Source organism: Arachis ipaensis, chromosome B6, assembly GCF_059453495.1.
Source record: "Arachis ipaensis isolate K30076 ecotype BB chromosome B6, ASM5945349v1, whole genome shotgun sequence".
NCBI classification, from domain to species: Eukaryota; Viridiplantae; Streptophyta; class Magnoliopsida; order Fabales; family Fabaceae; genus Arachis; species Arachis ipaensis.
In genome coordinates, this window is record NC_142441.1 from 116,815,104 (window position 1) to 116,887,192 (window position 72,089).

Consider the following 72,089-nt stretch of genomic DNA (forward strand, 5'->3'; position numbering starts at 1 on the left):
TCGTGCCGTGACAAGGTGCGTGAGCATATTATTCACTGAGAGGATAAGATGAAGCCATTGGCAAGGGTGATGCCTCCAGACGATTAGCCGTGCCGTGACAGGGCATTGGATCATTTTCCCGAGAGATGACCGAAAGTAGCCATTGACAGTGGTGATGTATCACATAAAGCCAGCCATGGAAAGGAGTAAGACTGATTGGATGAAGATAGCAGGAAAGCAGAGGTTCAGAGGAATGAAAAGCATCTCCATTCGCTTATCTGAATTTCCTACCAATGATTTACATAAGTATCTCTATCCCTATTTTATTATATAATATTTTCGAAAACACCATTATCACTTTATATCTGCCTAACTGAGATCTACAAGGTGACCATAGCTTGCTTCATACCAACAATCTCCGTGGGATTCGACCCTTACTCACGTAAGGTATTACTTGGACGACCCAGTGCACTTGCTGGTCAGTTGTATCGAAGTTGTGAACCATGGTATTGGCACCATGTTCTTGGCGCCATTGCCAGGGAAAGAAAGAGCCATGAATTTTACATAATTAAAGTGTAATCACTATTACGCGTACCAAGTTGCTCACGTTGCCAGGGATTATTCGAGCCTGGACATCACAATTTCGTGCACCATCCATCCATCCTTGATTGGTTTGACCTTGATGCATATTCCTGCTGTAACTTCTATTTCCTTCAACAAAGTTAGAACCAAACTCAAAGCGAGAGGGGTGAGAGTTTGTAGTAGCAAAAAAAATTAAAAAGGGAAAACAGAAATAAATAAACAAGTAAAAGAAAAATATTTACAATAACCAATAATAAGGCACATGTTAGCAGTTCCCCGGCAATGGTGCCATTTTGACGTTAGGATTTTTGCCAGTAAAGAATTTCATAAAAACAGTCACGTTGTAGATATAGTCTCTAAACTGACAGAAATCCCTTCGTACAAACGTTTTGGTTGTCATAAGTAACAAACCCCTTAAAAATTGATAACCGAAGTATTCAAACCTCGGGTCGTCTTCTCAAGGAACTACAGGGAAGTATGTTCTTATTATTGGTTATGGAGATTGTAAATTTGGGGTTTCAAGAATGAGGAATAAATATGACAAATAATTTAAATGGCAATTAAAAATAAATAAATAACTGTAAAATAAACCTTTGGCAAGGTATGAGAAATTGGAGGTCCTATCCTAGTTATCCTTATCAATGATGATGAGAATTGAATCTTAATTCCACTTTGTTAGCCTTTACTAAGATAAAGGAAGATCAAGGGATTAATTGGTTTGATCTTCGGATCCTATTTATTTCCTAAGAAAAGATTGGGATTATTGAAGTTAAATTCAATTAACAAAGATAACAATTATTAATCATGTTGAGTTTGATAACTCCTGAGTTACTAATTTCTTAACCAAAACAAAAAGGGAAAAAGTAAATCTACTGGAATAAAAATGTCTTCAAAGTAAAAGCAATAATAGCATAAATAAAAGAAAGCAATATTAAACTAAAATACCTCAAATAGCATTAATTCAAAAGAGTAATTTGTAACATGGAAGAGTTCATAAATCAAATTGCAAGGTAAATAATCATCTAAAATAATGAGATGAACAAAAGTAAAAGGGAAGCTTAAAGTAAAGGAACATTAAACCTAGGATCGAGAGTTACTCCTAAAGAGAGAAGTCCTAAATCCTAATCCTAAAAGAGAGAGAGAATCTCTCTCTAAACTAAATCTAAATCATGAAAAGTAACTAATTGGCGAGCTCCCTTTGAATGGATGCATTCCCACACTTTATAACCTCTGGTCTATGCCTTCTGGACTTGGATTTGGGCCAAAAAGGGCTTCAAAAATTGCTGGGAGCATTTTCTGCAATTTCTGGTGCATGGCCTCTGTCACGCGTCCGCGTGGGTCACGCGGTCGCATCATTCGGAGCTTTTCTTGTCACGCAGTCGCGTCAGTCATGCGGCTGCGTCATATGTGTTTTGCTTAAGGCGCGCGGTCGCATTAGTCATGTGGCTGCGTCGCTGTTGATTCACGCTTGGCATGCGGTCGCGTCGTCCATGCAATCGCGTGGATGCCAGTTTCTTTAGAAACTCTGTTTTGTGCTTTCCTTCCATTTTTGTATGTTTCCTTTCCATCCTTTGAGTCATTCCTGCCTTAGGAGATCTGAAACTACTCAACACACAAATCACGGCATCGAATGATAATAAGGATAATTAAAATAATTAATTTTAAAGCATAGGAAACATGTTTTTCACATACATCACATAATAAGGAAGGGAAAGTAAAACCATGCAATTAATATGAATAAGTGGGTGAAGGATTGAATAAATCACTCAAATTAAGCACAAAATACATCATAAAATATGGGTTTATCAAGGGGCCGGCAGATGGTGTGGCTGTCTCATCAGTAGCAGTGAGGAATGGAGGTCTGTAGCCCAAAGCCAGAAAGTTCCTGTTGTGAGGGATAATCTTCTTACATTCCGCAGCAGGTGGCTTTTCATCAGCATCCTCCCAAGGCACGTCAGCTCGACAGCCTAGCTGTGTAATCGGATAAGGAAAGGGAAGAGTGCCTCGGACGTGGACCCTAGCCATGTGGTACCGGATAAAGCGTGGCAGGTACAGGTCCTTACCCTCCATCACACACCATAGGAGGGTGATCATAGCGGCAGGTATCTCTGTCTCATGGGTACTCGGCATGACAAAATTGCTCAGGATCTGGTGCCATAGTCGAGCCTCATCATTTAAGTAAATCCGCTTGATTCCCTTTGGCATGGTGGTATTCTGACCCATGATCCATGGAACGGTCGGGTCAAGGGCTAACCTGGCCTTGACTGCATCCCAATCAAACTTCATGAAGCGCATATCCTCCTCAACTTTTTGATAACCATCCAGCTGATCAAATTTAGGCAGAAGCTTCAGAACATCCTCTATGGCCTCTTTAGTGACCAGAATCTACTTCCCTCTTAGGTTCACTGCAGCTAGGGAAGTCTTGAAGTAATTGCAGTAGAATTCCCTTACCCAAGATGCATTGACCTCAGTCAGGTTTTTTCCAGGAAGAACCAGCCTCTTTGTTTGATTTGCTCAGAGGTGTATTGCTGGAGTTCTTCTGAGATTTTTAAAGTCCTCTCCAGGTACAGGTTCCTCGAGGTTGCAAACACCGGATACTTCAGCTCACAGTATCGGTTTGCAAACTTTACTGGATCAGTAGCAGGGAGTAGCTGGTCGGCCTTCTCCTGCGGGGTAAAGTGTTTCTCCTGCCAGGAGTCATCGTGCATGATATCCATGATGGACATAGAGGATTCTCCTCTTTTACGTTTGCCAGTAGTAGCCTTTGCTTTTCCTTTTCTTTGGCTGGCAGACATCTTGAAAAACAGAAAACCAGGATATAATAAAAATAGGGAAAACAAATAGGCAAATAAAAAAAAACACAAAGTGGCAAAGGAGCAATAGGATAATGAAAATGAGTTAAGTAAATGTGCATTAAGGATTGTATAGAAGTTAAAGTCCGAAAAGAAGAATTCACAATCCAAAATGTAATTGAAGTCATGTTAATTAGGAAAATTAACATTATGCCTTGGTTAGAAGGTTAAAAGAAAGTGAAAAACCAGAAGAGATGTTGTGAAAGGTTAGGTTGGTTAGGATTGAAAAAGAGTTTAGGAAGTTAAAATTAGGGAGTTAGTAAAAAGTGGTTTAAGGAAAGTGGCATAATGATCATATTCCAAGTAACAGGCATTCACAATGAGAAGAGATAGGTAACTCATATCCAAACAAGGAAATTAGGTTGATGATGATTTAGATAGATATAGAAATAGCAAAAATTGGAATCTAATCATAAAAAATGTAGATTATGAACCAGGAAATCAAAGAGAATAGGAAAGCTTGCCCTGGCATTCATTAATTGTGCTGGTAAAAACAGAGTAAAGCAGAGTTTAAATAGCCAAAACCAAAATATGAATGCAAGTCAAAAATAGTTTATAAAAATTTGGGCAGCATTCCGGCTAAAATTGGATTGTCCCGAAAAATAAACAGCAATCAGAATAGTTCATATGAATCAAAAATACAGCTGTAATTACATATAGGGAATAGGAACATGAAAAAGCAGTGTAAAGAGCAGCATGAAACAGTAAATTTCAGCATATGAACAATACGAACATCACAGCAATAGCAGAATTGCGAATTGATAAAACAAGAAACATGAACAGCGCAATTAAACAGGCCTAAATTCACTAACCACATCCTAGGCTACCTAACAACCTGAAATCCACTACAACATGCATATCTAACTAGCCTAAATATGAACATAAATAGAAAAATGAATTAACTACGAAAGGATAGAAGGGTGGTGTTCGTTGGAACCTGGTAGGCGAATTAAGGAGAGCGGGGCAGAGAGGTGGCTGGGGGATGGTGGCGGTGGCGTCTGGCGCGGCGGAGGAGGGTGGCGCGGCGGCAGCGGGTGCTGTTTGGAGGCAGGGGCTTCAGGAAGGGCAATGGGGGTAGGGGGAGAGAAAGGGAAGGAAGGGAAGGGGGCGTGGGTGGCGGATGGGGGCGCGGCGGGGACGGCGGCGTGGTGGGGTGGTGATCGCGGAGGGGGCAGTGGCGGTGGAGGGAGGAGGAAGAAGGAAGAAGAAGAAAGAAGGAGAAGGAGGAAGGGGGGTGGTGTGGTGGCGGGGTCTGGGTGGTCGGCGGGCTGGCGGCGGTCGGTGATGGTGGCTGGGTGGTGGTTGGGTGGTTGGAGAAGAAGAGAGGAAGGAGAAGGGTTTCGGGGGGCACGAATGGTAGGGTTCGCGTGACTGGGGGGTTATGAAATTTGAATCCATGCGATCGCGTGGGGCACGCGGTCGCATGGAATGGATTAGGGAGCGAAGGACGCGATCGCCTGAGGCATGCGATCGCGTCACTGGAAATTGTGCTAAACGCACGATTCCAGCGTCGTTTCAGCGCAACTCTCTGTCTCCTTTTGGGGTGTTGTGCAATCCATGCGACGCGATCGCGTCGCTCACGCTGTCGCGTGGGATTGACGTTGTGTAAGTGACGCGATCGCGTCAGGGACGCGACCGTGTGGGTGTTTTGTGCAAAACGCACAATGGCCGCATGATTCCAGCTTAATTTTCTAGACGTTGGATGTTTACGCCGATCTCCAGATCACACGGCCGCGTGAATGATGCGGACGCGTGGGGAGTGTTTTCACAACTTGACGCGATCGCGTGAATGATGCGGTTGCGTCGCCCACCCCTTTTTTTTATGCAGTATGCAGAATGCAATGCTTAATATGAAGGCTATGCAAAACTCCAAGTTCAATATAATAAAATAAAAGAAAACTTGAAAACAAGTAAAACTAAATAAAAAATGAAAAAAGAACGATCATACCATGGTCGGTTGTCTCCCACCTAGCACTTTTAGTTAAAGTCCTTAAGTTGGACATTGGATGACCTTCCTGTTATGGTGGCTTATGCTTAAATTCATCCAGAAATCTCCACCAATGCTTGGACTGCCAATAGCCTCCGGGGTCCCAAACTAGGCATGTAAAGCTTCTGAGCAGCTTCAAATAGATTCTCAGGCTCCCGGGGTGACGAGTGTCAGAATAGATTCCAGGATCCCAAACTTGGCTTTTAAATCCGCCTTCGTCTTGATCTATATTTTTCCATCTGGGCGGTTTAGAAATTAGATTCTCACCAGAATAACCAAACGTTTCTCGAGATCCATTCGATTGATTACGATGCCAATCCGTGCACTTTAAGTTGAAGCGTGGAACCTTATTGAACCTTGTGCACCAACTCTGAGTACGAGCCATTTCCCTTTTACTCTTAAAGCCGCAAAGAGCTCTAAGCTGGCCATCTGTTTCAAGCAAACCATATTCAAGTGGAAAAAGAAAGCTAAAGGTTAAGGATTGTACCCACTTGAAGCTTGTATTGGATGGTAATGGCCTTGGGATAGGTGTTTCTAGTGGTTTTGTGAGCTCTACTCCCTTGTGCTCTTCTGTGAATTTCTCCACTTCCTTGCTGAATTCTTCAAATGCAACTTCTTCCTGATCAAAGTCTTTTATGTCTTCCTCATCACTCAAGTCATAAGCAGGAGGTTGGGAGAAGTCTACCTCTGCATCATCTTCGTATTCACTTGAGGAAGGTTCTTCGATCTCAGAGAATTCACTTGCGGATGCAAGTTCATTACTAGGAGAACTTGACTTGTGACTATCATCATCAAGGAAACTTGCTTCTTGGATTATTTCGTCTAGTTCTTCATAAAAGACTTGCTCTGGGGGTTGTGTACTATCCTCCTTAACATCAGTTGTAACGTCCTTAACAGAGTTCTCCACAACTCTGGATTCCCATGGAAGTTCAGCGTCTCCTAAGTCTTCAACCAACTCTTCTTCTTGTATAATAACAGCTTCTTCTACTTGTTCTAGTATGAAGCCATGCTCTGTCTTGTCCACTGGAGTTTCTAGTATCTCCTTCATGCTACGCTCTTCGTTAGATTGTCCACATGGGGCTGTGGAGGGTCTTTGAATATCCGAACGTCTGGAAGATAATTGACTTATTGCTTGCTCCAGTTGATGAAGGGTTGTTTGAAGTTGATCTCCTGTTTCCTTGAGGCGAACTTCTGATTCTCGGGGTGATGGATTTGGGCGTGGTACATTGGGAAGTGGTGGTGTTTGGGAGTAATTGGATTGGGATCGGGGTAAATGAGGATCGTATGGTGGCGAATAGTGAAAAGAAGCTTGTGAGTGTGGTGGTTCGAAGTTATGTTGAGAGGATGGCCTATAAGCACAGGGTGGGACTTGTTGGTAACTACGAGGTTGTCCACCATGTCTATTTGCTTGGTATGCATTGTAGAATGGTCTTTGTCCATGACATCTTGGAGGATGTTGTTGCCTAAAGGGTTGATCAGATTCTCTTGGCTCCATTCGTCTTTGATTGCTCTGACCTTGATGTATGTTCCTGTTATAACTTTCTCTCCTTTCAACAATATTAGAACCAAACTCGAAGCGAGAGGGGTAAGAATTCATAGTAGCTAATGGGAATAAAAAGGGAAAATAAAGACAAATAAACAAGTAAAAGAAAAATATTTACAATAACCAATAATAAGGCACACAATTGTAGTTCCCCGGCAATGGCGCCATTTTGACGTTGGGATTTTTGCCAGTAAAGAATTTTATAAAAACAGTTGCGTTGTAGATATAGTCTCTAAACTAACAGAAATCCCTTCGTACAAACGTTTTGATTGTCACAAGTAACAAACCCCTAAATAAATTGATAACCGAAGTATTTAAACCTCGGGTCGTCTTCTCAAGAAACTGTAGGGAAGTATGTTCTTATTATTGGTTATGAAGATTGTAAATTGGGGTTTTGAAGGTAGGGAGCAAGTAATTTAAATTTCAATTAAAATAAATAGAAGACTGTAAAGTAAATAAATAACTGTAAAACACACTTTTGGCAAGGTATGAGAAATTAGAAGTCCTATCCTAGTTACCCTTATCAATGATGATGAAAATTGAATCTTAATTCCACTTAGTTAACCTTTGCTAGAGCAAGGGAAGGTCAAGTGACTAATTAGTTAGATCCTCAAATCCTACTTAATCCCTAAGGAAAGATTGGGATTATTGAAGTTCAATTCAATTAGCAAAGATAACGATTATCAATCATGTTTGAGTTTGATAACTCCTGAGTTACTGATTTCTTAACCAAGACCAAAAAGGGAAAAAGTAAATCTACTGGAATAAAAATGTCTTCAGATTGGGGATAAAAGTAACATAAATAAAAGAGAGCAATATTAAACTGAAATACCTCAAATAACATTAATTCAAAGAGTAATCTGTAACATGGAAGAATTCATAAATAAAATTGAGAAAATAATAAAAAGGAATATTGTACCTGATAAAGAGGTAATCCGGAAAGCGAATAAAATCCTAAATCTAAATCCTAATCCTAAAGAGAGAGGAGAGAACCTCTCTCAAAACTAAATCTAAATCATGAAAAACTAACTAATTGGAGACTCTCCCTGAATGGATGCACTCCTCCACTTCATAACCTCTGGTCTATGCCTTCTGGACTTGGATTTGGGCCAAAAAGGGCTTCAGAATTTGCTATGAGCATTTTCTACAATTTTTGGTGCGTGGCCTCTGTCACGCGTCCGCGTGGGTCACGCGGTCGCGTCATTTGTAGTTTTCCTTATCACGCGGTCACGTCAGTCATGCGGCCGCATCATGTGCGTTCTTCTTGTGGCGCGCGATCGCGTTACTCACGCGGTCGCGTCGCTGTTGATTCGTGCTGGCATGCGGCCGCGTCGCCCATGCGATCGCGTGGATGCCAGTTTCTTCAAAAACTCCGTTTGGTGCTTTCCTTCCAATTTTGTATATTTTCTTTCCATCTTTTAAGTCATTCCTGCCTTAGAAGATCTGAAACCACTCAACACACGAATCATGGCATCGAATGGAAATAAAGGGTAATCAAAATAATTATTTTTAGCATAGGAAACATGTTTTTTACATACATTACATAATAAGGAAGGAAAAGTAAAACCATGCAATTAATATGAATAAGTGGGTGAAGGATTGAGTAAATTACTCAGATTAAGCACAAAATATATCCTAAAATATGGGTTTATCAGACACTAATTTTAAAGAATTTGGCACAAGATTGGGCCAAATGGGCTAAATCGGGTTAACCGGGCACATATTGGGCCCAAGGCCTAACCCATCAACCCAATACACTTAAAGAAGAATCATTCTTCTTCTCCCATTCAGCAAGAACACTGAAAGCAAGCTCAAGAACAAGGGAAAGAAAACAAACCCTTGGTTCCACTTCAAAGCACCATATCTTCTCACTCCGAGTTCCGATCGTCGCATCGTTTGCGACCACACAACCAGTGTGTTGAGCTCTACAAATTCCGGTAACCAATTTTGGTAAGAAAACTCATATCTTATCTCAGCCTCTCAATTCCCATGATTTTCAAAATTTTGGGGGTTTAGTTGTTAAAACTTGATGTCTTGATGTTTAGGCTCACATTAAACTTGATGGATTAGCGGGTTTTACTCGTTTGAGGCACAGGTAAGGTAAGGACTCTCTAAACCTTGTGGATTCTTGGATTATTGTGTGTTAGGTATTGAAAATTTGTATATGGATGTGGTAATGTTCATAGGTAGTGTGTAATTGTGTTTTAGAGCACCATTGAGGAGATGAAAACTTGATTGAGTCATTGGATTGCTGATTTTGGTGATGAAGTTTTTGATCTTGCCTATGTGTGTCACCTAGGGTTATACGAGGAAATCGGCCAAGGTATAGTTTTGGTTTCTCGTATTTAATATATAATGTCTTGTGAAAACTTAGGCTAGATGACCATAGGATAGGTTGGACTACATGAGTATGTTAAATGCTTAGTACCTTTGATGATATTTCTTGCTATGGATTAAATAGGATGCTAAGTGATGAGTTAATGATGATTGACATGTTGATATGAATAAATATGAGTAGGTAGTGATATATTGATAATCTTGTTGGTATAATTGAGAAATTGATGCATAATATCCTTTAAAATTGAGGAATGGTTGAGTATGGTAGGATGTGGAGATTGTGGTGCTGTATGCTATCATTACTAACACTGAGATTTCATTTGCTTATTTGATGATGAGGCATATGCATAATTGCATAAGGAGTGACAAAAATGTGTCTCTTCCTTATGGCATATTTTTAACTTGTATTTTTGAATCATTTGGTGTTGACCTAACCAATAGGATATTTGCAAATAGAAACTCTTACCTGAAAGGGGGTGGTGCAGTGAAATAGCAAAAGATAGAGCTGAAAAGGTGGTCCTCGATAATGAAGAAGATGAACTTGATAACATTCCTCCTTATTCAACTTCTGGAACATCTACTTCTACTGGACACAAATTACTCCTTTATGGAGTTGTTAAAGATGTTTTGTAGGAGTTTGTAAATCTGTCCAACCAGCTAATTTTCACAAGCTAATAAGAAAGAAAGCTTGCAGTAAGGAATGAAAATGCCTTGAGGAAATCAAGAGATACAGTTGCAGTTTTCCTTAAATATGTGGACAATATACATGAGGATTACACCATGGCCACAGATCAAGAAAAACCATTAGACTCTAAAAAGGATGGCTCGGATGCCTAGGGATGTCTCATGATGAAAAAATTTTGTACTATTTCATTTACTTTTATGTGACTTTTGGGCCTTAGACATTGTTTTATTTTCTGGATGATTGTAAACTTAAATTTGCACTTATTTTAGTTCGGCATAAGTGAATTTTAGGGACTAACATCTTTCATGCAGGCTTGAAGTGGATATTATTTCCTCCCTTGATGACAAAAGGGAGAGTAGTGTAGTCATAGGATAGATATTGTGTCTGAACTTGTGCTTGTGATATCTTGTGGTATTTTAGTTGTTGATTAATGTTTTGGTGTTGTTTAAGTGTTTTTGTGAAAAGAAAATGTGTGATTAATCATTTTTGTTTGTGCTGCTGATTTATTGCTTACTATGTTACCAAACAAGATAAGACTTAGCAACATTTGTTTGTTTGGTATAGATGAGTTATCTGTGTGTGTATAAACAGAAAGTGAAGATAAGCACACATTAAGAGGGAGCAAACCTTATGAAAGAAAGGGGGAGCATATCAGATTTTTATGGTATCATCAAAGGAAAGTCATTGATATGATTTTAATATTTCATTCTCTTTAAGTCCATGATTATTGATATTTGTCATCAAGAGAGAGATTGTTGAGTTCAGTAAACAATTAATAATTTTGGTGATGACAAACATAGTGTTATTTGGGTTAATAACCCAAGTGGGTTTGATGATGTTGTTTAAGTGTATAGACCCAAAATTGTTTTTGTTGCAGCCCAAACTAATTAAGCCAAATGCTCTCAAGGTTGATGACTGAAATTGATTCTGACCCAGCCAATGTTATTCAAAAGAAAGGAAAGTAACCCTAAGCTAAACTTCTGCTAGTGTTCATTTCAGTTGATGGTCAAACAAGAAAAAGGAGTTCACTTTTTCTCCAAACACCAAAGAAGAAGAAAGAAAAAGCTAATAAAGGAAGCTAATACCAAATCAAGTTAAGAAAAAGCAAGTTAAGCAGTATTCAGAGGTTAGAAATAATTTATTTCCTTTAACATGCAAGTCAATTACTTCACATTTTCACCTACTCTCTGCACTACCATTTCAGGCAATATGAAGAACGTGGTGGCAAAGTTTCTCTACTATAAATCAATGGTTGAAAGTGTTTCTTGGAGCCAAAGCACAAATCTAAGGGTTTGGATTTGGGATCTTCATTGAGTAAGTAAGTTTCTACTACACTCACCTCCTCAGTTAAACCCAAAAATCATATTTTAAATCCCTAATTTTGTAGTCTGAATGAAAAAAAGGTAAAAAAAAGTTACAACTGGTTCAAGAATCAAGAAGTTGACTTTCTGAAGGAAACCCTAGCCGTGGCTCAAAGAAGATACAAAAAGGAAATTGATTTTCATTTGAAGACAAGGAGAGAGAACCAGAATCTGAGTTTTATTGAGAGCTTCCCTATGAGAGTTCAATATTTTGGATAGTATTTCTACATTAAAGAAATATTCTGCCAAGATGGAGAGCTTCATCAGAGAGTGCTAAATCCAGTTCAACTTATAGCATAAAGGCTGTGAATCATCATCTCTTTCATGGTTTACTATTTATATTTATGTTTCAATGTTGTATCTTTTTTTTTTTGTATTCATTCAGTGGTAAAAGGCAAGAAAGAGAGGAATTGAGAAAAAGTCATTGAGAGAAAAGGCTAAGAGAAACACTTAGAGAGAAAAGTCAAGAGTAATTTCAGATTTTTTTTTGTCGTATTTCTGTTTGTGTCATGTATCTGAGGTGTCCCTTGCTTTGGGTAAGCACTTAGTATGTTAAGTCTAGGTAGTTACATATTCAAGTCAAGTTTATGTTGAAGCTTGATGTGACTTTGATAGGATTGTGTTGAGTCCTTAGGATTGATGTATGTAATACTTGGAAAGATAGTGAAAATTCCACCAACGTTGTGGTGGAGACTAGATGTAGGTTGCATTGTAGTAGGCAACTGAACCAGGATACATGGCTGTGTCATCTTTTTCTTCTCTGCTATGATTCTGTTTTTCACGATTCATGAGACAAAATAAAATTGTCTTTTGTATAATCCAATACGCAGACCAAATAGAAGCTAAGTTATAAGTTCTTATTTGAGGCTTTATTAATCAAGTTAAAAGAACGCCATAGATTCAACCCCCTTTCTCTAGGCCATCAAGAACATTCAATTATTAAGAGGGTAAAACAAGAAGAATTATGAGAAGGAAAAATAAGAAGGAGAAGATGAACAAGACAAGAAGAAGAAGAATATGATGACGAGTTTTTGAGGAGTTTTTTATTCTTGTTTCTTCTTTTTTGTTTGATTTTTTTCTCTTTTTCTTGATTTTATTCCTCTCAAGAGAGGATGTGAAGAGGAAGAGTTTTGAATTATGCAGAACAACGAGACTAAATGCACCTTAATTCACTCAGAAATGAACCGAAATTACATCCAGAATAAACTGAAAATTAAATTCCGAATAAAGTGAAATTATTTAATGATGACGATACACAAACAAACTCGTTTTAAAACAAGCACAGATCAAGTGTACCTTATTTAAATCCAGAATGAATTGAAATTACTTAATGATTGCGTTCGAAAACAAGCACACAAACAAAATTGAATGATAAAAAATTCACTCAGAAATGAACCAAAATTATATCGTGAATGAACTGAAAATTAAATTCTGAATGAACCGAAATTACTTAATGATGAAAATACACAAACAAACTTGTTTCAAAATAAGCACACACCAAGTGCACCTTATTTAAATCCAGAATGAATCAAAATTACTTAATAATTGCGTTCGAAAACAAGCACACAAATAAAATTAAATCACGAACAAAAAAAAATCCAAATCTATCAAGTGATTTTGCAACATTATGTGTTTCTTCTTATTTATTGGATTTTTTTATTTTTTTTATTATCATTAAGAGGGTAAAACAAGAAGAATTATGAGAAGGAAAAACAATAAGGAGAAGATGAACAAGACGAGAAGAAGAATAATATGATGAGGAGTATTGAGGAGTTTTTTGTTCTTGTTTCTTCTTTTTTGTTTGATTTTTTTTTATCTTTTTCTTGGTTTTATTCTTCTCAAGAGAGGATGTGAGGAGGAAGAGTTTTGAATTATGTAGAACAACGAGACCAAATGCACCTTAATTCACTCAGAAGTGAACTAAAATGAACCAAAAATTAAATTCCAAATGAACCAAAATTACTTAATGATGACGATACACAAACAAACTTGTTTCAAAACAAGCATAGACTAAGTATACCTTATTTAAATCCAGAATGAACCGAAATTTCTTATTGATTGCGTTAAAAAACAAGCACATAAACAAAATTGAATGATTATAAATTCACTCAGAAATGAAGCGAAATTATATCTTGAATGAACGGAAAATTAAATTCCAAATGAACTGAAATTACTTAATGATGATGATACACAAACAAACGCATTTCAAAACAAGCACATACTAAGTCAATTTTGAACAAAAACACATCCAAATCAATTTTGGATCAGACAATATCATCAATATGGCAAAAATTCGATGATAACGATAATAATAACTGAAGGTTGTGGTAGGCTTAGAGAAGGGGGGGTTGAATCTATGCCTTCCTTTTAATTACTGTTGTTACCCTTTTTAAAACAGATTTGCAATTCTGATTCTGTTTTAACTTAGCAGCGAAAATTTATGAGACAATTTATTTTTGTCTCATGAATATCAGAAAACAGAACACAGCAGAGAAGAGAAAAGCTAACACCAGCATGTATCCTGGTTCGGTTGCCTTGTGCTATGCAACCTACATCCAGTCTCCTCCACAACTGTGGAAGAATTTCACTATAGTAAACAGTATTACATACACCAATAACACAGGATTGACCCAATCCTTTCACACTCAAGTTCTAACCTAACTTGACATTGGCTATGCTAATACCTAACTATACCTCTTAGTGCTAACCCAACTAAGAAAGGGATACCATTCAGATACTAGATACAAGACACTTAATCAACCTAAAGAAATCAGAAAATAACTCTAGGCTTTTCTCTCAAGTGTATCTCTCAGCCTTTTTCCACTCATGGCTTTTTCTCAAGCTTTCTCACAATGCCTTTTCTCTCAAGAAATTACAGAAAGATAAGCTTAGAAAAGTACATTACAATCAGTAAAACATGAAGGAGATTGACTTCATCAACAGCCTCTTTGCTATGCGAAAAACCAGATTAGCAAGCCTCTGATTTAGTTCTTCATACTGGCGGAATGCACCTTTGATTAGGTTACACTGTCCAGTTAGTTGAACTTCTTCAAAGAGCTCTCTCAGAACAAAACCTCTATTCACTGGTTTTCTCTCCTTAGTTTCTGAATGAACAGCAAACTTCTTATATCTCCTTGCATGTGGCTGAGTTCTTCTTCCAAGGTCAACACCTTGAGCCTTGAGCTTCACCAACCCACAAGCTTACTTTTTCTTCTCAAGCATCAAAGTAGAACCTTTGCTTCTGACTTTTCCAACTTGACCGAAAGCCACAAAGCAGTAACAGTAGAAATCTTCTTATGGTCAACTTGATCTGAGCCCTTGAACACCAACTTGGTCCCCAAGTCTTGATTAAGACCGTAGATACACAGCAGAATAGGGCAGCGAACAACTTTCCCTTCAATGCCATTTTCGGGTAGTGCAGAGAGTTGGGAAGAAGAGATGAGGATCTTGATGCATGCAAGATGAGATGGATTACCTTTCTTAAGCTTGATTTAGCTTGGGATTTCTGTTTTAGCTTCTGTGCGTCAAGCTTCAACTCTCTCTCTCTTGCTTCTTTGGTTAATGACTTATGGAAGAAGCTTTTCTTCTCTTTCTCTTTCTTGCTTTTTCTGAAATCTTGATGTGACTTGATTAGAAGGAAGAACGTTGCTTTTGGTTAAGCAGGAGAGAGGGAATTTCAATTCTGAAATCAGTTCGGGCTTGGATCGGGTATTGGTATGCATGGCCCGATTTAATTTCTTTGGTTTCTTCCTTTGCTTTTGCTTGGGCTCTTTATTTGCTTTCAGCCCAATATTCTTTGCTGAGTGCCTTTTATTCCATTTGGGCTATTAACATTTGGCCTGCAATAATAAACAATTAGTTAATAAGTGAATATAATTAATCAACACTAATTATTTATTTTGCTAAAAAATAATGTTTGTCATCACTAATTAATTTAGTTAATTTCTTAACTCAACAATAACGATAACGACGATACGTATTAAAAGAAGACAATGACGATAACGATGATGATCATGTTGATTTTGATGATGGAGGATAAGGATGAAAAGGAAGGAGGAGGAGAAATTTCAATAAGAAAAGGAGGAGGAGGATGAGGTGTTAGTGACGACGGTAACGAAATTGAAAAATAATGAAAAAGGAGGAGAAGAAGAAGAAAACGTAGCATGAGACTTGAAGAAGAATGTGCGTGCGTGAATTTAAAAGAAGAAGAAGAAGAGCAAGAAGAAGAAAAAGCACGTGAATTTAAGAGACTTGATTGGTTAAATTTCTTGGATGTAGAGCTTTATTGTTCTTCCCACCAAAGCAAACAAAGAAAGCTTTATTGAGAAAACGAAAACCTTCCTCATATATGAGAAAGTCTAGGAACCAACTAGTATTAACCATTTCCAGCCAACTACATTGTGAGCTGCAATATAAAGGTTTAATAACACAAACAAACATAAACCTAACCCTAAAACTAAAAAAACAATCACACATTCCTTCTTCCACTCCCATTCCCACTCACGCCATTCACTCTATTGTCTTTCTCTTTCACCACAGTGCCCTCCATCGCGATTCACAGTGCCGCCGATTGCCGCCCTCCTTCTGTCGTGACGCGCGGCGCCTCCAGCCACTGCGACTCTCCTACTGGTGACGCACACCTCTAACCACCGTGACTCCCTCCTCGCATCGCATAGCCCCACCAAATGACCTAGCTCCTTTCATCTCGACATACAGCTCCTCCGACCACTGTGACTCTCTCCCTCATGTCGTGCCGCCTAGCCGACCATTGTGGCTCCCTCCTCATGTTGCGTATCCCTACCAATGCGCAGTACCACTACGCCGCAACACCCTTGACCTCGCGATTCGCTGTGCCCAGGACCACCTCATCACCCTCCCTCTTGCGATTCACACCACTGCCGACCACCGCACGCCCTCCCCTCGCGAATGCAGCACCACTAACTACTGCATCGCTTTATCACATGCGTTGTTGTACTTTTTTTTTTTTTGAATTTTTTCTTTAACTATTTTTTCAAATGTTTCTTTATGATTAAATAGATATTTCTTTTACAGAATTTTAGATGTTTCTTTCCAATGATTTTTTATGTGGGTTATTAGATGTTTCTTTTCTAAGTTTTGAGATGTTTCTCTTTAAGGGTGTGCTCATGTTATTTTTTTAATATTCCTTTAACTAATTTTTTTATGTTTCTTTCCGATTAAATGAATGTTTGTTTTACAAGTTTTAGATGTTTTTTCTGAGTAATTAGATGTTTTTTCTATGTTTTGGAATGTTTTTTTTGGAAAGAAGACAACAAACGTTTTTTGAAAAAATTATCTAAGTTGGTTAGTACCCTAGTTAGTTACCTAGTAAGATTATATACATAAATTGATAGTAACTCATTTTAGTATACACATAATATTTTTGTTATTTTAAACAAATCTGGTATTGAAGTAGTTAATCTTAGTTGGACTTTCTTAATCAATTCAAAACATGATTGTTATAAAATATTAAATTATGATGCACACTAACACAGATATGAAACACGACCCAAAACATGTTGACACATGAATTTAAAATTTTATGAGACATAGGAACACACATACAGGAGCGGAGCTTAGTTGAGATAATGGGGGCCATGGCATCCCAAATTTTTTATAAAAAATTTAGTAATATTTTTTTAAAAAATAAAAAATAGTTTAATTGACTCAAATATTTACTTTGACTTAAAGCACTCAGGCTTGTGAGCAACATAATATTCTAATTCCTAATTTAAATGCTTCTTATATTGCAAACTTAAAGAATAATGATATTTATAAATTTTATTTTAATATAAATATTATTATTAAATTTTTATGTTAAATTTTTGCTCCTCAAAAACACACACAGAGCAAATGGCAGTATTAAGCCAGTTTGGATGAGATATTACATAATTCAACCAGAGATATTACATAATTCAACCAAACAGAAAAATAAGACATGAATCAACCAAAAGTATGTATGTATATAATTCAAATCAATGTAATTCGAACTAAAGACAATGGTAATTCGAATCAATGCAGTTCGAATTATGAGGGAGTATGCATGCTAGGTAATTCGAATTACGCATGGAAAAGTTCGAATCACTCTTATTCGAATTATGCTTGAGCAGTTTGAATCACTCTAATTCGAATTATATGGTGAGCAATTCGAATTCTATACCATACTCTTCTACCCATTTTTGATATAATTTGCAATATTTTTCTGACCATTCTTTTATTAAAAAATTAATAATTAAAAAATTAAAAAATATATTTTATTTCATGCATTAAAAAAAAGCTAACAAAATATTTAATTACGAGACTTCTTTAAAATATTAATGAACTATCAATTCGAATTCCATATAATACTCTTTTGCCCATTTTTGATAGCTCGTGAATATTATTTAATAAAATTTTTTAATAAATTTATTTAAATTATACTACAAAAAATATTTTATTCTATGCAAAATAATTTAAAAAAATGGCTTAAAAGAAGTTAGGAGTACTATAAAAGTTTGTAATATTCTAGTGACTTAGGTAAATACATGCATGTACTCAAATTTTAAATAAAATACTATACATAGTTAATAATAATTTAGAAATTAAAAAAAAATATTTTTATCATGTATTTAGCTAAGTCACTGGGACATTGCAAATTTTTATGGTCCTCCTAACATCTTTTAAGCCATTTTTTCAATTATTTTGTATGGAATAAAATATATTTTTTAATTGTTTTTTATGGAGTAAAATATTTCTTTTAATTTCTAAATTATTATTGACTATGTAGAGTATTTTATTTAAAATTTAAGTACATACATGTATTTACCTAAGTCACTAGAATATTACAAATTTTTAGTACTCCTAACATCTTTTAAGCCATTTTTTTAAAAATTATTTTGCATAGAATAAAATATTTTTTGTAGTATAATTTAAAAAAATTTATTAAAAAATATTCATGAGTTATCAAAAATAGGCAAAAGAGTATTATATGAAATTGGAATTGATAGCTCATTAATATTTTAAAGAAGTCTTGTAATTAAATATTTTGTTAACTTTTTTTTAATGCATGAAATAAAATATATATTTTTTTAATTTTTAAATTATTAATTTTTTTTAATAATTTTTTAATAAATTATTAATTTTTTAATAAAAGAATAGAAGAAAAGTATTACAAATTATATCAAAAATGGGCAGAAGAGTATATTATAGAATTCGAATTACTCACCATATAATTCGAATCAGAGTGATTCTAACTGCTCAAGCATAATTCGAATCGGAGTGATTTGAACTTTCCCATGCGTAATTCGAATAAGCATGATTTGAACTACCTAGCATGCATACTCCATCATAATTCAAACTGCATTGATTTGAATTCCATTGTCTTTAGTTAGAATTACATTGATTCGAATTATATAAATACATGCTTTTGGTTGATCCATGTCTTATTTTTGTGTTTGGTTGAATCATGTAATATCTCATCCAAATTCCATTTGCCCTATAAAATATAAAGTATTTTTAAATAAAAATCGGGAAAAGTACATGGAACGAACTCCAAATCAGCTAAGAATGGAACAACTTAATTAATTATAAATATAGTAATTAATTTTATTTATTTATGATTTAAAATATTGGTTATTAAATGTTTCACCAAATTCAAATTAGGAGGAAATATGTTCAATATCATTGCAACGTGAATCACGAAAGATGATTCAATTAGCTTCTGTCTCTTCACCCTCCTTCTCTCTCCAAATGCCTAAAACATGATAAATCAGAAAACAGATTCAAAACCATCCAATTTACAAAGAAAAGAAACATCCTAATGTCTAGCATAAGCACCATCTATGTAGAGGTTTTAGATTCACTTAGAAACATTTGGTTGGTTTTTGGCTCCCTAGCATTATTGTAAAAATCGTAATGGTATTTTGATATTTTATTTATATTAAAATATGCATTACTTTTTTAATTATTTTTAACGTTTTATTTTAATTATATAAAATATTTAAAATATTTTTTGACATGAATAAATAATAATATATATTATTTTCAAAAGTATTTTGAAAAAAACATGTTAACAATAAAAAAGATAAATTGACATGTGATGATGATATTTAGATGTATCTAAACGTAATAATTTTTTTTTATATTTTATTAAGACACAATTGAATACAACGAATATATATATTGAGTATATCCAAAATATGCATATTTAATAATTCTACAAAATGTAGATTAATTGTATTTCTTACACGCAATCGCTCTCCGGAAGATTATTATTGCTTGCTGCTTTCATTTTTTGTCGGGACATCGTTTGAGCCGGACAGCCTAACCTGAACCCGAGTCAGATTGAAGACCCGTACCCATCTCAAACCCAGCTTGAAGACCCTCTTCTTCCACCAACCACAGGTTCCACCGCGCCGCCGCCCTTCAAGGATCTCCACTTGGCCGCCGGTCCCTGCACGTTGGTCTTCCACAGTGCCGTCGGTCACTGCGCGCGGCACTTGTCTGGCGTGAATTGGCTACTACTGCACTGAGAACCATCCACCCAATGATCACGAGCCCGCCGTCGCTGCGGCGTCCGTCGTTGCGCCTGCCTTCACTTCGCCCGTTGGCTCCTCTCTGATCTCTGCCTCATTGCCGCCGCTGGATTATGGAGCGCCGTCCCAAACTCCCTAAGGCCCACCAACCCAACACTTGTGAAATAAAAAAATAAAATATAAAATATTTGGGGAGAAAGCAAATGGATGAGACGATGCCAAGTTAAGTTACAGCAACGAAAAAGAAAAGAAAGAGTGCCAAATGACCCTCTCTCTCAGATCCTCAAGAACCTCCATAACCCTCGCTATGCGCTTCTTTCCTCTGTGCACCTCCACTTCCACCGCCACCGACTCCTACCCTGACCTTCTTTACGACGTCCTTCCCGACACCACCTCCAACAACCCTCCTCCTTCTTTAGTTTTCGATCAGCTTCATGCCGCCGTTTCCCAACCTGAGCTTCTGGTTCGGCTACTTTATTCCGTTCGGGATCGACCCTACGCCGCCCTAAGGTCCTTTCGTTGGGTGGAGCGTCAACCAGGCTTCAAGGGATCTGATCTTGCATTTGCCGTTATTCTCGAGATCCTCGCTCAGAACGGCTTGATGACGTCGGCCTACTGGGTCATGGAGAAGCTTCTGCTTACGGTTAGAACCGAAGCTGTTATGGACGTTTTACTTCACGGTAATTCTTCTGCTTCTTCCTCTTCCTCTTTGGTTAAGCTGCTTGATTTGTTGCTTTGGATTTGCACTAAGAAGCTGATGCTTGAGAAATGCTTGTTGGTTTTTTACAAGATGATTCATAATGGTTTCTTGCCCGATGTCAAGAATTGCAATAGGGTTCTTAGGATGCTTAGGGATAGGAAAATGGCCAACAAAGCTAGGGAGGTTTATAGTGTTATGGTGGAGTGTGGGATTAAGCCTACAACTGTTACTTATAACACTATGCTTGGTGCCTTTTGCAAGGAAGGGGAGGTGGAGCAGGCGCTGGGCCTCTTGCTTGAGATGCAGCGCCGGGGTTGCTCGCCCAACGAAGTCACTTATAATATTTTGGTGAATGGTTTGTCTGACAAAGGGGAATTGAATCAGGCCAGGGAGCTTATTGAGGAGATGTTGAGGTTGGGCTTCAAGGTTTCGGCTTACACATATAACCCTCTGATTCGCGGGTGCTACAAGAAAGGCTTGCTTGAACAAGCCTCAAGCGTTGGGCAGGAGATGTTGAGTAGAGGAGTTTTGCCCACGGTCGTGACCTACAATACCATTATGTATGGTCTTTGCAAGTGGGGAAGAGTGAGCAATGCTAGGCAGCTGTTATCGGTTATGGGAGATAGGGATTTGGTGCCGGACTTAGTTTCGTATAACACACTAATTTATGGTTATAGTAGGTTGGGAAACATGAGGGAGGCATTTCTCATGTTTGATGAGTTGAGAAACAGATGCCTTGTACCTAGTGTGGTGACCTATAATACGCTTATAGATGGTCTTTGCAGGGTGGGGGACTTGGATGCTGCTCGGCATCTAAAAGATTATATGATCGATCGAGGGCCTCATCCTGATGTATATACTTTTACAATTCTTGTAAGAGGATCCTGTATGATGGGAGATTTGCCGATGGCTAAGGAGCTATTTGACGAGATGCTTTGTAGAGAACTGCAGCCCGATCGTTATGCATACATAACTCAAATAGTAGGTGAACTGAAGCTTGGTGACTCATCTAAAGCTTTTGGTATGCAAGAAGAAATGCTAGCCAAAGGCTTTCCCCCTGACTTGATAACATATAACATCTTTGTTGATGGGCTCTGTAAATTGGGCAATCTGGATGAAGCAAGTGAACTAGTGCAGAAAATGATCAAAGATGGACTTGTTCCAGATCATGTAACATATACTAGCATTATCCATGCTCACCTGATGGCTGGCCATCTTATGAAGGCTAGAGTGATGTTCAATGAGATGTTGAGCAAAGGGATATTTCCTTCAGTTGTCACTTACACAGTGTTGATTCATTCATATGCAATCAGGGGAAGGCTGGAGCTTGCTATTATGTATTTCTATGAGATGCAAGAGAAGGGTGTGTATCCAAACGTGATCACCTACAATGCTTTAATCAATGGACTTTGCCGAGTGAGGAAGATGGATCAGGCATACAAATTCTTTGTGGAGATGCAAGCAAAGGGTATTTCTGCAAATAAGTATACATATACTATTTTAATAAATGAAAACTGCAACGCAGGCCATTGGCAAGAAGCTTTGAGGTTGTATAAAGATATGCTTGACAGAGATGTTCAGCCTGATTCTTTCACCCATAGTGCACTATTCAAGCATCTAAGGAAAGACTATCGATTGCTTGTCCTTCAGCAACTTGAGAATCTAACTGGAGCTGGTGACTAAACTTTTGATGTAAAGACAAAGGAATAATTACTACTTACTAGCCTGTAATGATGTCTAAAGTTGTAATTGTTTAGCTTTTAATATTTTCAAAACCAGTTATGTCATTCACATGCCATCATGGTGGCTAATAATTAGTTTATTTCTTGAATATGTTGTAAGCCTGACAATTAAAATATTTATTTATGACACCAATAAAAAAAATTATCATAACCAATTTCTCCCTGTCAATGCAGCTTTCAAAATTACGAGATGTTCCAATACGTGAAGAATGCCCCCTCATTTATCATCTAGATGTAGCTGCTATGTATCCAAACATAATTTTGACAAATCGACTTCAGGTATGTCTTCCATAATATTATAATAATACTCTGTAGCTGGATATGCATTCATACAAGGTTTCTTTACTTAAGAAGTACGTCTTCATCCACTATAACCTGAAGAATTTAAGCTATGAGAGGAAAACAGAATGAAATAATTATGTTTGTCTTTTTGAGGTCTTATGTACTCGTGAGACTTTCTGTGCATAATGCATATGGATAAGTTTGGTAACTCTAGAATATCAATGTTTTGTCCAATTTTACTTGTCTGAATTTTGGAAAAGAAAATTGAATAGTAGGAGGAACCTGCAAAAGTGGCCATGCATCTCACCACAACGTCACAATGGTTTCTTAGCTTTTTCTGGCCAGAATTCATGTGGATTATCACTTCTGTTAGAAATGATATATTCTTGATTCTATCAACTTCCAAGTAAAAATTTGGAAGAAAATTTAAGAATGTTTGTGCTGCTTATGCTGTGTTACTGGGGTTTATGTTTCTGAAATCTGAATTTATGATGGATGATGTTGCCTTATGTGATGTTTCTTTCCTATTTGTAGCCACGTCAATTGTTTCAGATGAGGTTTGCACTGCATGTGATTTCAACCGTCCTGGAAAGACATGTCTACGCAAACTTGAGTGGGTTTGGCGTGGAGAAACATTCATGGCAAAGAAAAGGTGTGCCTCTCTTTTTGGATAATGCTTGCTATTATTAGCATATTGCAGATTTATTTGCGCATATCTGTAAAAGTTATTAAAGAATTGACTGAAATATCTATTTGAAATCTTTCAGTGACTATTATCATATAAAGAAGCAGATTGAGTCAGATTTTGTTGATGGTGCTAATGTGAGGTTATCAAAACCTTTTCTTGACCTGCCCAAGGCAGAGCAACAATCAAGGCTGAAAGACCGTTTAAAGAAATACTGCCAGAAGGTTGGTATTGTTATTTTAAACAACTTTGTTTAATAATAGAGATCATACTGAATCAAGATGGCATTCACAGGCATACAAGCGTGTTCTTGACAAACCAGTTACAGAACTCCGTGAAGCAGGAATCTGCATGCGTGAAAATCCATTTTATGTTGACACTGTTCGCAGGTGAGTTAAGATAATTGTATATTGACTGAGTAGTAAGTTAACCTTTGCAGTATTTAGTTGATGATAGATACTATGCCCTTGTGGTGTATAATCTGCAGAAAATATTTCTTAATATAAGTTCATAAGTTTATGTATATGCATAGCGCCATTTGTCTTATGAAATTTTTATTCATACTTATGTAGGCACTACGGATATTGGATGGCGGTCTTCCTGATATAGGCGGCATTAATGATGAAGAGACTTGTTTTCTTGATGAGGTAGGTCCATAGATATTTAACTTGTTAAAGCTTCAATGTTTTTTCTTTTCACTTTTTCCCAGATTCAACCTTGCGTTCCTAAGGGATCCTTATTATTACTATTCAGGAAAAAAAACTTGTTTCCAAGAACCTCTGACACCTATTTTTCATTCCAGAATGAGACTTTGAATGATGACTATACTACTACGTTTTTTTTTCTTTTAATTTTTGCAGGGTGAGGGGAGGTGGGGGGAGGATGAAGTAACTGCTATTTATGATATAATAACCAGTTGTATTCATTTTAATTTGCTAAACCTACTGTATTGTCGGGGAAGCATCTGCAAGTTTTGAAAAAAACATAACAATGAATCAAGCAACCACTCTCCTTGACATAATGATCAGATTTCAATTGTGGTTACTTAAAAGGTTTGCTGGGAAAGATTGTACAATAGTTTCTCCACGCTAATGCTGTGCTATCTGGATATAGGTCCACCAACCTGTTCTTACATATTCTGGAGCCAGAGAAGTTACTGTGGAGTTAAAGGTTTGATATTAAGAGAGTTATGTTCACTAATTGATTGAAGTACATATAACTTGGTGACATTTATAAATATTTTTATTTATGTTACAGATACACCACCTAGCTGTGGATGCCTGCCCTTTTAAAAAGCAACCAAGTTAATGAAATGGAAGGAGGCGCTTTATTAGGAATTGATAATGAATTCAATTCCGGAGCTAATCCCACTATTGATCAGAGTGGCTTTGATGAGGCTGCCTCGTGCACATGCCTTTGGAGTCCTGAAACAATTGATTCAGCGGTGCCATGCAGATGCAGTTACATCTCAAAACACATATGCGGACGCAATATTGCAACATCTGTATTGATGGCTTTGCAGGTTTTTACTGTGTTTACTTGCCTCCTACTCCTCTTTTTTACACGTATAACTACTAAATTCCTTCCTATATTGCAGCCCTCAGTCAAAACTTCACGATCCAGCTCTTCACCAGCTACTTCACAAGGTAACAACATTCATCTTCTTTTCCTCTTTATCTTAAAATTTTTAATCTTTCCAAAATGTACTAGCCAACTTGATAGGGCAAATAAGAAGGTTTATTGAATTGGATAACCCGAGATGTTACAACTTTTTCCCACCTTTAAAATAGGTTTTCCATTATTTTTGGTTTTATGCTTGTTGGCCTTTTGTCAGTTCATTTCATTGTGGCTTGAATATTTCAGTTTAAATTTCTTACCAATTTTTTCTTTATTCTCATGTCTTTTTATTGCATAGGTATTATAGGTCATGCAAAAAGTCTTTGCACTGTTGTTGGCAGAGTTCTGCAAGTTAGGTGCAACAATTGTATTTGCAAACTTCTCAAAGATTATTATAGACACGGAAATATGATCTTGCTGCAGCCAAAGCTTACTGTGACAGTTTGTTAAGAATTATACAGTCTAGGTCTGTCTTGTAAAAGCCATAAGTTAACTATTTTTCTTCCCAGTCCTGTTAGGGAGAGAACTTTCTCTGGCCAATAATCAGCCAACGTTCGTGGCGTTACGCATCCAAACTTCAAAAAACATGGAATAAAGGTGCTGGTTCTAGCACCATGGCATCATGGCTGCACGAACAAAAAGAAACTTCTGGTGCCACGACTTCACAAACAAGGGAAAAATCTCCTGCTGGCGCAGCACCAGTTCTCACGCTGTGATGGTGGCTGAAAAATGTTGGGATAATCACATTTAAACCTATTTATTTTTGGTAGATTTTTGTCGACTTCTTTAAGAGTGAAAAAACTTCAATATTTTACCGAACAAAAATATTGTCCACAAGCTCTTACTATGTCTAGCTGATTTTGTAGAGACTTATTTGAATGGATTGAGTTGGAACCATTTCAGTTTTGGCGGTCATTGCTATTCATGGATCAGGTTTTGTCATCATGTGTTTTCGTTAATTGTTTAGTCCTCCTCCTATTGGTTGTTGGTAATGCATCTAATTATTACCTGTGAATTATAATGTAAATTTGTGCTATCTGAAGTGTATGTAGTTGTGCAGTCTTGCAATCATTTCACTCTTTTGTTATTTAATTCAAATCAGCATCATTGCCTAGTTATTGTTCTTTTCCCACTGTAGTATAACTATGGTGGAATACCAGCAAAATCAGATGAATCTCTCAAGTTGACATTATATCAAGCTGGAATATTGCTGAGTACTTGCCAAAGAAAATCCAAGCAAGTTGCGTTCCATGAATCTTACTTTAAATATACAATTTCTAAAGGCAAAGCATTGCAACTATGGAGAATTGATTTATTGAATTCTAATTGGTTAGCCTTTATTGAAGGATTCTTCATCTCTAATTTGTTTAGTTATATTCTGTCTTCCTGTAGGATCATTTCATTGTCATTGTTTCTCAATTCTTGTATATTCCTTGGAGCTATGCACAAAAGCAAACAGGAATCAGGGAATCAATGCTGAATGGTGACTCCTGCACCCCATCGATTAACATTGGAGCTGCGGAGGCTTTGGAATCAGAAATGATAGTATATATCAAAGAACAGGTGAAACAATTACAGAGCTTTGGGGAGTAGGGACTGAAGTTGCCTCATATTTTGATTCAAAATATTAGTTGTTAAATTATTTTGCCTTCTATTCCACAGATCAGCTCTTACTTCACGGACAATCTTTTACGAATTCTTCGTTATATTGTTCTTCACATAAAAGGGGCAAGCAAATCAGAAGATGACCCAAGTACATCATCTGGCCTTCCTCAAATTGTGGGTGATCAACATAGAGGGGATGCATCCTTGGAATTTATCAAGCATGTCTGTGCTGTGTTGGCCCTCGACCAAAGTGTGCAGCATGATGTGTTGGTAATAATTGTTTTCCCGAGCTATATTTGTTAGAGAGAGAGAGAGAGTTTCCATGAGCTGTTGATCTTTTTCTCTATGTATGTTCTTGGTCCGCAAATTGATAGTTTCGTGATCTATGTCATTCCTTCATCCTATCCAATGTCATTTGCAGGTAAAAGAAGACAAATTAAATAAGAAATATTTGCATAAATCATTTCATGTGTATTTACTTACGAATAATCACAGTAGGATGAAGTGAGGGTAACAAGATAATGAGGTGATAAGTCTCAAATACTAAATTGAGTAAACAAAAATGAATCATTTAGTCACCCTGTCATTACTAATTACTAAAAGAAACTGAAAAGTCAAAAAAATACATAGATTTCTATTACGCAACAATACAATGTTTTTCCGGCAAGTTTTCAGAATATCAATACATTTCTATCTCTTGGGGTTTTGTGGCTCCATATTATTCCCTCAGCTCCTTATTATTTGTCACTCGTTTTTCTTTGCATTATTTATTGTTGAAGTATCATTATGCTTGTAATTTATATAAGTATTGAAAATATTCTACTATTTTATCTCTTCATTAGTGATTCTAAGTTTCTTAATGCAAAGTGATTAAAAAAGGGGAATGAATGAAGTATTAATTAGTGTCCAAGCTCCAAATTATTAAATTTGTCAAATGAAAATCATCATATAATTTGGTCACCATTCATATCTTACTTTTCCTTTTATTTTATATAAAGTTTTACGGGGTTCCATATACTTTCACTATTGATTTAAAAGGTAGGACGTGGCATAAAAAGATAAATAGATTTCACACTACAAGGTCATGTGAAAATTTATCTTGAGAAGATCCATTTTTTGGAATAAGTTGGTGGGTTGTGTAAATTCCTTTGCTTAACAAGGGTTTAATGCAAAGAGAGGAATTGAAGAAGTTAAAAGTCATTTGGGTCCTCAGAATTTCAGACTAGACACTTTAGTTTCCAACTAAAATTAATTACTTGATTGGTCCTTAACAATTAATTTCGCCAGTCACTTAGGTCTTTGGTTTCGTCAACTCTAACGGAAGACAAAATAGTCCCTGACAACTCTAACAGAGGATAAAATGATCCCTGACAATTCTAACAGGGGACAAAATGATCCCTGACCCCTTTGTTCGAAAACGACATTGTTCTCCCCCAATTTTCATCACATCTTGCATAACCCTAACATTCATACTTTCCTTCTTCATCTTCACAATCTTCTTTTCCATCTTTTCCTTCCTCCTATTAAGCTCTAAGATCAAGCCATGGTGTAACTATCACGCGTGTTGCACCTACCTCAATATGTCATGGGTCACACACTTCCTATATCTCTATGGCTGGTATACCCACCTCCTCTGCACTTCACCCATCAGAAGCATCCTCCTCCACGTCCTCGATAACAGCATCACCTCCAACCCCTGACAACATCCACCACATCCTCAAGACCAAGTTTCACACCTACCCCAAGGGCACGCCTTTCTCCACTCTCCGGCAAGCAATATAGATTGTTGGACATTGGGACATCATGAGAAGATTCTCTTTCGACATCATATGTAAATTCTCATTTAGAATGAACCCTGAGTGCTTTATTCCTTCTTTTTCAGAGTCCAAGTTGGCAAACAGTTTCGACCTTGCATCCAAGCTATCAGTACAACGAGCAATGTTGCCGTTGCCGCTCATATGAAAACTGAAGCAATTACTGAATATTAGTTCAGAGAAGAAGCTGAAAGAAGCGATCGGAGTGGTGGACAATGTGGTCATGGAGATGATAGGGCAGAGGAGGGCTAAGACGGTGGCGAAGACAACGGGTCTTAACAAATTAGACTTGCTGTCTAGATTCATGGGATCCATTGAAGACGACAAGTACTTGAGAGACATAGTCATTAGTTTTCTGAGTATGAATTGGTTAAGAATAAGTTGAGGACTTTTCTTCTTGTAAGCATTGAAGTTGCAGAGTGTGCATTGTGTAGCTTGAAGTTATAGTGGTAGACTGTTAGTGTTATGCGAGATATGATGGAAATTGGGGGAGAACAGTGTCCTTTTCGAACAGATGAGGTCAGGGACCATTTTGTCCCCTGTTAGAGTTTTCAGGGACTATTTTGTCTTCCGTTAGAGTTGACAAAACAAAGAACCTAAGTGACTAACAGAGTTAATTGTTAGGGACCAATCGAGTAATTAATTTTAGTTAAGAACTAAAGTGTCTGGTCCAAAATTCTTTGAGGACCAAAATGGGCAAATACTCTTTTTTTCCCTTTACGAAGAAATATCGATGCCTTCCTTATTCACATATTGTAATGACTGCAGAGACCTGGACCTATGCCTTGACTCGGCTTTATTGACTCAGGAGTGGTGTTGTGCGGTGCCACAGTGTGGCCAGCCTTATGACCGCGATCATACATGCTGTTGGATTAAATATAAAATCTCAAATATTATATCAAACAAGAGCTATTTCTGAGTATTACACTAAAAAGTATATCCTTGGTTGTCGTTCTAAACATACACAATACAAAAAATCTTCTCTCCATCTCTCTCTTTCAACAGGATTGAATAATATCCTTTTTTGGAGAAAAATATTTTTGGTTATACTTTTAAAGATCTAGTATTTTTAGAAAAATGTCAAAAATATTTAGAGAAAAGGACAAATAGGTCCGTGACTCCTCCAAAACGTGGACAAATTTACCCCTCCGTTAAAGTCACGCCATTAATCCCGATGGAAAACGCTGATGTGGCTCCCGTGGCGCTGAGCTGGCCGTTAAAGGATGACACGTGGTCCCTAGCTTCTGAAAAGAGGACGTATTAGTCCCCACGCTCCAAAACGACGCCGTTTCTCCCCTACCCCAATCTTTCAAATTCTTGAGCCATAATCCTTTGAATGCACATAAAGGGTGAAGTGGGTGAAGCGGGTGAACGAAGAAAGGGAGCATTTTGTCCCATAGCATCTAATGGGGTATCATCTAGCTCGAGAAGAAGTGGAGGTGGAGGTGGAGGAAGACAAGACCAGTTCGCTGAAGGCTCGGTTCCTAACGGGAAGGATGGCAAAGATGGCATCTTGATGCTGGTAGAAATTAGCGAATTAAAAATTGTTAAAATATATACGTTGCAAGTATAGTTCTTAACTCGTCAAAAATCTGCCTTATCAATTTATAAGGGTGTCACAGAAAATAAAATTAAAATACTGGGAGTATGAGTCCTAGGTCGTCTCCCAACGAGTTGCAGGAAAGGGTGCTATTTTATTAATCAGAATGTTTTCAAAAAATGTTTGATTGAATGAAAGAAAATTAAATTGGAGAATTTATATAAATTTAAATAAAAACCTTGATTGGGAGTTGATTACATGGAAGCCCTATTCTTGATGGAATACTTTCAAGATTAATTGACAATTGAGAATTATTACGTTTAGTTATCCTTTACTAAGTAAGGGGAAGTCAAACAAGTTGGAATGCTGTTCTATCCACAATTTTCAATCCACTCTTGGGAGGATTGGTGTTAGGAACTAGAGAGCAAGCCAACAATAAACTCAATTACAACCCTTCTCTTGAACATTCCGCTCAAGGGTTCCTTTCAATCAACTCCCCATCAAGTTAGGGAACTACTCACTCATTGTAAATGCAAAATTCATAACATCAACGTAGGAATTAAAGAAAGACATGATAAGTAATGATGAAAAGATTAATTGAAAGCAAAAGTAATTCTTATATTAATAAAAGCTAAAATAATCCAATCGTAAAATCAAATAAAATTAAGGAATATGGAAGAGTAAGAGACAAGTGAAGAGAACGAACTAGAATGTCGAAGTCTTGATGAGGCAAATAACTCTTCTCAATATCCCAATACAAAACAATGAAAATAACCTATCCTAAAAACTATGAATGTGTAGAGAGAAAATCTAGAGGAGGAGTAAAACTAGATCTAAAAACTAAAACTATGCGGAATGAATGTCGTTTTTTTTGGTTTTTGCATGTTCTCTGGCTCTAGTCTGCTGTTCTGGGCCGAAAACTGGGTCAAAATAGGGCCCAAAATCGCCCCCAGCGAATTCTGCAGATTATGCAGATCGCGCACGTCACGCGATCGCGTCGCTCATGTGGACGCGTCATTCGCGTTTCTGCTTTGCCACGCGGACGCGTCGTCCATGCGGCCGCGTCGCTGCAAATTGCTCTCTTCCGCGCGATCGCGTCATCCATGCGACCACGTCGCTTCTCGCTGGTCATCTCCTCAATTTCTTGTGTTCCTTCCATTTTTGCAGGCTTCTCTTCCAATCTCCAACTCATTCATGCCCTATAAAGCCTGAAACACTTAACACACAGATTACGGCATCGAATGGAATAAGGGAGAAATAAAATACATAATTAAAAGTCTCTAGGAAGCAAGTTTTCAACCATAAAACATCTTTAGGAAGGAAATATAAATGCATGCTTATTTAATGAATAAGTGGGCAAAGATCATGATAAAACCACACAAATAAAACACAATATAAACCATGAAATAGTGGTTTATCAACCTCCCCACACTTAAACATTAGCATGTCCTCATGCTTAATTGAAGGAGATAAAATAAATGAGTAAGAACATGTAAAACCTATGAAATGCAATGCAATGCCAACTATATATATGAATGCAACTACATGATTCTTGTCCACTTGATCAATAGTAAATAAGTTCCTCAAAACAATTATAATTCAAACTCCACTAATTCAATTCTCATAAAGTAAGAGCAGGTAAAAATGCAAGAAGATAGCTCATGAAAGCAGGGAACATAGAAATTCAAGCATGGAACCCTCACTGATGGTGTATGTACACTCTAGTCTCTCTAGTGTATAGGGTAATCACTCTATCATTCTCTAATCATGCTTTCTAATTTTTGTTCTTCTCCTAACCAATCAACAACATTTAACATACCAATGCAAACATCATGAGGTCTTTTCAAGGTTGTAACGGGGCCAAGGTAAGGGTAAGGATGCATATATGGCTAAGTAAGTTTATAATTTGAATCTTTAATTAACCCAAACTTTAACATAACCTATATACATACTCTATATAACTTTAGAATTCACACCTAGCTACCCAGAAATTTCCTTTCACTTTCCATACTCATGTTTCAACTCTTATTTTAATTTTTTTTTATCATATATGCATTGACTTTTGAATTCTTAAATTGGGGTAATTTTGTCCCCTTTTTTATTTATTAGATATTTTTGGATTTTTTTTAAACATAGAAACATAAGAATAAACATAGCTCATCAATGCACATAGATTTTTGATTCTTATAGTTTCACATGAATAGGTATCCAAATTCCCAGTATATTATCCTCATTCCCTTATTATTCTTTTGTTCCCACAATTTTCCATACTTAAATAAAATACACACTTCTATCTTAAGCTAACCAAAGATTCAAATTGGGATGTATAATTGTTTTTCTGCTTAAGGCTAGTAATGTGGTAAAATATAGAACAAATGGGATTTAAAGGCTCAAAGTGGTTAACAAAGGTAATTAAAAGGGTAGGCTTAATTTGGATAAGTAAGCTAAACAAATAATGGCCTCAATCATATGCAAGCATATAAATATAATAAACATTGGAAATATAAGATGAAACAAAATATAGATTACAATCATAGAGAAGTAAACACACAAGAATAAAATAATTATGGTTAAATAATGTAACCATTCATAAAGGCTCAAATATCACAGGTTGTGTGTTCTTTTAGCTCAAAAATCATGTTCCAATTACAACTTCAAGCAATTTTAACCTAAATTTTTTTTAATTAAAATTAGTGAAATTTTGTTCCAAAGATAGAGTCTTAGAAGAAACTTATTGTCTTTTCAATCAAGCAGAACATGCATGCAACTAACCTATTACTATGCAATTTATCCTATTCTATAAAAGAAAAATCTAACTAAATATCCTAATTTATTGGTGCTAGGGGAGAGAAATTGCCTCCGGAAGTTAAGTACTGACCGACCTCCCCACACTTAAGGCATTACACCGTCCTCGGTGCCATCTGTCAGGAACAGGGGTGGGCTGGTAGCAGTATCTCCACAGTTGGGACCATCATGGCTCCCTGTGCTGGTAAAGGAAGTGGAGTCCGGGGTGTCTGAGTCCTTGAAGCGTCCCTTGAGTAGCTCCTTGAGGTGTTTGAATCGGCGCTCGTTACGGTGCTCTCTTAACTTCGCTTTTTGTTCTTGCCGATCCAACCTTTTGATTATCTGCTGGAGCAGTTCATCAGTTGTAGGTGCTTGTGGTGTTGAAGAATGAATATCTTCAACTGGGGCAGTGGGAAGGCTTGTAGTGGCTGCTGAAAGTCTGAGGTATTTCCCATTAGGGACATACTGATCATCCCGTGGGAGCATGACTTTGGTGTCTCCAGCTCTGTAGGAGACTCCGGCTGCTGAGACAAGATCTGAGACCAAGGCTGGAAAAGGTAAGTTGCCCGCAATTTGTACGTGTCCCATGGCATTCCGGATATGTCTTGGTAGATTCAGAGGCTGGTCTGTAAGGATGCACCATAGTAGAACGGCCATGTCCGCAGTGAAAGAAGACTCGTGAGTGCTCGGAAAGACGTAATGGGACATGATCTGTGCCCATACGCAAGCCTCCAAGGTAAGTGCTGAAGCCAATATACCCTTAGGGTGGGTACGATGGTATCCGTAGATCCATCGGCTGCCAGGTAGTGCGATAACTCTGAGAACAGCGTCCCAGTCAAATTGGTACATCTGACGCTTGAGTGCGGCTTCTTGAAAGGCGTCCAATCCTTCTGGAATAGGGGAAAGACTTAGAGCTCTTTGAATGGCCTCTTCTGTAATGGGGACTTGCTTCTGACGAACAGAGACAGACTGCAGAGTTGGCAGGTGGAAGTTGGAGTAGAACTCGACTACCCAAGAAAGATTGACCTACCTTGGCTGTCTCTGTAGGAAATCCCATTGTCTTTGGGCAATTCGCGGCTCAACAAAGGTAGCAATATTGGGCGGGAGGAGAAGAAGGTATTCGTTGTTGTAATTCCTTTCTGCCAGAATGGGGAACATCTGCTCACAGTAGCGATTGGAGAATCGCGCAGTGTCCTTTGCTGGAAAGGCTCTTTCTTTATCATCAACCTTTATTATCCTCTTAATCTTCTTTGTTGAGGGCTTGACTGCAGTGGAAGACGGTTCTGCCACTAATTCTCTTTTTGTTCCTCTTCTTGTTGGTTGTTTGGGAGTAGCTTTCTCCTTTCCTTTCTTGGTGGCCATCCTGAAAAAGGAAAAAGAAAGTAAATTAAATTTAAAGGGATAGAGCAAGGAAGAGGGTGGTGTAAGTGATAATCAATGCACAATAAAGACGAATGGCGTTAACACATGGTCCGGATTACATGTGAAAAGCTCATCAATGAAAATATAGCAAGTGCAGGTGGTACAATGGAATGCAAGAGGTTTATTGGCATGCAGGCAAAGGCATGAGTAGCATAAATCAAGCATTCAATGTCCAATTGAAATATGTTATCATTCGTAACAAATTATCACGTTTGGATTGACAATTAAATTCAATTAATAAAATAGTGAAAGGATTTTGTGAAAAGCAAGCATTGAATATTAGAGTAGAATAATGTAGAGAAGTTCATAATTCCATATGGGCTTTTTCACAAACACATAGCATGCATGTAGAATAAGTTCTTGAAAATAAGAATATGAGCATGCAAGTAATCCCTTAAAATAATATATAATTGTCAAACAAATTTATAACAATCCACAAGCATATAATTACAAATAATGACTCATATAAATTGATAACACCAAGTAAAAAGGAAAAAGAAAGAAAAAGCAAATAAGAACAATGAAGGTAAAAAGAAAAGAAAAGAAGATAACATGTAAAAATAAGAAGAATAATAGAAAAGTGAGGAGGGAAGAAGAGAAAGAAAACCTTGTTAATGGGGTGAGAGAAAGTAAAAAGTGAGAAAGGAGGAAGAAGGAGGAAGGTAGGAAGAAGAAATAAGGGGGAAAAGAGAAAATAGGATTTGGGGAGAAAAAAGATATGATATTTGGCAAAATTAGGAAAATTGTGCGCTGCAAGCGACGCGATCGCGTGGGGCACGCGGTCGCGTGACTTGCGCTTAAGGTGATTGACGCCGTCGCGTCGGTCACGCGGTCGCGTGACCCAGTTTGTGCCATCGGCGCGAGGCTCGCCTCGCACTTGCACAACTCTCTGTTCAGAATCATTAAATACCAAATTTTGGGTGACGCGATTGCATGGGGCATGCGATCGCGTGAGTGGGCTATTTTTGGGATACGACGCGGCCGCGTGGGGCATGTGGTCACGTGAGGTAGACTGCGCGTCCGGCGCCAGTCCAGCACCACTCTAGCACAACTTTCAGCTATGCACCATTATTACGCCGAAATCCTTGTCATGTGGCTGCGTGGGGCACGCGGTCGCGTGGGAGGCCATTATTCCCATATGACGCGATCGCGTCAGCGACGCGATCGCGTGGGATGATTTGTGCCATTGGCACGCCTCCAGCCACGCTCTCGCGTGACTCTCTATTCGTTTTTATTTTTTCTCCCAGCTCCTAGCGACGCGGACGCGTCACTGAGGCGGTCGCGTCGCGTGGAAAAATTTTTTTTTTTCAAAAGCCAAAGTATGTGAATGCAGATGCACGAAATATACTAATAAAGAGAAGAGTTATTGAATAAGGAAACTAAAAATAAAGAAAAGAACGATCATACCATGGTGGGTTGTCTCCCACCTAGCACTTTGCTTTAACGTCCGTAAGTTGGATGGTCCACTAGCTCAGTCTTCGGCTATGTGGGGGTCTTCCAAGCAGAAGATCTTGAGTTCCTTGTCTTTCTTTCGCTTCTTGCCATGGTACAGCTTTAAGCGATGTCCATTAACTTTGATAAGTTCAGAGCTCGAAGGATGGCTAAGGTGATAAACTCCGTACGGTTCGGCCTTCTCTACTCTGTATGGACCTTCCCATCTCGATCTCAACTTGCCTGGCATGAGCCTTAGTCGAGATTTGTAAAGGAGGACTGAGTCCCTGGTGTGCGAAATCGTGATCATTCCATTCCTTGGTAACGACGCTAAAAACTCAATACGCACGTTCATGATCTTATATCTATTTCACAACTTCGTACAACTAACCAGCAAGTGCACTGGGTCGTCCAAGTAATAAACCTTACTTGAGTAAGGGTCGATCCCACAGAGATTGTTGGCTTGAAGCAAGCTATGGTCACCTTGTAAATCTCAGTCAGGCGGATTAAATTGTTTTAAGAAATTATAGTTGATGAAAATAAATAAAATATAGAATAGGATAGTGGTACTTATGTAATTCATTGGTGAGAATTTCAGATAAGCGTATAGAGATGCTTTCGTTCCTCTGATCTCTGCTTTCCTGCTGTCTTCATCCAATCAATCCTACTCCTTTCCATGGCAAGCTTTATGTAGAGCATCACCGTTGTCAATGGCTACATCCCATCCTCCTATGAAAATGGTCCAATGCGCTGTCACTGCATGGCTAATCATCTGTCGGTTCTCGATCATACTGGGATAGGATTTACTATCCTTTTGCGTCTGTCACTACGCCCAGCACTCGCGAGTTTGAAGCTCGTCACAGCCATCCCTTCCCAGATCCTACTCGGAATACCACAGACAAGGTTTAGACTTTTCGGATCTCAGGAATGGCCATCCATGGGTTCTAACTTATACCACGAAGACACTAATAACTCGGACTCGGTCCCCTGTATTAGATATCCAAGAGATATCCATTCAATCTAAGGTAGAACGGAAGTGGTTGTCAGACACGCGTTCATAAGTTGAGAATGATGATGACTGTCACGATCATCACATCCATCATAGTGAAGTGCGAATGAATATCTTAGAAGCGGAATAAGTTGAATTGAATAGAAAAACAGTAGTACTTTGCATTAATCTTTGTGGAACAGTAGAGCTCCACACCTTAATCTATGGTGTGTAGAAACTCTACCGTTGGAAATACATAAGTGATAAGGTCCAGGCATGGCCGAGAGGCCAGCCCCCAAACGTGATCTAAAGATGAAACTAGAGATGTAAATACAATAGTAAAAAGTCCTATTTATACTAAACTAGTTACTAGGTTTTACAGAAATGAGTAAATGATGCAGAAATCTACTTCCGGGGCCCACTTGGTGTGTGCTTAGACTGAGCTTGAAGTTTACACGTGGAGAGTCATTCTTGGAGTTGAACGCCAGTTTGTAACGTGTTTCTGGCGTTGAACTCCACTTTGCAACTTGTTTCTGGCGCTGAACGCCAGACTGCAACATGGAACTGGCGTTCAACGCCAGTTTGCGTCATCTAAACGCGGGCAAAGTATGGACTATTATATATTGCTGGAAAGCCCTGGATGTCTACTTTCCAACGCAATTGAAAGCGCGCCATTTGGAGTTCTGTAGCTCCAGAAAATCTACTTTGAGTGCAGGGAGGTCAGAATCCAACAGCATCTGCTGTCCTTCTTCAACCTCTGAATCTGATTTTTGCTCAGGTCCCTCAATTTCAGCCAGAAAATACCTGAAATCACAGAAAAACATACAAACTCATAGTAAAGTCCAAAAATGTGAATTTTAGTTAAAAACTAATAAAAATATACTAAAAACTAACTAAATCATACTGAAAATTATGTAAAAACAATGCCAAAAAGCGTATAAATTATCTGCTCATCACAACACCAAACTTAAATTATTGCTTATCCCAAAGCAACTGAAAATCAAATAGGATAAAAAGAAGAGAATATACTATAAATTCCAAAATATCAATGAAATATATCTCCAATCAGATGAGCGGGACTTGTAGCTTTTTGCCTCTTGAATAGTTTTAGCATCTTACTCTATCCATTGAAGTTCAGAATGATTGGCATCTATAGGAACTCAGAGTTCAGAAAGTGTTATTGATTCTCCTAGTTCATTATGTTGATTCTTGAACACAGCTACTTTATGAGTCTTGGCCGTGACCCTAAGCACTTTGTTTTCCAGTATTACCACCGGATACATAAATGCCACAGACACATAACTGGGTGAACATTTTCAGATTGTGACTCAGCTTTGCTAAAGTCCCCAATTAGAGGTGTCCAGGGTTCTTAAGCACACTCTTCTTTTGCTTTGGACCTTGACTTTAACCGCTCAGTCTCAAGTTTTCACTTGACACCTTCACGCCACAAGCACATGGTTAGGGACAACTTGGTTTAGCCACTTAGGCCAGGATTTTATTCCTTTAGGCCCTCCTATCCACTGATGCTCAAAGCCTTGGGATCCTTTTTATTACCCTTGCCTTTTGATTTTAAGGGCTATTGGCTTTTTGCTCTTGCCTTTTGGTTTTAAGAGCTTTTGGCTTTTTCTGCTTGCTTTTTCTCTTTTTTTTTTCGCTATTTTTTTTTCTGCAAGCTTTGTATTCACTGCTTTTTCTTACTTCAAGAATTATTTTTATGATTTTTCAGATTATCAAATAACATGTCTCCTTGTCATCATTCTTTCAAGAGCCAACATATTTAACATTCTTAAACATCAAATTCAAAAGACATATGCACTGTTCAAGCATTCATTCAGAAAACAAAAAGTATTGTCACCACGTCAAAATAATTAAACTAGTTTCAAGGATGAATTCGAAACCATGTACTTCTTGTTCTTTTGTAATTAAAACATTTTTTATTTAAGAGAGGTGATGGATTCATAGGACATTCATAACTTTAAGGCATAAACAATTAAATACTAATGATCATGAAGACACAAACATAAAGCATAATAAACGAAAAACAGTAAAAATAAATAGACAATGAGATTAAAGAATGAGTCCACCTTAGTGAGGGTGGCGTCTTCCTCTTCTTGAAGAACCAATGGTGCTTTTGAGCTCCTCTATGTCTCTTCCTTGTCTTTGTTGTTCCTCCCTCATAGCTCTTTGATCCTCTCTAATTTCATGGAGGATGATGGAATGCTCTTGGTGCTCCATCCTTAGTTGTCCCATGTTGGAACTTAATTCACCTAGGAAAGTGTTGATTTGTTTCCAATAGTTTTGTGGAGGAAAGTGCATCCCTTGAGGCATCTCAGGAATTTCATGGTGAGGAATTTCCTCATGCTCATGTTGAGGTCCATGCTCTCTTGTTTGCTCCATCCTTTTCTTAGTGATGGGCTTATCCTCTTCAATGAGGATGTTTTCCTCTATGTCAATTCCAGCTGAATTACAGAGGTGGCAAATGAGATGATGAAAGGCTAATCTTGCCAAATTAGAGGACTTGTCAGCCACCTTGTAGAGTTCTTGAGGTATAATCTCATGAACTTCCACTTCCTCCCCAATCATGATGCTATGGATCATGATGGCCCGGTTTATAGTAACTTCAGACCGGTTGCAAGTAGGAATGATTGAGCATTGAATGAACTCCAACCATCCTCTAGCTACTGGTTTGAGGTCAAGCCTTCTTAGTTGAACCGGCTTACCTTTTGAGTCAATTTTCCATTGAGTTCCTTCCACACATATGTCCATGAGGACTTGGTCCAACCTTTGATCAAAGTTGACTCTTCTAGTGTAGGGGCGTGCATTCTCTTCCATCATTGGTAGGTTGAACGCCAACCTTACATTTTCCGGACTGAAATCTAAGTATTTCCCCCGAACCATGGTGAGCCAATGCTTTGGGTTCGGGTTCACACTTTGATCATGGTTTCTAGTGACCCATGCATTTGCATAGAACTCTTGAACCATTAAGATCCCGACTTGTTGAATGGGGTTGGTGAGGACTTCCCAACCTCTTCTTTGGATCTCAAGTCGGATCTCCGGATACTCATTCTTTTTTAGTTTGAAAGGAACCTCAGGGATCACTTTCTTCTTGGCCACAACTTCATAGAAGTGGTCTTGATGGACCTTAGAGATGAATCTCTCCATCTCCCATGACTCAGAGGTGGAAGCAATTGCCTTCCCTTTCCTCTTTCTAGAGGTTTCTCTGGCCTTTGGTGCCATAAATGGTTATGGAAAAACAAAAAGCAATGCTTTTTACCACACCAAACTTAAAATGTTTGCTCGTCCTCGAGCAAAAGAAGAAAGAAAGAAGTAGAAGAAGAAGAGAAAGGGAGGAGAGGGAGAGAGAGTGGGTTTCGGCCAAGGGGTGAAGAGAGGGTTGTATTGTGCGAAAATGAAGAAAGAATGATGGGTTTATATCGGAGTGGGGAGGGGTTAGGGTTCGGCCATTTAGGGTTGGGTTTGGGAGGGAAATGATTTTGAATTTAAAGGTAGGTGGGGTTTTTGGGGAAGAGAGGATGGATGTGAGTGGTAAAGAGGTGATGGGAAAGAGTGATTGAGTTGATTGGTGAGGGGTATTCGGGGAAGAGAGTTATAAAAAGGTATGAAGAGGAGAGAAGAAGTAGGTGGGGATCCTGTGGGGTCCACAGATCCAGTGGGGCCAAGAACTTAATCATCCCTGCTCCAATTAGGCGTGTAAACGCCCTCTGTAGGCAATCCTGGCGTTTAACGCCAGATTGCAGCATGTTTCTGGTGTTAAACGCCACTTCCATGCTTGTTTTGGGCGTTCAACGCCAGTCTGTAACATGTTTCTGGCGTTGAACGCCAGTTTTCCTTTGGGGTACATTCCTGGCGTTTAAACGCCAGAATGCTGGTTATTTCTGGCATTTAACGCCAGTTTCATGCTCTGTTCTAGTGTTAAACGCCAGCCAGATGCTCCTTACTGGCGTTTAAACGCGAGTAAGCCCTTCCTCCAGGGTGTTCTATTTTTAATTCTATTTTTCATTCTGTTTTTGATTTTTCAGTAGTTTTTGTGACTCCACATGATCATCAACCTAATAAAACATGAAATAGTAAAGAGAAAATAAAATAAAAATGATTAAATAACATTGGGTTGCCTCCCAACAAGCGCTTCTTTAATGTCAATAGCTTGACAGTGGGCTCTCATGGAGCCACACAGGTGATCAGGTCAATTTTATAGACTCCCAACACCAAACTTAGAGTTTGGATATGGGAGTTCAACACCAAACTTAGAGTTTGGCTGAGTCCTTCCAACACCAAACTTAGAGTTTGATTGTGGGGGCTTTGTTTGACTCTGTACTGAGAGAAGCTTTTCATGCTTCCTCTCCATGGGTGCAGAAGGAGATCCTTGAGTTTTAAATAAAAGGTTATCCTCATTCAGTTGAAGGATCAATTCTCCTCTGTCCACATCAATCACAGCTCTTGCTGTGGCTAGGAAGGGTCTTCCAAGGATGATAGATTCATCCTCATCCTTTCTAGTGTCTAGGATTATGAAATCAGCAGGGATGTAAAGGTCTTCAACCTTTACTAACATGTCCTCTACTAGTCTATAAGCCTGCTTTCTTGAATTATCTGCCATCTCTAGTGAGATTCTGGCATCTTGCACCTCAAAGATTCCCAGTTTCTCCATTACAGAGAGTGGCATGAGGTTTATCCCAGACCTAAGGTCACATAGAGCTTTCTCAAAGGCCATGGTGCCTATGGTACAAGGTATTAAGAACTTTCTAGGATCCTGTTTCTTCTGAGGCAATTTCAGTTGATCCAGATCACTCAGTTCATTGGTGAGCAAGGGAGGTTCATCTTCCCAAGTCTCATTATCAAATAATTTGGCATTCAGCTTCATGATTGCACCAAGGTACTTGGCAACTTACTCTTTAGTAACATCTTCATCCTCTTCAGAAGAAGAATACTCATCAGAGCTCATGAATGGCATAAGGAGGTTCAATGGGATCTCTATGGTCTCTAGTTGAGCCTCAGATTCCTTTGGTTCCTCAGAGGGAAACTCTTTATTGATCACTGGACGTCCCAGGAGGTCTTCCTCACTGGGATTCACGTCCTCCTCCTCTTTTGTGGTTTCGGCCATGATGGTCATTTCAATGGCCTTGCACTCTCCTTTTAGATTTTCTTCTGTATTGCTTGGGAGAGTACTAGGAGGAGTTTTAGTGATCTTCTTACTCAGCTGGCCCACTTGTGCCTCCAAATTTCTAATGGAGGACCTTGTTTCATTCATGAAACTCAGAGTGGCCTTAGATAGATCAGAGACTAAATTTGCTAAGCTAGATGGATTCTGCTCAGAATTCTCTGTCTGTTGTTGAGTGGATGATGGAAAAGGTTTACTATTGTTAAACCTGTTTCTTCCACCATTAGTAAAGCCTTGTTGAGGCTTTTGTTGATCCTTCCATGAAAAATTTGGGTGATTTCTCCATGAGGGATTATAGGTGTTTTCATAAGGTTCACCCATATAATTTACCTCTGCTATTGCAGGGTTCTCAGGATCATAAGCTTCTTCTTCAGAAGATGCCTCTTGAGTACTGTTGGATGCAGCTTGCATTCCATTCAGACTCTGAGAAATCATATTGACTTGCTGAGTCAATAGTTTATTCTGAGCCAATATGGCATTCAGAGCATCAATTTCAAGAACTCCCTTCCTTTGAGGCATCCCATTACTTACAGGATTCCTCTCAGAAGTGTACATGAACTGGTTATTAGCAACCATGTCAATGAGTTCTTGAGCTTCTGCAGGCGTTTTCTTTAGGTGAATGGATCCACCTGCAGAAGTATCCAACGACATCTTAGCTAATTCAGACAGACCATCATAGAATATATCCAGGATGGTCCATTCTGAAAGCATGTCAGAAGGACACTTTTTGGTCAGTTGCTTATATCTCTCCCAAGCTTCATAGAGAGATTCACCTTCTTTCTGTCTGAAGGTTTGAACATCCACTCTAAGCTTACTAAGCTTTTGAGGAGGAAAGAACTTGGCTAAGAAAGCCGTGACTAGCTTATCCCAAGAGTTCAGGCTATCTTTAGGTTGAGAATCCAACCATACTCTAGCTCTGTCTCTTACAGCAAATGGGAAAAGCATAAGCCTGTAGACCTCGGGATCAACCCCGTTGGTCTTAACAGTATCACAGATCTGCAAGAATTCAGTTAAGAACTGAAAAGGATCTTCAGATAGAAGTCCATGAAACTTGCAGTTCTGCTGCATCAGAGAAACTAATTGAGGTTTCAGTTCAAAGTTGTTTGCTCTAATGGCAGGGATGGAGATGCTTCTTCCATGTAGATTGGAATTAGGTGCAGTAAAGTCACCAAGCATCTTCCTTGCATTGTTGTTAGGTGCGTCTGCCATCTCCTTTACTTGTTCAAAAATTTCAGTAAGGTTGTCTCTGGATTGTTGAAATTTAGCTTCTCTTAGTTTTCTCTTCAGAGTCCTTTCAGGTTCTGGATCAGCTTCAACAAAAATGCCCTTTTCCTTGTTCCTGCTCATATGAAAGAGAAGAGAACAAGAAAAGAAGAGGAATCCTCTATGTTACAGTAAAGAGGTTCCTTATTGTTAATAGAAGAAGAAAGGGAATAAGAGTGAAGAAGAATGGATAATCCAAACACAAGGGTGAGGATAGGAGCAGAGATATGAGATGAAAAGAAGTGTTAGTAGATGAATAAATAAATAGAAAGAGATGAGAGAGAGGTTTTCGAAATTTAATTAAAATAAAAATTAAAATTGAAAGTTAGATTTCGAAAAGTAAAGTTGAAATTAAATTAAAATTAAAACAATTAGTTGATTAAAAAGGAATTTTGAAAAAGGAAAGAGGGAATTTTCGAAAATAAGAGAGAGAGGATTAGTTAGGTAGTTTTGAAAAAGATATGATTGAAACAAAAAGATAAGATTTGAAAATCAATTTTAAAAAAGATAAGAAGTTAGAAAAGATTTTGAAATTGAATTTGAAAAAGATATGATTGAAATTTTAATTTGAAAAAGATTTGAAAAGAAAATTAAAAAGATTTGATTTTGAAAACTAAAGTTGATTACTTGACTAACAAGAAACTAAAAAGATATGATTCTAGAGTTTAAAGATTGAATCTTTCTTAATAAGCAAGTAACAACTTGAAAATTTTCAATCAATCATATTAAATGTTAGTAAAGATTTTGAAAATTAAGAAATAAAATAAGAAAAAGATTTTGAAAATCAAATTTAAAAAGTTTTCGAAAATATGAAGGTAAAATGAAAAAGATTTGATTTTTGAAAAAGATTTTGAAAAGATAAGATTTTTAAATTGAAAATTTGATTTGATTCATAAGAAACAATTAAATTTAAAAACTTTTTGACTAAATCAAATCATATTTTCGAAAATTTTGAGTAAAATAAGGAAAATATATTTTTTTTATTTTTGAATTTTTAATGAAGAAAGAGAAAAACATGAAAAAGACTCATAACATAAAAATTATGAATCAAAACACTCAATGCATGCAAGAACACTATGAATGTCAAGATGAACACCAAGAACACTTTGAAGATCAAGATGAACATCAAGACTTATTTTTTTGAAAATTTTTAATGAAAGAAAAACATGCAAGACACCATACTTAGAAATTTTCAAACTTTAGAAACTAACAAATTAAAAATGCATATGAAAAACAAGAAAAGACACAAAACAAGAAAATATGAAGATCAAACAAGAAGACTGGCCAGGAACAACTTGAAGATCATGAAGAACATATGATGAATTTTCGAAAATTCTTGAGAAAAAGAAACACATGCAAGACACCAAACTAAAAAAATTGACTCTAGACTCAAACAAGAAACACAAAAATATTTTTAATTTTATGAATTTGAAAATTTTTTTGTATTTTTCGAAAATTAATTCGGAAAAACGAAAAAAGAAGAAATTTTTTTTTTTGAAAATAAAACAAAAAGAAAGTTACCTAATCTGAGCAACAAGATGAACCGTCAGTTGTCCAAACTCGAACAATCCCCGGCAACGGCACCAAAAACTTGGTGTACGAAATCGTGATCATTCCATTCCTTGGTAATGGCGCTAAAAACTCAATACGCACGTTCATGATCTTATATCTGTTTCACAACTTCGTACAACTAACCAGCAAGTGCACTGGGTCGTCCAAGTAATAAACCTTACGTGAGTAAGGGTCGATCCCACGGAGATTGTCGGCTTGAAGCAAGCTATAGTCACCTTGTAAATCTCAGTCAGGCGGATTAAATTGTTTTAAGAAATTATAGTGGATGAAAATAAATAAAATATAGAATAGGATAGTGGTACTTATGTAATTCATTGGTGAGAATTTCAGATAAGCGTATAGAGATGCTTTCGTTCCTCTGATTTCTGCTTTCCTGCTGTCTTCATCCAATCAATCCTACTCCTTTCCATGGCAAGCTTTATGTAGGGCATCACCGTTTTCAATGGCTACATCCCATCCTCCTGTGAAAATGGTCCAATGCGCTGTCACTGCATGGCTAATCATCTGTCGGTTCTCGATCATACTGGAATAGGATTTACTATCCTCTTGCATCTGTCACTACGCCCAGCACTCGCGAGTTTGAAGCTCGTCACAGCCATCCCTTCCCAGATCCTACTCGGAATACCACAGACAAGGTTTAGACTTTCCGGATCTCAGGAATGGCCATCCATGGGTTCTAACTTATACCACGAAGACACTAATAACTCGAACTCGGTCCCCTGTATTAGATATCCAAGAGATATCCATTCAATCTAAGGTAGAACGGAAGTGGTTGTCAGGCACGCGTTCATAAGTTGAGAATGATGATGACTGTCACGATCATCACATCCATCATAGTGAAGTGCGAATGAATATCTTAGAAGCGGAATAAGTTGAATTGAATAGAAAAACAGTAGTACTTTGCATTAATCCTTGAGGAACAGCAGAGCTTCACAACTTAATCTATGGTGTGTAGAAACTCTACCGTTGGAAATACATAAGTGATAAGGTCCAGGCATGGCCGAGAGGCCAGCCCCCAAACGTGATCTAAAGATGAAACTAGAGATGTAAATACAATAGTAAAAAGTCCTATTTATACTAAACTAGTTACTAGGGTTTACAGAAATGAGTAAATGATGCAGAAATCCACTTCCGGGACCCACTTGGTGTGTGCTTGGACTGAGCTTGAAGTTTACACGTGGAGAGGTCATTCTTGGAGTTGAACGCCAGTTTGTAACGTGTTTCTGGCGTTGAACTCCACTTTGCAACTTATTTCTGGCGCTGAACGCCAGACTGCAACATGGAACTGGCGTTCAATGCCAGTTTGCGTCATCTAAACTCGAGCCAAGTATAGACTATTATATATTGCTGGAAAGCCTTGGATGTCTACTTTCCAACACAATTAAAAGCGCGCCATTTAGAGTTCTGTAGCTCCAGAAAATCCACTTTGAGTGCAGGGAGGTCAGAATCCAACAACATCTGCAGTCCTTCTTCAACCTCTGAATCTGATTTTTGCTCAGGTCCCTCAATTTCAGCCAAAAAATACCTGAAATCACAAAAAAATACACAAACTCATAGTAAAGTCCAGAAATATGAATTTTAATTAAAAACTAATAAAAATATACTAAAAACTAACTAAATCATACTGAAAATTATGTAAAAACAATGCCAAAAAACGTATAAATTATCTGCTCATCAGTCCCCAGGTTGGAACTCTTTCCTCTTATGTGCTGATCATGTACAGCCTTCATCTTCTCCTTGTATAGTCTTGAATTCTCATAAACTTCTAGGCGAAGGCTTTCCAGTTCTTGCAGTTGCAACTTCCTTTCAGCTCCGGCTCCTTCGATTCCTATATTGCATTCCTTTACTGCCCAAAAGGCTTTGTGCTCTATTTCAACAGGGAGATGACAAGCTTTTCCATAAACTAAGCGAAAAGGACTCATCCCAATGGGTGTTTTATATGCTGTTCTATACGCCCAGAGTGCATCTTGTAGCCTGGTGCTCCAGTCTCTTCTATGAGGCTTTACTATCTTCTGCAAGATACACTTTATCTCTCTATTTGACACCTCGGCTTGCCCATTAGTTTGGGGATGGTAAGCTGTTGCAACTTTATGAATTATCCCATGCTTCTTCATCAATCCTGTTAGTCTCCTGTTACAAAAATGGGTGCCTTGATCGCTCACGATTGCTCGTGGTGATCCAAAGCGACAAATAATATGGTTTCTCACAAAGGAAACAACAGTGTTAGCATCATCAGTGCGGGTAGGAATTGCTTCCACCCACTTAGAAACGTAATCCACAGCTAACAAAACATAAAAATAACCATTAGAATTTGGAAATGGACCCATAAAGTCAATGCCCCAAACATAAAAAATTTCACAGAAAAGCATAATTTGCTGAGGCATCTCATCCCTCCTGGATATATTACCAAATTTCTGGCATGGGAAACAGGATCTACAAAATTCAGCGACGTCTCTAAAAAGAGTAGGCCACCACCCACAGTCTAAGATTTTTCTGGCAGTTTTTTGAGGGCCAAAATGTCCTCCACTCTCAGATGTGTGACAGGCCTCTAAGATGGACTGGAATTCTGATTGAGGCACACACCGTCTAATTACCTGGTCAGTGCCACATCTCCATAAATATGGGTCATCCCATATATAATATTTACACTCGCTTTTCAGCTTGTCTCTTTGATGCTTAGAAAAGTTTGGAGGAAAGGTACGGCTAACTAAATAAATAGCTACAGGTGCACACTAATGGACTATCTCAGATACTGCTTGCAGGTTATCAAATGGAAAATTATCAGCTATAGGAGTGGGATCATCTGTAATGTGCTCAAGACGACTCAAGTGATCTGTCACTAAATTCTGCTTACCACTCCTATCCTTAATTTCTAAATCAAATTCTTGTAATAGCAGTATCCAACGTATAAGCCTTGGTTTAGACTCCTTTTTAGATAATAGATACTTTAGAGCTGCGTGGTCTGAATACACTACTACCTTCGTACCAAGTACATAGGCTCGAAATTTATCCAGAGCAAAAACAATAGCAAGAAGCTCTTTCTCAGTAGTAGTATAATTAGACTGAGCGGCATCTAAAGTTTTAGACGCATAAGCAATAACAAAGGGGTCCTTACCTTCACGCTGAGCCAGTGCTGCTCCTACTACATGGTTGGAAGCATCACACATAATCTCAAATGGTTGGCTCCAGTCTGGTCCTCTTAAAATTAGGGCTTGATTCAGTGCGGTCTTCAGCTTATCAAATGCTTGTTTGCAATTATCACTGAACTCGAAGTCAATGTCTTTCTGCAGTAATCTGGATAAGGGAAGTGCTACCTTACTGAAGTCCTTTATGAATCTCCTGTAAAAACCTGCATGGCCAAGGAAAGAACGGACCTCCCTCACAGAAGAGGAGTGAGGTAAAGTAGAAATAACATCCACCTTTGCTGGGTCTACAGAAATGCCAGTATTAGACACAACATGTCCTAGTACAATTCTTTGTTTAACCATAAAGTGACATTTTTCAAAATTTAGCACAAGGTTTGTATTGACACATCTATCCAATACTCTAGATAATCCATCTAAGCAAAGGCTAAAAGAATTGCCGTATACACTAAAATCATCCATAAAGACTTCCATACAGTCCTCAATAAGATCAGAGAAAAGAATCATCATGCACCTTTGGAAAGTAGCTGGTGCATTGCACAAGCCAAAGAGCATTCTCTTGTAAGCATAAGTCCCAAAAGGACATGTAAAAGTGGTCTTTTCCTGATCCTCAGGAGCTATATGAATATGGAAATAACCTGTGTAACCATATAAGAAACAATAATGCGATTTATCTGACAGGCGATCCAGCATTTGATCAATGAATGGAAGAGGATAGTGATCCTTACGGGTTGCTTGGTTGAGGCGTCTGTAGTCAATGCAGACCCTCCAGGCGTTCTGAACTCTGGTTGTCAGGAGCTCTCCATGCTCATTCTTCACTGCAGTGACTCCAGACCTCTTTGGCACTACTTGTACTGGGCTCACCCATTCACTGTCTGAGATGGGATAGATGATATTTGCCTCTAATAGTCTGGTCACTTCCTTCTTGACAACCTCTAGAATAGTGGGGTTCAGTCTTCTCTGTGGTTGACGGACAGGTCTTGCTCCCTCTTCTAAAAATATTCTATGCTCACAGATTTGAGGGTTGATACCCACTATGTCTGCCAAACTCCAACCAATTGCCTTCTTATGCCTCCTCAGCACACCAAGTAGCTGTTCTTCCTGTTGGGAAGTGAGCTCCCTTGCAATGATAACCGGAAACTTCTGCCCATCTTCAAGGTAAGCATGTTTGAGGTGTGGAGGAAGGGGTTTTAATTCTAACTTCTGATCATGTTCAAGCTCTGGATTGTTTGGAGCTGGTAACAGTGGTAAGGCACTGTCATTGTCCTCTGAGAATGTCCCCACACTTGGACCTTGTCTTGTGTGCTTCTCTTCAAATTCCTCCTGGTGAACTTCAGCCATGGTTTCATCTATAATGTCACACTGGAGGATAGAATGATCCTCCGGAGGATGCTTCATAACTCCATTCAGATTGAAGATCACTACTCGGCCATCTATTTCAAAAGAGTATGTTCCTGAGAAAGCATCTAATTTAAACTTTGAGGTCTTCAGGAATGATCTTCCGAGTAGGATTGATGATGGCTTATCTGAGGCATTCTGGGGCATTTCCAAGATATAAAAATCAATGGGAAACATGAGTCCTTTAATGCCCACTAATACGTCTTCAGCAACTCCAGCCACTGTAATAATGCTCTTATCTGCTAACACAAAACGAGCTGCTGACCTTTTTAAGGGAGGGAGCCTCAAAATATCATATATAGACAAAGGCATTATACTTACACATGCTCCTAAATCACACATGCAATCAGAAAATACTACACCACCTATAGTACAATTAACCATGCAAGGACCTGGGTCACTACACTTTTCAGGTAAACCACCCATTAAAGCAGATATGGAACTTCCTAAGGGAATAGTTTCTAACTCATTAATTTTGTCTTTATGGATACATAAATCTTTTAGAAACTTTGCATACTTAGGTACTTGTTGAATGACATCAAAAAGGGGAACAGTTACCTCAACCTTTTTGAATATCTCTACCATTTTGGGATCAGGTTTCAGCTGCTTTTTGAGCTTCCTTGCAAGTTGTGGAAATGGAATGGGAGTGGTGTCTTCTGCAGTGTCTGCGCCATTTGGTGCCTCCTCCTGTGGTTGCACTTCTTCTTCTTCAGCTGTGTCCTGTATGTCCTCTTCTTCTTCAACATCTTCTATTTCCACTACCTCTTCAGCTGAGGTGTGTTCTGGTGGGCTTGGCTCCTCCTGATTCCTCTCCTGCAGTGTGGTTTCGGACCTCAGGGTGATAGCATTGATACCACCATTGGGATTGGGTAATGGTTGAGAGGAGATTCCACTGGAGCTCGAAGGTTGATTATTAGAGTTAGTCATTGATCCAATCTGGGAGACAAGAGCCTGCAGGGTAGCAGTTAGACCATTTAGAGTGGCATTAATGTTGTTTTCCATGGTCTGGTGTCTCCGCTCAATAGATTGTAGTAAGTCATCATTGGCAGATGAAGAAGGATAAGTAAATTGAGAGGTCTGCTATTGGGTATTCTGTGGTCCTTGGGGTTGCCTCAGATGAGGTGCTCTGTAAGGCTGATTTTAATTCAGATTCAGATTCTGATTCTGCTGCCTGTTGTTGTTATTATTCCACCTCTGAAATCCTTGATTATCTCTGCCTCTTTTGTTATTGTTGTCCCTCTAATTTTAGTTAGAATTGTCCTGCCATCCATGGTTGTAATTGCCACCTTGATTGTATCCTTGGGTTGGGGCGGTCATAGAAGTTATGAGTGGCTGCCACGGTGTTGTCTTCCTGCTGGAGCTGCGGACACTCATCAGTATAATGGCTGTAATCTGCACAGATTCCGCAGACTCTTTGTGGGACTAACTGTTGATTTTGTTGTGCTGGAGAAGGTTGAGCTTGCTGAACTTGTTGTTGATTCAATTGCATTTGCTTCAGCAAGTTAGTCATTTCACAGATACTCTGAGTTAGAGCAGTAGTCTCTCTGCTAGAGGATACTTCTGCAATGGCTTTTGAACGGCTTTGTTTCTGCCTGTGATTCCTATTAGATTCAGTTAAATCATTGATCAATTGCCACGCCTCATCAGTGGTCTTGTACTTCTTCATAGACCCATTGCTAGCACTTTCTAATGTGGTCTTATCTTAGGGCCTCATGCCCTGTGTGACATATCCGAGTAACACTATCTTGTCAATCATATGGTGGGGGCATGCTTCCAGAATATTATTGAAGCGCTCCCAATACTCATAAAGCGTCTTGGATTCATCCTGAACAATCATGGAAATGTCTTTCCTCAGTTTATCAGTAAATTCAGCTGGAAAGAACTTTTCCAAAAACTCTCTTCTGAGTGTATCCCAGTTGGATACAGTTGCTGCGGGTTGAGTGTAGTACCACTCTCTTGCCTTTCCCCCAAGAGAGAACGGGAAGGCTTTCAGCAAAATTGAAGTTTCATTTGCACCATCACGCCTGACAGTAGAGCAGGCTGCCTGAAAATCTCTCAGGTGCTTGATGGGCTCTTGAGCAGGTAAGCCATGAAACTTGGGCATCAAATTGAGCAGTGCGGTCTTTATTTCAAAATCTGTAGCCACCGCTGGATGATGCGCTTGGAACAGTTGCATTGAAAAATCAGGGGCTCCAGCCTCCTGGATAGTAACTCTTCTGGCTGCTGCCATGTTACCTGTACGTAAAACAACCAAATCAGTAGAACGGGGGTTGGTTTCTTCCTCAAATGGCGTTTCAAATCCGCCCTCAGAGAGGACTAACCGACGTCTAGCTTGCCTTATTCGTGAAATAGTTCTTTCAATCTCAGGATCGAATATTGGCAAGCTTGGATCAGGAAGTGAACGCGTCATCTAACGAAAGAACAAGCAGCTCATAATAGCAAAATAAAATAAAAATACAAATAAATAAATTCTAATTAACAACTATAGCACTCTATTGCAACTCCCCGGCAATGGCACCAAAAATTGATGCTGGCAGAAATTAGCGAATTAAAAATTGTTAAAATATATACGTTGCAAGTATAGTTCTTAACTCACCAAAAATCTGCCTTATCAATTTAGAAGGGTGTCACAGAAAATAAAATTAAAATACTGGGAGTATGAGTCCCAGGTCGTCTCCCAACGAGTTGCAGGAAAGGGTGCTATTTTATTAATCAGAATGTTTTCAAAAAATGTTTGATTGAATGGCAGAAAATTAAATTGGAGAATTTATATAAATTTAAATAAAAACCTTGATTGGGAGTTGATTACATGGAAGCCCTATTCTTGATGGAATACTCTCAAGATTAATTGACAATTGAGAATTATTACGTTTAGTTATCTTTTACTAAGTAAGGGGAGGTCAAACAAGTTGGAATGCTGTTCTATCCACAATTTCCAATCCACTCTTGGGAGGATTGGTGTTAGGAACTAGAGAGCAAGCCAACAATAAACTCAATTACAACCCTTCTCTTGAACATTCCGCTCAAGGGTTCCTTTCAATCAACTCCCCATCAAGTTAGGGAACTACTCACTCATTGTAAATGCAAAATTCATAACATCAACGTAGGAATTAAAGAAAGACATGATAAGTAATGATGAAAAGATTAATTGAAAGCAAAAGTAATTCTTATATTAATAAAAGCTAAAATAATCCAATCGTAAAATCAAATAAAATTAAGGAATATGGAAGAGTAAGAGACAAGTGAAGAGAACGAACTAGAATGTCGAAGTCTTGATGAGGCAAATAACTCTTCTCAATATCCCAATGCAAAACAATAAAAATAACCTATCTTAAAAACTATGAATGTGTAGAGAGAAAACCTAGAGGAGGAGTAAAACTAGATCTAAAAACTAAAACTATGCGGAATGAATGTCGTTTTTTTTTGTTTCTGCATGTTCTCTGGCTCTAGTCTGCTGTTCTGGGCCGAAAACTGGGTCAAAATAGGGCCCAAAATCACCCCCAGCGAATTCTGTAGATTATGCAGATCGCGCACGTCACGCAATCACGTCACTCATGCGGACGCGTCATTCACGTTTCTGCTTTGCCACGCGGACGCGTCGTCCATGCGGCCGCGTCGCTGCAAATTGTTCTCTTCCGTGCGATCGCGTCATCCATGCGGCCGCGTCACTTCTCGCTGGTCATCTCCTCAATTTCTTGTGTTCCTTCCATTTTTGCAGGCTTCCCTTCCAATCTCCAACTCATTCGTGCCCTATAAAGCCTGAAACACTTAACACATAGATCACGGCATCGAATGGAATAAGGGAGAAATAAAATACACAATTAAAAGTCTCTAGGAAGCAAGTTTTCAACCATAAAACATCTTTAGGAAGGAAATATAAATGCATGCTTATTTAATGAATAAGTGGGCAAAGATCATGATAAAACCACACAAATAAAACACAATATAAACCATGAAATAGTAGTTTATCACATCTCACCAAAGTACTTCTGTGGAGAAAATACAATCCTGTTCATGTCGAAGACGAGCAGCAATCCTAACAGATTATTTCTTGGATGTCCGTTTTATATGGTATGTAAAGCAACTATGTGGAACTCTGTTTGTGTTAGGGTTTATCCCTGAAACCAAATTTTTTTGTGAGTTATGTGGACTAATTTTGTGTAGGTAAGACAACCCTATTGCAAATTCTTTTTATGGTTGGATGAGCACATTGCAAGACTTGGGATGACTGATAAAAGGTGTCTGAGAGAGAAGGAAATTGGTGATGTTGAAGAGCATCGCTGGAAGCAAGACATGGAAAACAGAATCAGATTTTTGGAAAAGAGGATAGTAGCTTTAGAGATAAAAAAAACCCAATAGGATGGTGTATATGTATGATTTTAATTGTCTTGATTGTTGCTGTTTTAAGTTGTAAGAATTGATCAATAGTTGAAAATGATAAATGTGGTAATTTGTTGCTAGAAAAATTCAACATGTCCTTTCTATAAATGTATCAGTTTTTAGCCTGTATATTGCATTGTATGTTTAAAATGAAAGTTGGCAAAATCACAGATAATCAAACATTCAAGAACTGACATTAAAGCTGTGAAAGTAAACATTCATCATTGGAACTGACACAAAAAAAAAAAAAAGAAAACCAGTTTGCTATTGATGTCTACACATGTATGGCATGCTACGATTAACAATTTGTTACCTGACCAATAACGGTTAACCAAAAAAACAGCTAACAAAAAAAGGGAAGTTGTATCTGGAATTTGCCGTTAAGAATTTTAACAGTACACATTTATCCCAAAAGAACATAATGGCATGACTCTTCATTCCTTGAAATCCTTAGATGTTGACACACTTGCTACAATTGGTAGTGGAGCCTCCTAATCCTGTGCACTCAGAACCTGATGGAAGGCGGGCACCAAAATATGACAAAACGTAAAGCATATCAGGCCATATTCAGTCAATGCATATATCAAACAGATTATAATAACAAACAATTGCAAAATTACAGTAGGGTGTTGTTACTGGGGTGTTGAGCTACCTGGTTGGCTATTTGAAGTATCCTGGACATAGTAGTGAAAATAATAAACAGTTTAATACTAAGACATATTAGTGCCTTAGGAATAATATACTAAGACATATTAGTCCTTGAAGTTTATGGTACTAATCCATAATAATCCCTGAGGTTTCTAGTACTAAGACAGTTTAATCCCTGACCAACTTAATGATAAGACAGAATTATTGCTAGAGTGTATAATCAAACACATTATTATGATTAAAGTGATCGTACCTTTGGGAGGGGGAGCTGATTGTGACAAAGGAAGCACAACCAGTACTTGGGAGGTGCTATCTCCCTTCTTCTTAGGCCGTTTTGTCTTCGGCTTCTAATTAGGGTTCGAAGGAGCTTCCTTGCAAGTTTTGTAATTATGACCCTTTTCACCACACTTGCTGCAAGATACAGAGAATGACTCTTCAATTTTCTCCCTTGCATCAATAGCTCAGCAGGATCTTTCTGCCTATTATGAACCTTTGGTCGACCAATCCTTCTTTTGATGATGGGTGGGTCTGGCTGTGAAAATTCAGTTCTGGGCCAAAATTCTGCACTTGGTACTGGTTTAATGCAGTGTGCATATGTCTTCCTGAATGACTCTATACATAGCTAGGGGTGCATATAGTCTTGTGGCATGTCACGTCTCTTCCTAATGGCAGTAAGTGCATGTATGCAAGGCATACCTGAGGTACTGAAGGAAATAGTTTTAAATGTGACAACAATTAGTGCTAACAACAACAAAACACCATAATGAATGAATTAGAGTGACCACAGTTTTTACCAGTAAGTTGCCATCGGTTGCATGAGCAAGTGTAATTAATGAGGTCTACATCCATCTTGCTTGCTTTGTGGCTCACCTCAAACCTTTTTCGTTCGTTGTCACCAACCCATTCAGCCATCCACTTAGTGCTAATATTAATTAACCTCTCCATCCTCTTTTGTTGAACTGGTGCTAGCTTTCCAGAGTGGTTGTCCAGGACTCGATTGTGATTCACCATCCTCCTCATTAGGTAACACCTAATTTCTTCACACATGGTGAGGATAGGCTTGTACCGGTAATTCACTATCTTAGCATTAAACACCTCACACATGTTATTTGTGAGGTTATCAACCTTTGGCCCATGCGAGAAATAAGCTTTAACCCATATTTCTGGCTAAAACTTACTAAGGTATTCCTAGTACCTTGGTTTATTGCCTTCAGCTTTTCCATACATTCCTTGAATTCCGTGACAGTAGTACATCTAGCACACTCCCATATAACCTCTCTGATGTACAAGTACTTGAACCGATTTATGAAATTTTTCCACATGTGCATGACGCAATTGCGTAGCTTTGCATGTGGCATGACCTTCTTTAGCGCAGGGAGTAAACCCTGCATTGAACCGGGGGGGGGGGACAGGAAACAGTTTCATAAAGGAATGATAATGCAAGTCAATGTTATAATATTTGAAGCAAACGTAATGTAACCAGGATTACATCTTACCTTCTGTTGGTCCGATATGAAGTTCCAGCCATGGTTTGCATTGTCTCCTATGTCTCCTTGAAGATTTATCAGGAACCACTTCCAGGCATCCTTGGTCTCAGCCCTGACAACCCCATATGCAACAACATAAAATTGGTTGTTTGCATCTTGCGCAACTGCTGCTATAAGTCAACCCATGTAGTAGGTTTTCAGAACACAACCATCCAAGTGCAACAAAGGCCTGCACCCATCCTTAAACCCTTGCTTACAAGAATTTACGCATATGTATAATTTATCAAATACAGGGAGAGCTTCTGGAATTGGCATGAGCTCTAACCTGGCCGTTAAACCTGGATTGCTACTCAGAATCTGCTCACAGTACTCCCTGGTCCTCTTGTATTGTTCCCTCTCGTTGCCCAAAATCTTATCCCTGGCCTCCACTACTACTCTGTACACCATCTTAGGGTGGGGACATAATGAAAATTCCTCTCTTAGGAATTTAGTTGCCTCCCTTGTGTTCATGTGTAGTTGGGTAGCCATCCTCTTTTCAATTTTCTTACTAATCCAATGCTGATCAGCTGCATTACTCCCTAAATCCCTTGCACAAGTATGTTCTTGCTGGTACATCTTAACTTGATAACACTGTAGGATTTTGTTGTGTGACAAATGAACCAAGAACGGACACTCCTCATCCTTGCAACCCACTCTGACCCTCTCCCTGTCATTCTTGATCCACTTTAGCTCTCTCCCCTCAGCAATGAATGAATCCTATACCACCTCCTTAAACCTCTCAACAGTGACAAACCTCGTTCCTAACTCCAATCTACCCTCACCATGAGCATAATCATCATCAAATTCAGAAAATTTCCTGCTGTTGCCTTCATCCTTATTGGGTGTATGCAATTCCTCGGACTCATACTCAAACATGATTTCCTCCATCTCTGTTGGGACTTCACTGACATAGAATCCACCTGCCACTGCATTATCCGGTGGCACCTCAAGAACATCATCACCACCTCCTTAATCATTCGGCCCATCAGCCCCCTAAGCCTCATCTTCACCACCTGTCCCAGCATTAGCGTCTGCACTATTTTCTCCTCTTACATTCACCCTTGTCCCATGTTGAACCCTCTTCTTTCCAACCTTAGACTTTTCTTTTAACCCTTGCCTCTTTTGCAACTGGATTTTTAGGGTTCACTACCTTCTTTTTACCCTTCATACTTCTTTTTCTCTTGGCACCAGCAACCCTGCCATTACTGTCAGTTTTAGTACTATCAGTCTCAAATCCAGCTGGTGGAGGTTTATGCAACACATCTTCCGTGCCTCGTACCCGTCATCTGATGAAGAGGATGTCTTCAATTCCTCTAAAATTTCATCTACATCCACATCCACTACGCCATCACTATTCTTGCCAGCATCATCAACAACCTCAGGATCATTGACAGGGTGATCAAAGTATATATGGAACTCAGAAGTCTGTTGGTTCTTCAATATGTTCTCTCGCATTGCATTGATCCCTGCATTCCCACTTAATATGTTCAGCCCAGACTCAATGTTGGCACTTGTTGGATTATACCACTATACTACCTTATATGACTAGTATCCCAAACCCTTAAATAATATTACAAGGTCTCCGAAATTCACATAGTCCAGGTCCATCTTAGAGAACTTCTCTTCCTTTCCATTTTAATAAACTAGGGCTCCATCACTTCCTCTGACAAAGTTACCTCCATGGTGAAAAACCAGCACCACAAAAACATCAACCATCTAAAATTAACTAATGAACAACTATGTGTCAGTCCAAAAACAGTTACCAAAATTATTAATGAAACCCCTTTGCCCTAACACAATCCTTCCTTCTAATCCTACGCACAATATTTTAAAAACAATTTTTTCACTTCATTACACCACTATTACCTACACTGTCAACATGCACACATAATACCTTCACCCTTAGCTCACACAACAGTAACCAAAACTTCAATGCTAAGCAAGGCGATCTTAACTTCTGACGAAGACAGCAACTACGACCTCAACAAAAACCTTCTTCTTAGCCTCCAACAACAACTTCACCCCACATCGATTGCTCTTCTACGTAGTGTAATTTTTGGAGGGAGAAACATGGAGTAGATAGTTTGATCGTTTGTCTTCTTAGGGTTTTCAGTAATTCAGAAAATCAAACATGGGTGTTATGGGTATTGCATATGAAAATTAGTGTGTTTGGAGGGGTAGGGGAGAAATGGCGTCGTTTTGGAGCGTGGGGACTAATGCGTCCTCTTTTCAGAAGCTAGGGTCCACGTGTCATCCCGTAACGGCCAACTCAGCGCTACGGAATCCACGTTAGCATTTTCCGTCGGGACTAACAGCGTGACTTTAATGGCAGGGTAAATTTGTCTACATTTTGGAGGGGTTAGGGACATGAATGTATTTTTCATTTTTCGGGGACGAAAATGTCCGCGAGAAAAAAGTCAGGGACCTATTCATCCTTTCTCAAATATTTTTGTCAAACAAGAGCTACCTTATAATTGCATTCGTGACTAATTTTCCGACCTGAACCCGTGATCCCAAGTCACATGGACAACTCAACTGTGCTTCAATGCTCCCCTTCTTTTTAGAAAAAATGTGTTGTTGTCACAAAAGATTTAAGGTCAGTTTGAATTGGTTATTTTAAAAAAAAAAAGTAATTTTGTTTCATCTTTTTAAAAAAGATTTTTTTAATAGACAAAAATTATTTTACATTTAGATAGAATTTTTAAAAAGTTTTTAAGTATTAAAATATCTTTTGTCACTACAAGAAACAGTGTAATTATCGATGCCAAAAATCAATAGTTAAGTTTTTCGTCGATATTTTTTGACGGCTTGTCGTCGATAAATTGAAAAATGGATGATTAAAAATAAAATATTAAAATCGACGACAATGTCGTCTATTATTTAGATAATTTTTTAAAACCCTACTACTATCGTCACATTACCGACGAAATAAGGGTTGAAAATTTTTTTTCTTCAAATCGACGGACTGGTTGTCTATTTTAATAATTAAAATATCAACAGCTTCTGTCGTCGATAAATTTAGACGATAGAGATTTTTTTTCTAAATTGAATAGGCGGTGTATATTTATTATATAAAATAGACGGATAGAGTGTTGATTTTTATTTTAACTAAAATCGACAAAGTAGCTGTCGATTTTTCTCAGTACGTACTCTGTACTCAAGGAGAATGAGAGAAGAAGGAGAGAGCGGGGGTGAGCAGTTGAGAGTGAAACACCGTGAGGAAGATGGCCATGCCATCAGAAGAGATAAGGGGAGAGCTTGGGAGGGTGTGTATCCAGTTTTAAGGAGGGTTCTTCTCGAGAGGGTTTAGAAAAGCCATCCAAGGTCTCTTTTAAAGATAAGGTCATTGGTGCAGAAAAGTCTAAGGCCTTTGCATTAGTAGGGTCTTTATCTGGGGATGGTATCGTGACGGTGACAGGTAAGTAGGGTGATTCTCGTCCACCAAGTGTCAGTTTTACTAAGGAGGCAAAGAGCTGTCTAGCTGAACCATATAAGGAAGCTGTTCACACCCTGGGTCGAGCTATCCGATCTGGGATGTTCAGTAACAAAGCGACCGACCTCTTCAGGTCAGGCTATCTGACCTCTTCTCAAAGAGCTCGGTCAAATCGACAGGAAAGCCCAAAAAGGGGGCCCAACTTAAAGAATACGACCCAAATCCAAAGGCATCCTAAGCCTACAGAGAGAGGGGCGATGACGTTGGGATTTTTACCGGTAAAGAATTTCATAAAAACAGTCGCGTTGTAGATATAGTCTCTAAACCAACAGAAATTCTTTCGTACAAACGTTTGGTTGTCACAAGTAACAAACCCCTAAAAAAATTGATAACCGAAGTATTCAAACCTCGGGTCGTCTTCTCAAGGAACTGCAGGGAAGTATGTTCTTATTATTGGTTATGGAGATTGTAAATTGGGGTTTTGAGAATGAGGAGTGAATAGTCTAATAAGCAAATAAAGTAAATGAAGAACAAGCAATTTAAATGGCAAGTAAGATAAACAAATGACTGTAAATACTTTTGGCAAGGTATGAGAGATTAGAGGTCCTATCCTAGTTACCCTTATCAATGATGATGAGAATTGAATCTTGATTCCACTTTGTTAACCTTTACTAAGATAAAGGAAGGCCAAGGGATTAATTGGTTTGATCTTCGAATCCTATTTATTTCCTAAGAAAAGATTGGGATTATTGAAGTTCAATTTAATTAACAAGATAACAATTATCAATCATGTTTGAGTTTGATAACTCCTGAGTTACTGATTTCTTAACCAAGACCAAAAGGAGAAAAGTAAATCTACTGGAATAAAAATATCTTCAGATGGGAATAACAATAATATAAATAAGAGAAAGCAATATTAAACTGAAATACCTCAAATAACATTAATTCAAAGATGTAATCTGTAACATGGAAGAATTCATAAATTAGATTGCGAAAGTAAAAAAAAAAGGAATATTGAACCTGATAAAGAGATAATCCTGAAAGCGAATAAAATCCTAATTCTAAATCCTAATCCTAAAGAGAGAAGAGAGTGGAGAGAATCTCCCTCTCAAAACTAAATCTAAATCATGAAAACTAACTAAAGTGGTCTCTCCCTTTGGATAGATGCATTTCCCCACTTCATAACCTCTGGTCTATGCCTTCTGGACTTGGATTTGGGCCAAAAAGGGCTTTAGAATTCGCTGGGAGCGTTTTCTGCAATTTCTGGTGTGTGGCCTCTATCACGCGTCCGCGTGGATCACGCGGTTGCGTTATTCGGAGTTTTCCTTGTCACGCGGTCGCGTCAGTCAAGCGACCGCGTCATATGTGTTCTGCTTAAGGCGCGCGGTCGCGTCAGTCATGCGGCCGCGTCGCTGCCTTTTCGCGCTGGCATGCGGCCGCGTCGTCCATGCGATCGCGTGGCTGCCAGTTTCTTCACAAACTCCGTTTTATGCTTTCCTTCCATTTTTTGTATATTTCCTTTCCATCCTTTCAGTCATTCCTGCCTTAGAAGATCTGAAACTACTCAACACACTAATCACAGCATCGAATGGAAATAAAGGTAATTAAAATAATTAATTTTAAAGCATAGGAAACATGTTTTTTAACATACATCACATAATAAGGAAGGGAAAGTAAAACCATGCAATTAATATGAATAAGTGGGTGAAGGATTGAATAAATCACTCAAACTAAGCACAAAATATATCATAAAATATGGGTTTATCAGGTGGTTCCCTTGAAGATAAGTTGACCTCACCCAAAGATAAGATAAGATAAGATAAGATAACTAACTTATCTTATCTAAAAAGGTCACTATCACACCATTATAAATACACTAGAGCACCCAGGTATAACTCATACTCTGATTCTACTAAAAACCTATTTTATAGCTATGCTAACTTAAGCATCGGAGTCTCTTGCAGGTACCCCCCACCCTCTGGTGACGAAGGATCAGCAGTGCAGCCAAGCTCAATAAGTCGAACACGACAGCTCCGGCCTCCATTTACAGCCGGACACGTCATCTCCGACCAGCACAGAAGATCTCATCCGAAATCGACCTACAGTTTCAGGTAACCCTCGGAACATTGGCGCCGTTGCCGGAGAACCTGGAAGTCATCCCACCACCATGGCGGACGATCATGACAACGACCACGATTCAGATCTAGAGGATAGAACACCACACAAAAATGTGGATACTACACTAAAAGACGCTCTGGAATCCAACGGAGACAAAAACTCATCAAATCCGGGAGTGATAGAGGCGCTTCAAGATCGATTAAAGCAACTCGAAAAGGAAACCCATCATCAACGAGAAGTCAGGAAGGATCTACAAAGAGAGGTAAGACGACGTCGAGAATTAGAAGATAAACTTCTAAAACTCGAAGCCGATCTCAAAGCAAGAGCCACTCGGACCACCCCTGAGGACAACTCACGCAAAGATCAAGATCCATTCACTAGGGAAATCATGAAGACCAAAATTCCTAAGGACTTCAAACTTCCAGATATGACTTTGTACGATGGCACTACGGATCCCAACCATCACCTCAGCAATTTCAGAAGTAGAATGTATCTTACCGACGCCTCAGATGCAGTTTGTTGCAAAGCTTTTCCAACAACTCTCACAAAGACAGCAATCAAATGGTTCGACAACCTACCTCCGAAATCCATCTCAAGCTTTGATGACCTAGCTAAAAAGTTCCTGGGCAGATTCTCCATCCAAAAAGACAAGGCTAAGTACGCCCCTAGCCTACTAGAAATCAAGCAAGGAGATCGGGAAAGTCTTCGCAACTACATGGAAAGATTAAACAAAACATGCCTAGACATACAAAGCTTACCAACAGAGGCCGCCATCATGGGCCTCATCAATGGCCTGCGAGAAGGACCTTTTAGCCAATCCATATCAAAGAAGTACCCCACATCTCTGGACGAAGTGCAGGAACGAGCAGAGAAATACATCAACATGGAAGAAAATTCTCGACTAGGAGAAACCTCAAAATCCGGATTCACCTACCGAGACAAAGACAAAGAACCCAAAAAGAAGGAAGATTGACAAGGGGAAAAAATTAAAAAATACCATAATTACACTCCTCTTAGGGTGTCCCTGGTGGATGTTTACAAAGAAGTCTGCCACACAGAAAAAATACCCCCAGCCCGACCACTCAAAGGTAAAAAAGGAGGAGGAAACCGGAATGAATATTATGAATACCATCGAGTCCGTGGGCACTCCACCAACGAATGCTTTGACTTGAAAAACGTCATAGAAAAGTTAGTAGGAGAAGGAAAACTAGATTGGTATTTGGCCACCCGAGACGATGAGCAAAGAAAAAGGAGGAGGGACGAAGAGGCCGGGCGAACCGAGCGATCACCTCGTACGCCAGAAAGACATATTCATATGATACACGGAGGATTTGCAGGAGGAGGAATCTCCAAATCATCCCGCAAAAGATATCTTAAAGAAGTATATCATGTCGAAGGAAAGGAGGAAGCGCCCGACATCCCTGCAATTACGTTCACCAAGGAAGATGCATCTGGTATCATCTCAGGACATGATGATCCCATGGTCATCACCATCATACTGGCAAACGCCAATCTCCACCGCACATTAATAGACCAAGGGATCTCCACCGACATCTTATTCAAAACTGCCTTTGATAAGCTCGGCTTAGAAGACAAAGAGCTTAAAGCATACCCGAACAGCCTGTTCGGACTGGGAGATACCCCGGTACAACCATTAGGATATGTGCCACTACATACGACCTTCGGAAAAGGAAACCAATCTAGAACACTCAAAATAGACTACATATGGTCGACGTGAGTTCAGCCTACAATGCCTTAATAGGACGGACAACCTTAAATCAACTCGGCGCAATAGTCTCAACTCCACATCTATGCATGAAATTTCCAACTGCAGAAGGGATAGCTACAATAAAGGCAGATCAAAAGATGGCACGCCGCTGTTATAACAAAAGTCTAAACCTCAGAGGCAGAGGAGAAGAATTTCACACAATTGAGCTCGGCGGAGTTCAGAGACGAGAAGAACTCCGTCCACAGCCCGAAGGTGAACTAGAGAAAGTTCAGATTGGAAACACCTTGGACAAAACAACTAATATCGGCATGATCCTAAACAGAGACGCAAAAGAATCACTGATACAGTTCTTACGAGATAATGTCGATCTCTTCGCATGGAAAGCTGCAGACAGGCTAGGCATAGACCTCAAACTAATGTGCCACAAGTTGGCGGTCTATCCAGGATCTCGGCCGATACAGCAGAGACGAAGAAAACTTGGGCCAGAATGATCTCAAGCTGTGGAAGAACAGGTACAAGCGCTACTGGAGGCAGGATTCATAATAGAAGTCAAGTACCCACTATGGCTAGCCAACGTCGTCTTGGTGAAATAATCTAATGGGAAGTGGCGAATGTGCACCGACTACACCGATCTCAACAAGGCCTGCCCAAAAGATCCTTATCCACTCCCAAGTATCGACGCACTGGTGGATGCCTCATCCGGATATAAATACCTCTCGTTTATGGATGCATATTCTGGATACAATCAAATTCCAATGTATCCACCTGATCAGGAAAAAACCTCGTTTCTAACACCAAAAGCAAACTATTGCTACATCGTAATGCCTTTTGGTCTTAAAATCGCGGGGGCAACTTATCAAAGGCTAATGAACAAAGTCTTTTTAGACCATATCGGAAAAATCATGGAAGTCTATGTAGACGACATGTTGATAAAGACACAAAGTCAAGAGACATTATTGTCCGACTTGGTCCAAGTGTTCGACACTATAAGGAAGCATGGCATGCGACTCAATCCTATAAAATGCACCTTTGCAGTAGAAGCTGGAAAGTTCTTGGGTTTTATGCTCGTACAAAGAGGAATCGAGGCAAATCCAAATAAATGCCAGGCTATACTCAACATGAAGAGCCCAACTTGTGTCAAAGAGGTACAAAAACTCAACGGGAGGTTGCGGCCTTGTCCAGATTCCTAGCGGGATCAGCAATAAGATCTCTCCCCTTCTACGCCACTCTGAGAAAAGGAAAAAAGTTCGAATGGACAACAAAATACGAGCAAGCCTTTCAGGACTTCAAAAGTTTCCTGGGACAACCACCCATCCTAACTCGACCACGAGGGGAAGAGCCACTCGTATTATAACTCGCGGTGGGAAGTCGGGTAATAGCCTCAGCACTGGTTCGAGAAGACGACAAAGGGTAACAACTTGTATACTTTATTAGTAAAGCGCTACAGGGATCTGAGTTGAACTACCAAAAAATAGAAAAATTTGCCTATGCGCTCATACTAACATCTCGACGTCTCCGCCCGTACTTCCAAACTCACACCATTAAGGTTCGGACCAACCAGCCCATAAAAGGGATATTGTAGAAAATAGATCTAGCAGGTAGAATCCTAAAATGGGCAGTCAAGTTGTCCGAATTCGACCTTCAATATGAAGCTTGAACAGCCATTAAATCACAATACTTAGCCGACTTCATTGCAGAATTTACAGACGCCTCGGAGACCCCTATAGAATGGAATATTTACGTGGACGGTTCCTCGAATAAAACTGGAAGCGGCGCAGGTGTGATAATTGAAAGCAACCAAGGAACTCAAATTGAGCTTTCCCTCAAATTCAGGTTCCCTGCCTCAACCAACCAGGCAGAATATGAAGCACTACTAGCTGGTTTGAAGTTGGCTAAGGAGGTGGGAGCCCAAAAACTCATCATCTTCAGCTACTCACAAGTAGTCACCTCACAAATAACAGGGAACTACCAAGCCAAAGATCCCACCATGAAAAAATATTTAGATAAAACCAGGGAACATCTCAGACAACTCGGGGAATATGAGATCCGCCACATACCCCGCGAACAAAATGCCCGAGCTGATGCACTCTCAAAATTAGCCAGCACCAAACCAGGGGGTAACAATAGAAGTCTCATCCAGGAAATACTAAAGAGCCCGTCAATATCGGAAGAAGAAAAAGTTCTAGCCATAACAGGTCAGGATCAAGGATGGTTGACCCCCATAATTAACTACCTCAAAATAAAAACACTCCCTACAGATGAAAAGGAGGCAAAGAGGTTAAAACGGGAGGCACAATACTACACTATTATAAACAACACCCTATGCAGAAGAGGAATTTCAATACCGTTATTAAAATGTGTGCCGACCTCCAACACAAGGGAAGTTTTAGAGGAAGTACGCAGTGGCATTTGTGGCAATCATCTTGGAGCACAAGCTCTCACCAAAAAAGTACTCCGAGCGGGATTTTATTGGCCAACTCTACAAAAGAAAGCTACAGAATTCGTAAAGACATGTCCACTATGCCAGAAACATGCCAACTTTCACATCGCCCCGCCAGAAGAGCTCATCAGCGTAACCTCACCTTGGCCATTTGCATAATGGGGACTCGATCTTCTTGGACCCTTTCCCCTGGGATCGGGACAAGTTAAATTTCTCATAGTAGAGGTAGACTACTTCACAAAGTGGATCGAGGCAGAACCCCTAGCCAACGCCACCGCTCAAAGAAGTTGAAAGTTCCTATATAGGAACATTGTCACAAGGTTCGGGGTTCCATACTCCATCATCACAGACAATGGCACCCAATTCACAGATGCAGGCTTCAGAAAATTAGTAGCTGACTTGAACATAAAGCACCAGTTCACCTCCGTCGAACATCCCCAAGCCAATGGACAGGCCGAAGCTGCTAACAAAGTCATATTGGCTGGACTAAAACGGAGATTACAAGATGCAAAGGGAGCTTGGGCCGAAGAACTTTCACAAGTCCTATGGGCATATCGAACAACGCCACATTCCACCACAAAGGAATCACCCGTCCGATTAGCATACGGAACAAAGGCAATGATCCCGGTAGAGATCGAAGAAGGATCGCCTAGAGTGGTCCATTACAATGAAGAAGCCAACTCCCAACTTCAAAGGGAAGAGATCGACCTACTTCCTGAAATCCAAGAAAGAGCTTGGATCAGGGAAGAAGCACTAAAACGTAGAATGGCTTCCAGATATAATCAAAAGGTAGTGCCAAAAGGTTTCGCTGAGAATGATCTCATCCTAATCTGAAATGATATTGGAACAACTCGACCCGAAGAAGGAAAGCTGGCAGCAAACTGGAAAGGACCCTATCGAGTCATAGAAGTACTTGGGAAGGGCTACTACAGACTATCCGAACTCGACGGGCGAGAACTTCCTTGGTCGTGGCACGCCTGCAACCTATGAAGATACTATAGCTAGAGAAGGTAAAAGATCTCATCATAGGAGGCACTCTTTTTCCTGAAAAGGTTTTTTAATGAGGCACCAAGCTGAGATCCAGAGATTATCCAACTCAAAAGGATAGAAACTCTATATGTACATATTTTCATTTTCTTTTAAATAAAATATATTAGACCCTCTACAAAGTTTTCAAGACGCATTAATCTGAAACATTCATCGTCCGATTATAAAGCGACAGATCGGCAGGAAGTGAAAAACAAATTCACTTCACGATCATGATAAAGACCAACAAAGATGAAAACCAAATTCATCTAAAGGTCGACTAAACGAGGATTTAACCCACCTTCTATAAATCGGCAAAGATGAAAACAGAATAATGCAAGAAATTATCGAAAGTGATCCGAAGAAAGGACCTGACGAGGTCCTGATGGATTGCTAAATAATAACTTAAAAGACTGGCTGACATTAAGAAGTCGGACCAAGTCAAACCAAGTTATAAGTAAACCCTGGAAAGAGATCTGGCCAACCCTATAAAAGAGGATTACTTTAACTTAGAAGGGCTCGACATGACAAAGTCGGCCCAAAATATAAAGTTATAGAAGTGATCCCTGAAAGAGACCTGAACAAGGTCCAAGAAAGAGGATTACAAAAGTAACTTAGAAGGGCCCGACATGACGACGTCGGCCCAAAACATAAAGTTATAGAAGTAATCCCTGAAAGAGACCTGAACAAGGTCCAAGAAAGAGGATTACAAAAGTAACTTAGAAGGGCCCGACATGACGAAGTCGGCCCAAAACATAAAGTTATAGTAGTAATCCCTGAAAGAGACCTAAACAAGGTCCAAGAAAGAAGATTACAAAAATAACTTAGAAGGGCCCGACATGACGAAGTTGGCTCAAAACATAAAGTTATAGAAGTAATCCCTAAAAGAGACCTGAACAAGGTCCAAGAAAGAGGATTACAAAAGTAACTTAGAAGGGCCCGACATGACGAGGTCGGCCCAAAACATAAAGTTACCGAAGTAATCTCTGAAAGAGACTTGAACAAAGTCCAAAAAAGAGGATTACGAAATAACTTAATCCGACATGACGAAGTCGGCCCAAGACATAAAAGTTATAAACGTAATCCCTGAAAGAGACCTGAACAAAGTCCAAGAAAGAGGATTACAAAAGTAACTTGGAAGGGTCCGGCATGACAAAGTCGTCCCACATAAAGTGCAAAGGCTACAAAAAGTAATACTTGGCAGAGACCTCACAAAAGGTCCAAACAAAATAGGATTCTGTTTGTTGCCTCAAAGGAATCAAAGCTACAAGCACAAAATCAACTCGAAGAGATCGAACAACAAGGCTCCAGCATTACCAAAATCCTAGAAAAAGTGCCTCGACGAGATAAAGATCGACATAATACTAAAAGCGCGAAGTTGTGATAAAAACAAAATCAAAAAGGGCTACCCAAATCAGCCCCAAGAACTTGGAAGCTATTTTTGTTTTTCAGCCTAAGGTTGCTAAACAAGCAACTAAACAAGTGTCAACGGTCAACAAAATAAAACTTACAAAATAAAGAGTTTAAAAGTCCACAAGCCGGGCTATCTACATAATCAAGATAAAAAAGTCCAGTTAAACATCAGAAGCCTTCCCAGTAGCATCAGCATGGGGAGAAGGAGGGCGAGTCTGAATGGGCACAGCATCCACGGTCCCAAAATCTCGATTCAGGATTTGACAGTCCGGATCGGATACGGGATGACTGATAAACCACTATTTTATGGTTTATCTTGTGCTCAATTGAGTGGATTTTATCAACTCTTTACCCACTTATTCATACTATTTGCATGGTTTTACATTTGCCTTCCTAATTATGTGCTTTGATTGAAAACATGCTTCTTTGATCCAATATTGGCTTATTATTAATCCTCTCTTATTACCATTAGATGCCTTGATATGTGTGTTAAGTGATTTCAGAGATTACAGGACAGGAATGGCTCAGAGGATGAAAAGGAAGCATGCAAAAGTGGAAGGAATGCAAGAAGTTGGAGAAATTGCTAAGCTGTCCAGCCTGACCTCTCTGCACTCAAATGACTATAACTTTAGCTACAGAATTCCAAACGACGCGGTTCTAGTTGCGTTGGAAAGCTAACGTCCGGGGCTTCGATTTGATATATCATATGCTATAGTTTCCTTGACGCTAGGCGACGCGACCGCGTGATCCATGCGGCTGCGTCGCAGTGACAGAAATTCAGCGTGGCAAAATTCGAAAGCAGCGAATTCTGGACTGTTTTTGACCCAGTTTGCGGTCCAGAAAATACAGATTAGAGGCTATAAAGTGGGGGAATGCATTCATACATAGAAGGCTCTCATAATTCATAATTTTAGGAGTAGATGTAGTTTTTAGAGAGAGAGGTTCTCTCCTATCTCTTAGGATTAGGATTTAGGATTTCTCTTAGTTTTAGAGTGACTCTCAATCCCAGGTTCAATCTTCTTTTTTATTTCTTTTCTATTTAATTTATGAACTCTTTATGTTAAGATTGATCTTCTATTATTAATGTAATTCGAGGTATTTTCAGATTTAATTTTGCTTTGCTTTATTTATAAGTGCTTTCAATCTAACTTACATATTTTCTTCCTTTTGGCTTTGGTTAAATAATTGGTGACTCTTGAGTTATCAAACTCATTGTTGATTGAGAATTGGAATTCTTCAAGAATTAATTCATCCACTTAATTTACCTTCATAGTTAGAGGTTAATAAAGTGGGAGAAAAATCCAATTCTCATTACAATTGATAAGGATAACTGGGATAGGACCTCCAGTCTTCATACCTTGCCAAAAGTTTAGTTTACAGTTATTTATTTATTTTACTTGTCATTTAAATATATCTGTGCCCATTGCCCAAACTTAACATTCCCCAAAAACACACTTTTTCATAATCAATAATAAGAACATACTTCCCTGCAATTCCTTGAGAAGACGACCCGAGGTTTGAATACTCGGTTATCAATTTCAAAGGGGTTTATTACTTGTGACAACCAAAACGTTTGTATGAAATGACTTTTGAAGGTTTAGAAACTATACTTGCAACGAGGATCCATCCGCAATTTTCTAGACCACGCAAAAGTCCTCTCATCAAAATGGCACCGTTGCCGGGGAATTACAAACGTGTGCCTTATTATTGGTTATTGTAAATATTTTTTGATTTTTGCTTGTTTATTTGTTTTTATTTTTGTTTTTATTTTTGCTTTTTCATAAATTAAGAGGTTATTAGTTTTTATTTAGTTATTACAAAATTTTTCAAAAATTTGTTCTTAGTGTTCATCTTGATCTTCGAGTTGTTCTTCGCGTTCATCTTGACCTTCAAGTTGTTCTTAGTTGTTTTCTTCGTTTTGATCTAAAAATTTGAAATTTGGTGTCATTTTATTGTTTTTCTCTTTCCTCATTAAATTCAAAAATATTTTTAATTAATTTTTTTTTGAAAAAAAAATTTCAGATTTTTATTTTTAAAATTTTATCTTATCTTATCTTATTTCAAAAATCAAATTTCAAATTTCAAATTTAAAAATTTTCAGAATTTAAATTTAAAAATTTTTCAAATTTCAAATTTCAAAAATTCAAATTTCAAAAATTTAAAATTTCAAATTTCAAAATTTAATTTTCAAATTCAAAATTTAAATAACCTTTTAATTTAAATTTAATTTTATTTTTATTTTTAATTTTTATTTACTACTATGAACTCTCACCCCTTTGGCTATGAGTCTGGTTACAATAATGTTGCAGGAAAAAGAAATTACAATGAGAACAGGCATTAAGGTTGGAACAATCAAAGATGGGAGGAGCCACAAGGATTTGATCAACCCTCATGGCAACAACCACCTCCAATGGACTATCAACAACCACCACCATATGCCTATGAACCCTTTCCTCAACATAACTTTGGACCACCAAACTCACAAGCCAACTACCACCATTCACCTCCATATGACCCTAACCCTCAACCACCATACCAACCACCTTATGAGCCATATGAACCATATATAGAACCACCCCAATTCCAATCCAATCACTCCCAACCACCACCACTTTCTTTTGTATCATGTCCAAGTCCGGCAACCCGAGAAGCAGAGGTTTGCCTAAGGAAAACAGTAATTAAATTTCAAGCAACCGTTCAACAACTGGAGCAAGCAGTAATTCAATGGGCTTCTAAGCACTCAAATATACAAGGATCAGCCACAGCTCCATGTGGACAGTCTAGTGAAGAGCGTAGCATGAAGGAGATACCAGAAATCCCAGTGGACAAGACAGAGAATGAATTCGTACTAGAACAAGTAGAAGAAGCTGTCATCGTTCAAAAAGAAGAGTTGGTTGAAGACTTAGGAGATGCAGAACCTCCATGGGAAAGTCCAGTCATAGAGCCTCCTTCCAAGACAGTTGAAATTGATGCTAAGGAGGGTGTACAACCTCCAAAGCATATCACAGTTAAAGACTTGGAAGAGGTTATTCAAGAGATGGAGATTCAAGAAGAAGAAGCACAACCTCCCATGTCCTTGGAAAGCAATGAAGAGAAGATTGAATTGGAAGAAGGCTACCAAGAGGAAGAGGTTGAAATTGAAGAAGCTTGCAAAGAGGTGGTAATTATCAGAGAAGAGCACAAGGGAGTGGAGCTTGCAATTTCATTAAAAACACCTCCCCCTAAGTTGCCATCATCCTTCACAACATTCAAGTGGATAAAATTCATATCCCATAGATTTCTAATCCCACTTGAATATGGGCTACTGGAGACGGATGGTCAACTTAGAGCTCTTTGTGGCATTAAGAGTAAGAGGAAGATGGCCAGTGGTAAGAATTGTCAAGTAAGGTTCAACATGGTTGTGTGCTCAAAGTTTAAATGCAAAGGTTGGTGTAAAGCTCAACTGAATGGGTCTAGGAAGTTGTTTGGACGCTTCAGTGAGAATTCTAAAGCTGAATCACCCGGATGGAATCATGATAATCAACTTGAAGACGGGTGCAAAAGCAAGATTTGGGACCCCGGAATTCATTCTGGCAATCAACACTCTGGGGGGCCTTGTAACTTGCTTTAACTTACTTGAAGGCTTTCTGCACCTAGTTTGGGACCCCGGAGGCCATTGGAATCACAAACATTGGTGGAGATTTCTGGATGAGTTCAAGCACAAGCCACCATAACAGGAAGCTCATCAAATGTCCAACTTAAGGCCTCTAACTAAAAGTGCTAGGTGGGAGACAACCCACCATGGTATGATCGTTCTTTTTTTCATTTTTATTTAGTTTTATTTGTTTTTGAGTTTTATTTTATTATATTGAACCTGGAGTTTTGCATCACATTCATATTAACACTGCATTTTGCATTTTTTTCAGATTACAAAAAAAAAAGTGAGCACGCGACGCGACCGCATCAGCGACGCGTCCGCGTCGCAAGGAGATGGGAGATAATATTAATATGAACAGAGAGTTTCGCAGGAGCAGCGTTGGAGGCGTGCCAATGGCACAAATCACCCCACGCGACCGCGTCCGCGTTACATGGGAACTTTGGCCTCCCACGCGACCGCGTCACCCACGCGGCCGCGTGCCCTGAAAATTGACGTAAAAAAGGTGCTTGGCCGAAAGTTGTGCTGGAGTTGGGCTGAACTCGTGCTGGAAGCCCAAGCCCTCCCACGCGAACGCGTGACCCACGCGTCCGCATCATATTGAAAATAAGGCCACTCACGCGATCGCATGCCCCACGCGATCGCGTCACCCAGAATTTTGGCAAAAAGAGTTTCGAACAGAGAGTTGCGCGACCGCGAGGCTGCACTCGCGCCAATCGCACA

The 72,089-nt window shown here is 38.8% G+C and overlaps 3 protein-coding genes across 5 annotated transcripts; all 3 read left to right on the forward strand.

Moving 5' to 3' along the window:
• The first annotated feature begins 19,567 nt into the window (after positions 1-19,567).
• LOC107604740 (Pentatricopeptide repeat (PPR) superfamily protein) lies at positions 19,568-23,233 on the forward strand. 3 transcript variants are annotated; one of them, XM_021104657.2, is made up of 3 exons: positions 19,568-22,249; positions 22,474-22,578; positions 23,116-23,150. In XM_021104657.2, exon 1 carries the CDS (start codon positions 20,120-20,122, stop codon positions 22,238-22,240), a length of 2,121 nt encoding a protein of 706 aa, XP_020960316.1. In that variant the 5' UTR covers positions 19,568-20,119; the 3' UTR covers positions 22,241-22,249; positions 22,474-22,578; positions 23,116-23,150. The 3 variants fall into 3 exon arrangements, with proteins under 3 accessions (XP_020960316.1, XP_020960314.1, XP_020960315.1); XM_021104655.2 differs by having other exon boundaries at positions 19,583-22,232; positions 23,116-23,233; XM_021104656.2 differs by lacking the exon at positions 23,116-23,150 and having other exon boundaries at positions 19,583-22,284.
• An 893-nt stretch (positions 23,234-24,126) lies between these two features.
• Positions 24,127-25,928, forward strand: LOC148562429 (uncharacterized). The gene is made up of 4 exons (XM_088489522.1): positions 24,127-24,436; positions 24,524-24,788; positions 24,864-24,912; positions 25,182-25,928. The coding sequence occupies exons 2-4, from the start codon at positions 24,543-24,545 to the stop codon at positions 25,331-25,333; spliced, it is 447 nt and encodes a 148-aa protein (XP_088345648.1). The 5' UTR covers positions 24,127-24,436; positions 24,524-24,542; the 3' UTR covers positions 25,334-25,928.
• LOC107604742 (DNA polymerase epsilon catalytic subunit A) lies at positions 25,512-26,948 on the forward strand. Its single transcript, XM_088489521.1, has 5 exons — positions 25,512-25,649; positions 25,750-25,816; positions 26,022-26,123; positions 26,276-26,446; positions 26,546-26,948. The coding sequence occupies exons 2-5, from the start codon at positions 25,808-25,810 to the stop codon at positions 26,789-26,791; spliced, it is 528 nt and encodes a 175-aa protein (XP_088345647.1). The 5' UTR covers positions 25,512-25,649; positions 25,750-25,807; the 3' UTR covers positions 26,792-26,948.
• The last annotated feature ends 45,141 nt before the right edge of the window (positions 26,949-72,089 follow it).

Coding starts and splice junctions, on each gene's coding strand:
- LOC107604740 (XM_021104655.2), top strand. CDS start 20,120: ATGACCCTCTCTCTCAGATCCTCAAGAACCTCCATAACCCTCGCTATG. Junction 22,233..22,473: donor TGAGAATCTAACTGGAGCTG/GTGACTAAACTT, acceptor CTGTCAATGCAG/CTTTCAAAATTACGAGATGT.
- LOC107604742 (XM_088489521.1), top strand. Junction 26,124..26,275: donor GCCAAAGAAAATCCAAGCAA/GTTGCGTTCCAT, acceptor GTCTTCCTGTAG/GATCATTTCATTGTCATTGT. Junction 26,447..26,545: donor TAGTATATATCAAAGAACAG/GTGAAACAATTA, acceptor TCTATTCCACAG/ATCAGCTCTTACTTCACGGA.
- LOC148562429 (XM_088489522.1), top strand. CDS start 24,543: ATGCCTGCCCTTTTAAAAAGCAACCAAGTTAATGAAATGGAAGGAGGC. Junction 24,789..24,863: donor CTGTATTGATGGCTTTGCAG/GTTTTTACTGTG, acceptor CCTATATTGCAG/CCCTCAGTCAAAACTTCACG. Junction 24,913..25,181: donor TTCACCAGCTACTTCACAAG/GTAACAACATTC, acceptor TTTATTGCATAG/GTATTATAGGTCATGCAAAA.